Raw genomic sequence first — 72089 nt, 5'->3', positions numbered from 1 at the left:
CCTAATAGTAATGTCAAGCCAAGCAAATGTGGATTTTTTAAACTATAATGCCAAAATTTTTCTTTGGGTTCATAATCTATTATGTTCTCATTAGCATTTGCTTTTCCTCCCTCTCTCTATTCCCTATTATTTCTTCCCTATGACAGGTGAGTTTTGACTAACGATGTATTTTTTGTATCATTCTCCAGAGGAAGCTTTTTCAGCAACAATGCATTAAGCAGGCTCTTAGCATGGTCGAATTTTGTCTCTGGCACTGAGGAGCTAATTCTTTGTGTTTCCTTAAACAGTCCCAGTCATTTGGCTCAGCAAAGACCCCTTTGAGGCTCTCTCTCCATTCCTGCCTCTTTCAGGCTGCCAGTAATCACCACGGGAACTTGATGGCACTGTGTTTCTCCAGTATAATTGTATTTAGCCAAGTATGAGCAAATATCATGTGGTGCTTTTGACAGTGCCAGACCCATTACCTTTAAATCTTTAGTGAATCAGCAGACTAATGTAGTGAAGTAAAGCAATTTGAGAGCAATGGGAGCCATCTATGGTACAAAATGGCATCTTCTGGCAGGTAGGAATTTAACTTAATGGAGACAAATGGTTATTGCTGGAGATCTTAATTCTTATCAGACAAATTTCACTGTATTTCCTTTGTTGGTGTTTTTAACCAAGTGGAAAAAAAGATTTAGTGGAAGTTCTGATTCTCATCGATTAGTGCAATGCTGAGAAATAAGTCTCAAACTTTCTTGCAGTGTGGGTCACTTTGTTAGGGAAATTGCTTTGTTGACCTTCATCTTTCCTCATTTGCAATACATTGGCTGCTTTTTAAGCTGTTCACATTTGTGAGGTCAGCTCATTCTACCCTTTGGGACATCCCATGGCAATTGTAGTAGCTGCCTATCTGGAAAAGTAACAAATACTGATATATAATTTGCATGTCATCTATTAATATATAACATCCAAACCCAGAGAAACTAATAGTGTGAGAAATTTCTTCCTTGACATCTAGGAAACCATTTTGTGAGACTACTGTTGTAAACAGAACTACAGTAGGAACATCACTGCAGTAAATGCCGTCTCTCCAGATCATCCCCTCTGAACTGCCTCTTAGCCTTTCTTTATATAGGTAAATGCCCACCAGGGCAGGAAGAGTGACCTTGCTCAGTTCCACAGTGACTTTAAATCCATCTGACCTGAAGGATATGTTCATGCTGTAGTTCCCTAAACAGCCTCTCTCCTTCTCTTGGTATGCTTTTGTTGTTGCATTTGTTGTTCAACTTAATTTGATTAATCTTCCATCCTGGCTTCATCATATTCTTCAAATGATGACCTATTTCTTCACCTTATTTGCTTTCCTCTATGTCCTCTTACATTTCTAACTGATTGCTTCTCTGCTTTATAGTCCTTCATAAAGTGGTATAATTTAACTCTATTATACAATTCCTTCTGAGCTAGATGTTTAATTTTGGACTGTATCAAGTTACTTTCAGCCTTTTTGCAATTCTCTGTAATACTTCTGGTTTGATTTCTCTTGTTTAAGTCATAGTACAGAATATGCAAATCTTTGGCAAACCTTTTAAATTTACTGTAGTATTGCTGTTTTGCTGATACATTCCACTGCTAATGGTTTGTTAGAAACAGGAATGTTGCTGTCACTTCTGAAGGGCATGCTTTAAAGAGCATGGACTAATTTTTCTCACAAATCCAATTATACTAAATATTTTAGCAATTTTTCACTTTGCTTTCCAATATTAATCAGCTTTCTTTAAAACAATACATTTTCCTTCTAACCACACAGTTCATGACAATGCTCGTTTCATAAACACTATTCCAAACTAGAAAAACCAGCCCAATCTTTAAGGTTTTTTTCAGTGCATTTAGTGTCATCTTTCCACAGGCTTCATTACCCTCATTCACAGAATCACAGAATCACAGAATCATTCAGGTTGGAAAAGACCCTTGGGATCATCGAGTCCAACCATCAGCCCTACTCTACAAAGTTCTCCCCTACACCATATCCCCCAACATCTCATCTAAACAACCCTTAAACACATCCAGGGATGGTGACTCCACCACCTCCCTGGGCAGCCTATTCCACTGTCTGACCACTCTTTCTGTGGAAAATTTTTTCCTAATGTCCAGTCTAAACCTCCCCTGTTGCAGTTTAAAGCCATTCCCTCTTGTTCTATCGCTAATTACCTGTGAGAAGAGACCAGCACCAACATCTCTACAATGTCCTTTCAGGGAGCTGTAGAGAGTGATGAGGTCTCGATTTGACATTCTCTTCCTCAAACTGAACAGTCCCAGCTCCTTCAATCACTCCTCATAGGATCTGTTCTCCAGGCCCTTCACCAGCTTCGTTGCCCTCCTCTGCACTCACTCCAGCACCTCGATATCTCTCTCGTATTGAGGTGCCCAAAACTGGACACAATACTCAAGGTGTGGCCTCACCAGTGCAGAGTACAGGGGGACTATCACCTCCCTACTTCTGCTGGTCACACTATTTCTAATACAAGCCAGGATGCCGTTGGCTTTCTTGGCCACCTGGGCACACTGCTGGCTCATGTTCAGCTGTTTGCCAATTAGAACCCCCAGATCTCTTTCTTCCAGACAGCTCTCCAGCCACACCTCCCCAAGCCTGTAGTGATGCATGGGGTTGTTGTGGCCCAAATGCAGGATCTGGCACTTGGCCAACATTCCTACCATGAGAGAACAGAAAGCAGAGTAAACCTCTAGAAATTAAATCTTTGCCCTTTTTCATCAACAGAAGTTTTGCTGTGATGTCCGGAAAGCCAACTTTCAATTCTGGTGTGTGATATGTTAATAAAGCCTACTGTTCAGAGGACACTGAGCCTAAATTCTCTATTACTTTATATAACTATATAGTCTATGCCTATGTATACAGTGAAACAGAGGCAAAATAATGAAGCTTCAGTGTCAGTTCCTCTGGATAAGAGTAAGCAGAAAACCAGACACACTTGTTATTCCCAAATATTATTCCCAAATCATGTTTATCTTGACTTTTACAAGGCCTAGTTCTGGATCTATATATAAAAATTTCTGACTGTAACATTGACCTGAGCCCTACACCAAACAAGTATGACTAAATCAAAAGTTTTAGTTATACTTGACGTGAAATGCTTTGGTTGCTCTGATCTTTAGCAAACTCCGGTGAGTCTTGCATTGCCTTATCCCTAATGAACAGGTTTTATGACATTATAGAATTATGTAGCTTACATACTGACAAGCCCATAATGAATAAATAGAATAATGCTGTCCACATATCCCTGTCAGTAAATAATTTCTAAACTACAGGCATTTCTCTATTACTAAGTTAGATGCACCTAGACAACAGACATGTATTGTAATCCATTGCTTTCAAACCTGTACAGTTGTCTTATAGGATGCTGAACAGCCCTAAACAAACAAGCTTATATTATTATCTTCCCAATTTCTTTGGATTATGTCTTTTCTTTCAAAAGTTATGCACGCTTTTCTGAATGTGAGCAATGTTTGTTGAATAGTTACCTTCTTGTATAACCTTTCAGAGTATCCAAGGATCCACTCTGAAAGTAATGATGGAAACTTAGCAGGACTTCATTTCTACTACTGCATCTTGAGCTGTTGAGTGCCTTGATTATTTAATACATTTAACAGTTTTCAAAGACTTGTAGCAACAACATGTAAACAAATGTCTTAGTCAACATACTCACTTGTATCAGCTCAATCAGTTAACAGTGACTCAGCATGGATTTTGACATTGACAGCAAAAGCCCTAAGCGGCCAAATTCTATGGCAGCTAATTTGATACTACTTACAGCATCCTTCATAAGGACTATTTATGTGAAGACATTGTGGTTTTCCAGCAGAGCATTTATGAGAAAGGTTAGAGGACACAGGAAAATCTATTCTAAAAAGAGAAAAGTTAACAAATTATGCATTTTCATAGCAATCTTCAGCAGAAGTTTAGATATACTTGCTTCTCTGAATTTACTGTTTAAGAACAAGTCACATTATGGATTATGCAAACACACACTTTTGCTTGAACCAGCTATAAAGTTACTATTTCAAATAAATGTGGGAACACAGAGCAATTTACTTAACTAGAGGCACAATCATGTAAATGCATAGTTAAAAGGTCTTTTGCCTTCAGTAGCCTGTTAGAACTAATTTCAAAATATATTTAAGTACCTAAAAACTGACACAGACAGTCATGAAAGAATTTCAAAGTAATTATGTTGCTAAATCATGTGATCAATAGGGATTAGACTCTGAGGCATCTTTGGATATCCCTGCAAGATATCTATCTAAATGTCTAGCCACCTTTATATTTCCTCCCTAATATCCTGACTATATTTTGGAGAACTTGTTCTGCACACCACCCATCCAACACAACTTTTGAGACTATCTCTATTGCTAGCATGGACATTCTAATCAAAGAGAGTAGATTAGCTGACCTTTCAGTGTCTTCCTACTCTGAAATTGCACCCGTGGTTTGAAAGCAGCAGCAAGCCAGTGCTCTAGTGTAAAGAACAGTGTTCAGATTCACCAGGATCATCTCCAAAAGAAATGAAATGGGTTTTTTTGTTTCCTTCTTATCCTAGCAAGGCAAGCTGTCACACTGGTATTCTACAAGTTTGCCTGCTACATTTTCCTTAACCCTGTTTTGCCGCAGCATCATAGAGTTGAGCAGGATGTGTATTCTCTAAGTTAAGAGTAAAAAAAAGATTGGTTTTTTTTTTCAAGTAGACAGCCTTGGATGAAGTCTCTAAGAATGAGATTAAAGTTATCTGAGTGCAGAACAAACCTCCTGCACAGATTTCACTAAACAGCAGTCTTCGTCCTTTTTGTACACCTTTGACACTGAATGTTTTATCTTCCCTTTTTACATGCTCCAGCCTGTTTTTTGTGAGCTTGTTTCAGAGGAGAGTACCTACCATGGTAAATTGTGGACAGGGAAAAGATTGTGGCTGTAAGTGTTCCTGACCCGTTGATGCTGACTCATTAATGACCAACAGGTAATACAAAGGGTCTTCACATGGTGACCCTGTTGAGGAGAGAGATGGGTGGTGAATATCCTTGCAAGCCAAAAAGCCAGAAAGTTTTCAACAGTCATGGGTTACAGCAAGGGCAAAGGAGGTACTAGTAGCCATCTAATAGGTTTCAACTACAATCCTTGGAGCTCAATTATCAGAAACCTCTGCAATTTACTATTAATCATTGTGTGATGCTTCCTGACCTTCCTGACTAAGATTAATAATCCTGTATGAGCATACAGGATGCCAAAGACTGTAGGAATAGACAGAAATTTCAGACCCATATCTCCACTGCCTTGCAACTGAATTGGTCCTTTATATCTGTAAAACATTACCAAATTAGCAGGCAGTAAATGTTTAATCAAGGAGCAATGTAAGGATCCAGCCTTTCTTCCATTTATTTGCTTCTCTGAAAATAATCGATGGGCAATCCTTATTAAAGACAAATGTACAAGATTGCAGGAAGCTTTTAAAAATCTCCCTTAGCCTGCTTATGCAAGCGAAGGAGAGGCAAGACCCTGAAAAGGCCAGCTTTCCAGGTAACAAAATGTTTCTTCCTTCAGTCAGGAACTTGAAAGAGCTTCTTGTGAAGCTGAAAGCTTCTTTTATTTTCACTTACTCATCCTGAGAACTGAAATGAAAAATGTCCATCTTCGTGGGTTAGTCTCTTCATCCTCTCCACTTCGCAGTGACATGTTTTAGACTATCCACTCTGATTACAGAGGTTCTGATTTGCTCCACTGAACACCTGATTTCCTGGCTTCATCTATTGACAATAAGTGGTGCAACTTATGATTCATCCTCAGTGTTTTCATCAACATATTCTCTCTCATTGCTGCTCCTGTCTGGGTTTTTTTTTTCATCCTTGGATATTTTCTTCTGCTGTATTTCACACCTCGTACTGTATGGCATCCTGGGTAACAGCTTAGCTTTTTTACCTTTTGGTTCCCCTAGATGGGTCTGAAGTACGAAGGACTATTTTCTCTCTTCTAAGGAGATAAAACTTGTGCCATCATGCTATTCATTTACATAATATGGCTCTACCCCAAAATTTATAAATCCATTGCCCAGTTGTACTCAAATTTGTGTGGCAGCTGTCTCAAAAATAACTCTCACAAACTTTTGCAACCAGAGAGATAAATAGAAGGATCCTAGTGCGCCTTCACTGTTAGAAGGTTCCAGTGAATCCAAAGAGGTGATGCAGCTGTAAGAAAGCAGGCTTCATTGATTCAGCTGCTCAGAGGACCATGTTTTAAATGTGTCAGTGGGCATTAAAACACTAAAGTATTTGCTGACCTACTATAAGTGACATGGGGGTTTGGCTATAAATTTGCTATGTTTCCCTGGCTCTTTTCTGTACCTTAAAAGGTCCATGAAAGTGTTTTGGAAATGGAGCAACAAGACTCAGAAAGGGCTGTGACACCCATAACCATCATCAGCCCCAGTACTGCAAAGCTGGAGTAACACAGAACCTCAGTCAGGAAGGAGGGGAGGGAGCCTGGATGCCTGCAGCCAGCTCCTGAGACTCAAGTTCTCAGCTCAGGGCATCCCATGAAGAATGGTGAATCAGACAAGGGTAAGACTTTCAGAATTTCTTTAAAGATTGCCTTGGAATTTCTTTTACATAGTGACAGTAGAAAAGCAACAGTAGGAAGGTTTAATTTAACTGAAAATGAGCCTTCAGGAAAGTCATAAAGAAAAGGAAGACAGGTTGCTGAGAATGGATCATTAGTGAGGCTGTCGCAGAGATGGAAAGCCCTTTGAGAGCTTTGTTCTGGACAATCAGTTTTGTCTTCTTCTTCTTTTTTTTTTTTTTTTTTTTTTTTCCTGGAACCAGGTGAGGATTAAAAAATTATCATAGAACTGCTGTTGTTTGATCATCTGAAACAAAGCTTTGATATGAAGACTTTGGTCTCCTTCCTTTAAGAATAAAAAATGGATTGGGTTTTCTGTTTCAGCTGGCCTGGCTGGTTCCTCTCAGTCTCTGGAGGAGATGGTCTAAAGCTGTGGCTGGTCTGACACTGCACTGAACACAAAAGTTGCAGGGAAGAAGAAATAACCTCTTAAGAACTAGGCCAGTGAACCAAAGCTGACTGATGCAAGATCTCCTCTGCTGGAGGTTGTACAAGCTCAGAGAAAGACAAATCTTGTTATCTTCCACTTAAGACAAGGCAGAACAAGGGAGTGCAACCAGCAATAAAGTGTACAAATAAGGTGAAGAGAGGACAAAAACAACTTTATTAAGACTATTCTGACACATTGACTGGACATGTGCAGAGCTAAGAAATTTCAAATGATGAATGATGTTTTCTGGGCACTGTCACCTTAAAACAGTCAGCTGATTGTCATGTTTTGGGGTTTGTTTGGGTTTCTTTTTTTCATGTGTAAGGCCAAAGACTAACTGGGATATAGGTATTGACTTATTCTTTGGATGACTTCTGCAAGTCAAGGTCTGGCACACACATTAACACTCTCGTGCAAGGAGTGAGTGAGACACTTCCTACCTATAGTAAACAGACAAACTGACACCCTTAAAAAGAAATATAATAACCCAGGTCCATATCTCATTCTACATGTAAGCTCATCTGTGGGTTAACTCCACTCTGCTCTGGAGTTTGTAGATGGCGTGTGCCCATTAGTGCAGCGTCCTCCCTATAATTCTTGGTAGTATCAGCTATGACTACTGACACTGCCCAGTCTCAGTGGCCACCTCCTTCAAGTTGTCTGTTATGTAAAGTGCAAAGGACATCAGAAGCTATCATTCAGGATCCTTTCTGTTTGCTCGCACACACATCACAATGGAGAGGTTTTCTACTGAAACTACAGCATCAGAGTTTCTTTAAAGATGCTGGATACTGTTGTGCCCTCTGTGCCCTCAAGGATGTTGGTTTCCAATCTCTCCCATTTTCTTTTAGAAAGATTCTGTTATCAGTCTCCCAAATAAACTGTCTGTTGAGGGTGGGGAATACAAATGAGCTAAGATTTCTTAGCATTGATCAGAAACTAGTGGTTTCTGTCATGTTTTTTCCCCTGTACTTGTCAATCACTTACATTTGTTTTTTTGTCAAATCATAGCTGAGGGGAACAATGAAGGAAGTCATGGTACAAACTTTTTATTGCAAGGCCTTGGCAGAGAGACCAGTGTAGCTGAAGGTTTAGACGTGATAAGTAAAGGATAGATAGAACTCTGTGAAATTGGAGTAGTTTGCAAATTAAAGTTACAGTTCATTTTTCAGGCAACACAGGTTGTGGTACACAGCATGAAAATGCAAATAACAAGGACTCGTGTTACTGAAGGAGGAAAGTTTAAGGCTGCCTGTGCTTTGGTACTCCTCTCTGATATGAAGAAAACTATCATATCTGGATGTCTAAACCATTACTGTTGGTAAACGCCTGGAGGTTAGTTCATGGAAAAGAATATCAGAAGTTTTACTATGTTTACCATGACAGTCTTATTTTCTTACTAGTCATTCAAATGGCTCCCACTCTACAGCAATTTCCCATGGCCATGCATCAATGAATTTCATATATTTACATTCTGTATCTTGCTCAATAAAAATGATAAGAGCAGACATGCTGTAGCAACACAGCAGCAGTGTTCTGGTAAGGTATGTTGCATGAATTTGTCCTGTAAATTCTTGATATGATTTATATTTCTCAAATTCTGTATGCCCCGGCTCCCAATGGCAACATATATACAGCATGCAAATTTCAACACCTGTGCTCAGCAAACAGATAGGTTTATTAGTAATGACTTAGCTCTCTAAAGAGAATGGAGGCATGGATTTGCACGCTTTGATGTCTGAGACTTGTTCATCTTCTGTGTGTGACTTGTCTGTGAATTTAGTGTTCTGTGACAGCCAAGGGTAAAATTCCTGTTGTCCCTTTGCTCTTTTTTACTACCATAATTCACTGATTCTGCATATAATGCTGGGTGTATTTCTCAGAGGAAAAGAGTGTAATTTTTGCTGTTATCTTTCACCTCTACTGGTAAGGTTTCCTATATCATGCTGGGCTGTCAGAAGTTGAACAAAATAATCAGGGATGAATATTTAAAATTTTACTTTGTCCTGAGATTTGTAAGTGCCCTGTTTATAAGGAGCAAAAATACAGCAAAAATAACTAGGAGGGTTGTCACATATGGAGATTTGCAATTAGGGTTTCAGTTTTATGTTTAAATGAAGAACCACAGCAATGAGACACCCATCCTTTTACAAAGCCTATGAGAAGTACTAATCAATACAGCCTTCTTGTTAGCTCCTTTGATAAAAACGGCCTTGTGATCTTTTGGTCTGTGACACTCAGACTAACCTACGTGATTATATATGCCAAAGTCTCTGCGCATGTTACTAGTGGACGTGACAGGTCAGCTTACACATAACCACTCAGATCTCCAGCCAAGTTTGTCCTAAGGACTTGTGCATGCTTTGCTACAGATCATTTAGCTTTCTGAATTGCATTTGGCTTATTTCTTGCCATAAAAATTTGAGGAACTACTTTGACCTGGAAAAGAAAAGCAGCAATCTCAGCAGGTAATAAGGTAAAAGATGTGCATTCAAAGATGTTTTGATGGCACAGTCTACTGCTCAGATAAAAAAAAACAACCAACCAAACAAAAAAAAACAACCCCCGAGATTGAAATGAGATAATTATTGAGTTTGGGTGAATGAGAAGATTTTGTACTCATAAAGGGATGGGCTTATTCAGTCACTAAGGAGCACCAGGCTGTTCCTGGATATTTATTGCCAAAAGATCTGGTAATAATAATCTTCCTTCGGCTTCCTAGGGAAAAAAGTCACAATTCAAGGAATCAATTAATCTCACATCTATTGATAGTTATGTTACTGGTCACTTCATGCTGAAAGAAGAACAGACCCAAATCAAGGTAAGAGTAAAAAAAAGGGGGGAAAGAGTTTTTAAGAAAATGTTAATGCATCACTTATTCTTCCAAGGAAACAAGGATCAAACAGGCCTCTGATTAGTTCCTATTTGGTATATATATTTGCATATTTTTCTGTGAAAACATAACAGCACAGAACAAAACATCACACTTGTCTGGTTTTGCTGAATATCACACATGCCTCAAATCAGTCATTTCAATCAGTCTGAGAACCACCCTAAACAAAATATCTCTGAGGGAGCTATAGAGATGCAGACTGAATTGTATAATGCTCTCAGAAATAAGGATTCATTTACTATATTAATGAAGAATACTGTTTGAAAGAAAAAGGTAAGTTCAGTGTTTTAATTAAGTTTTATTCATGTTATTTAGATGATGATATTGGCTAAAGATGTTAAAAATTCCAAAACAGGTACTAGAGATAGCTATTAGGACAAAAAAAAAAAAAAAAAAAAAAAAAATCACCTACAATGAATGAAAGAATTAATAAATTGTAATATTGTGTTAGAATTGCACATCTCACTACAGATTGTGTTTACAGCCTTCACACCTATTTTATGCTTTTGGTTTCCCTCAGGAACATTTGGCTTTTCTTAGACACCACTGAGAAATGGGATATTGCAGGCAGATGGAGTGAAAGACTCCCTCTCTCCTTTTGTATCATCTGGACCATTTTGTTACTTGTCATGTCTTTTTTTTTAAATGAGAAGACCAAATCATTATGACATTTTATAAAAATAGTTAATTTATATGAGGAATTATTCAAAATATCTGACAAATAATGAATAATACAGGTTTTCTATCTGTGTCTTGCTTTTGGGAAGAAGGTACAATATCTGATGCTCATTTATCAGAGGGATGTCTTTACTGCAAAGACCCACAAACTTACCCCAATTTTGGGATTTAAACCTTGGATTTGAATTTTCATAATCATAGGGATCCCATTGGAGGGTCCCATAGGAGAACAGGATTCATAGAACTGGAAGTTAATGAAATTCTTTGCTGCTTAGTCCTGAATATATCTGCAGGATTAGTTTGTTTTTACATTCTGATACTCAGCAATGGCTTGACCATGATTAGTTTTCCATTTCTTGTATTATTGAAAACATTAGTAAAATATTCATTAAAGGAATTAAAAAAGCTTCAAAAGGAAGTGTGATTTTTTTCCATCTTAGTATTCAGTTATCTTTATTCTCTCTTTAAAATAATCTTCCTGAATGTATCTAGGATGTTAACTCTTGTTATCAGTGTGAGTTTCATTATGAGATATCAATATACTTGACTAAATACTGTGGGAAATCAATATGCTGTTACACCAAAGTACTTTATTTTTTACAGTTCTGCAGTTGATTTCCCACTGGCTCCAGAAGAAACTTTTTATCTTTAGCAAGTGCAAGAAATCACCAATGTCATTTACAGTTCCTTTTTTAACCCTTATAAGAGAATTCTGGTTCATAGGGAAGCCTTAAAAGGAGTTTAAATATTGTAGTTTACAGTATAAAATTTGCAAGGGCTTGGATGACTTCACTGAAAAATGAAAAAAAAGGGGAGTGGGGGTGAAGAAGATTGAATTTCTAGCTTATGTCTTGAATAAAGCACTAGGAAATCAAGAGTATATTCTTATTAGCATAATTCAATACTCCACAGAGCAGTGGCAATTGCATTTGAATTAAGTAATTTGCAAGACATTAAATGCAACTAGGTCTATACAAAAGTCCACAACATAAGAGGGCCATGACTGGATGAGACCAGCCAAGACTTACTTTGCGAGGTGTTTCTAGGGGAGGGAAAGCTAACTACTGCACAAATGGTAGCACAGTTCCTGGGACTGACAAAATTTCCTGAGTCCTGAGCAATTACAATTGGTAAATGCTGTCTCCCTCTGTTGAGGAATGCAAGGACACAGTAGCACTTCAGCTGCTCCAGATTTTTTTCCACCTCCCTCTAATCCCTGTACGTAAAACACCTTTACTTTACCTGGACTTAAACATGCTACACAAGAGAGGCAACAAGCTACATCAAATACATCGTTGGTGACTAAACCAGGAAGAGGAGCTGGAACCTAGATTCTCCCAACTTCTCAAACTAGCTGTGAGACAGGGTAAAACCTGTAGACAAAACACTTTCTGCTGTCCCAAATTATAGTCCACACTGGTATAATCTATAAAAGAAAAAAAGCAACAATGATTTTTCTATCCTTAATTATTGATGTTATACACCCAAGGCTTTATGTAACTGTCTCTAATATTTTGGTGATCCATAGGGTCAGATGGTTCTTTAATTGGTACTTTCAGGTGCTTCTAATCTCTGGATTGCAAAGAAGTATCTAAAAGCCCACACATGACAATTGGGAATCGTTCTAGTTTGTTTCTGCCCTTCTTATGAAGGAGGAGGAGGAAAAATGGGATCACTGGTCTGTCAGCAGCCATCTGAAAGGGAATGTTGAGGGGAAAAGGATATGGAGTAAAGTCTATAGAACATCATGTCTTAAGGTATGAGAAGAAGAAAAGGAGTAACATGCTGAAAGAATTGTTCAGGGAGACAGAGCAAGGAGGTCATAAGTTACAATGTAGGAGTAAAGGGAACAGGAAAGGCAAACTGACTGGTAGAGTAAAGAACACAGCTATTTCTGTAAAAATAAACAGTCTTAAAGACAGCTGCAGATGAAACCCTTCTTTTTCAAGCTATTGCTGGAGTTATTATTGTTACTGAATGAAAAAGCCCTATGACAATCCTAGGTAAACACGTGCAATGTGCTATGTGAAGTGCTTTGAACCTTTTATGCCTAAAATTCAGATGTCCAGATGGGAGATGTTGGATATAATGCTTTTATTTAACAGCTAACACATCTTGTGAATATGGTGTGATTTCAGCTTCCTGCTGTTAGCTCACAGTACTCCCTCTACAGACTTGGCTTTGAACGCATTCTGCTATCACATCGTTTTGTGTTGCAACATCAGCACAGGCTTTGAATAGTTCTGTACTTGGCATTCTCAGAAGTTATCTCTTAATACATTTTATCGAGTACCTCTCCATCAAAATCAGACATAATTACTTACTGGCATCCTTAGTTTGGGTATAAAAATAAATCTGCCATTTTAAGCAATTGTTTGAATATATAATCTCCATCTAGAGTGCTTGCTACAAGAAAAACATTCAGTGGAAGGTCCCTGTGCATATGGTTCAGGCCATGATTTAGGGCAAGTGACTTGTCCTTAGTGGAACCTACCAAAGGCAGCTTTTAAAGTTTTTAAAGGCAGCTTTTTAAAGGCAAAAAAATCCCATTAATTCAACAAGACTGTTTCTAATATTTAAGACTGACCACTGAAGCAGGGACAGGAATACAGTGTTAGCAACTGTGGAGTGAAGTCTTCTCTCTCCATCTTAACTCTTTCTCCAGGTCTTTCCACTGGTAATGTCTAGTTTCACGCAAATTTACAAGTCTGTAAATGTTGAACTTCAAAGGTAGGATGTGAGATGATAAAGCAAACAGGATATTTCATTGTATTACTTCTATAAAGGACAAAAATTTTTAGCTCATTAAAAGAATTTGAATAGTATCTAATAGAGGAAGGAACTTTAATGTTAAACCAAAATTCTGTTTCTCTCTGCAACAATATCTCTGAGAAAGGTTTTCTCCAGTATTTAAAATCTCTAACCTTCAAAGCCTTGCGTTATGTACCTATTCCAAACTAAAATAAAAATGGAGTTTCAGAATTTGCTTGGAATTTGTAGGTTGTTTGGGACATGGCTAAAAGTTCAAAAGTTATTTACATTATTTACTTCATGGAAAATGGGAATAGAGAATTGAGCAGTAGCTCCTAAATTCAAATTTCACCTCTACTAAAAACCGTGTTCTGACCCTGTGATATTCTCTTGCCTTTTGCCAGTCTCAGTTCCCCTATAAACAGGAAGAAATTAGATGCTGCATCTCAAAGGATAATCACTTGTGTATATACTATAGAACTGTCATGACATGGAGTTAATTTTTCAATAAGAATCTGTGATTTTTGTTTTAAACAGAATGCTTACCTACTGCATACTGCATACCAGATGTTGCCAAATCAGATGTCATCAAATAAACCAGCAACTGGTATTTCTTCAAGGAAATCTCCTCAGTTTGTCTATGCAATGAATAAAAGCAAAGTAGTTATCTTGCATTCAAGAAATCGTTTGTATGATTTTTTCCCCATGAAAGCTTTCCTATTTTTTCATTTCCTAGTGTTACAACCCTATTTCATGTAGTACATTTGTATGATTAAATTATCATTTATTCTAATATTAAAGGCCAAATTTCTGCATAGTTTACATCTAATATTCAATTAGCATACTGTAATTAATAACAACCTCTGTTACCTTACTCTGAGGGCAATGTTTTCATTTAGTTCATTTTATGTGAGCTTTTCTTGCTAAGGAAATATGAGTGCATTATTCCTATGTGCAGATAGTATCTCTTGTAGTATAGCAATACATGCCAGGAAGTGCCTGTCAAAGACAGTCAAAAGCTGCTCTTGGATACAAACCAGTATTTAAATATACAGTATATTAATAGCTACATCTGACAACAATTCTCTTGGAATTAGTGTCACTGTCAGCTGGGTGAGAGCAAAATATAAGTGAAAAGAGTGGTTCTGCTTCATCCAAACTGCAACCTGATAATGTTCCAGCAGGACAAGAGGTATCACCAAAATCAAACTTCACCCCTTTTTAGGAAGGGACTTTCCTTTGGACCTTGGGATTTTACTTCATGCACCTTCAGGGTTGCAACTGAAGCTGCGCTTGTTGAAATGCAACAGCAGCTCCAGAACCTTGCTGATAGTGCCTCTGATGAAAATCTAAGCTCTTCTGAGAGATATCTACACTTTACAAATGTGTTAGACTTCACAGATGCTCCTACTACCTGGAATGGCTTCAATCCCAAAGTGAGAGAGGAATGAATTGGAGCAGGCACAATATATCAGGTTCCCTGTCTAGCTTAAGGATATGGTGTTGGGCTCCAACATCACAGGGAAAAGTGTGAGACCCTCAGATATGCTGCATCTGGAAAAATATGTTAGTCCCACTGTGTGAGCAAGGCTTTCATTTCACAATGAAGTAGCTCTTCACATGTCCCACTGAGTGACTAAAATCCAGGTGTTTTTGAGGTGTGTTCAGATTCTATGTTCCCATCCAGTGCCCAGGGATTTTTAGTTACCTGTAACTGTATTTCCACATGTTTACATTTTTTTCAAGATGAAATGAAACAGGAAGACTATATTTATGTAATTTCATGTATTGCTGGAACATTTTCACAGAGTTTAATGAGAACTACCTTTCTCTGAGGGCTACATCTTTGGTTGTTTTGTGAGGGAATCACTGAGGTAAATACAATTATTATTAAAGGGACATAGAACACTAAGCTTTTTTATTTCCTAATCTCAAAACTGATAGGAATTTGGTATTGAATGCTTGTAATAATGCCACAGTATGCACAGTTACATGCCTGAAGGTGAGATTCAAAAGACTGTGGAGTAATTTCTTAAAGGAAATTGTAGACAATGGAGCAGCTTGGGACAAAATAAACTGATAAAAGCCTTGGAGAATGCAAAGACTCCAAAGGGGGTGTTCTGTAAGACCAACTTGAGGAGTGCTTCTCTAATGGGGTATATGTAACAAGCCGTGAGGAACCATCTGCTTCATACGCATGGCAATTTGTTGAGGGAAGAGAGTACCACCACAGCTTACCTGCTGAACCCTTCCTCTCACCACAAAGGCCAGGGAATTTTTTTGTGAGTGGATCTCCTGGCTGGATTTTGTTGTGTTCTAAGAATGATTGATCTCCTGATCATAATTCACTTTTGCACTGTTTTCTAAAATGTTAAGGGAGAGATACCTCTGTTTATTCGTAGGAGCAGGAGTTGTATATATGGTCCACAATGGCAAATCTTTCAGAAAATGGTCTTATAAACAAACCTCTTGTTTCTTCTAGGTTCTGTGTGCACTAGCACTGCTTGCAGTCTCAGAGTGGCAGAATGGTTGCTGTCCTTAAACTGTCTTGTACTGGCTTTCATTTCAAGTACTGAAGCAATATCTGTGAGACCATACTTTGAGCATGAAATGTTTAGGAAAAATTGTCAGCAGCTTGTCCTGCTATAAGACCATGAGTTTTTCAGCAGACTTTTTCAAGGTGACTTTTCTTCTATTAATATACTTACTCCATCAGACCTACGGTCTCTTGCCTATCCTATTTCTAAAAGTAGTATGTAGCTTGCTGAGTCAGGGAACAGAAAGAGGACCTTTGCCTCCCTAGGATATTGGCAGCAAATTAGGAACACCAGACACAGCCATGTCAAACCAGCCGTGTCAACCAGCCAGTCAACCAGCCGTGGCAAACACTTCTTGGTATTTCCCACTCCTTTTATTTTAAAGCTATGAATAGTTTTAAAGCAGACTTTTTGCATGTGTGTATCTACAGCCCTGTGTTCCTTGTGCGTGTGCAGAGTATTTGACTATTGCACCAATGATTAAATGGTAGATACATACCAGATACAAATGTATACTTGTGAATGTGCAAAGGTAACTTTGAAAAGTGGGTTTCAGGAAACTAGAGGTCTAGACAGTGATGTATGAGCAAAGTAGGTTCGGAAACATAGGAACCAACTTGAATCACTGTGAGACACGACTTGTAAAAACAGGTCCTGAAAGAAACAGGCCTGCAAGAAACAAAGACTGAGAAAAACAGCCCGAGAAAGAGATAAAGTATAGCAGGGGGAGTGGAGGCCCTTCAATCTAAGGAATGTCTCAAACACTCGCAAGTAATGAAACTATAGTCATGGGGTGGATAGTGTGGAGGCTGAAGCTGATAAGGCTGCTCGAATAACACAGGATACAGCTGGAGGGGGGAGCCCTGTGGAGACAGGATGGTTCTGCTCTGGTGCACCTGGTCAAATTTCAAGGGCCATCTGTCCAGTGAACAGCCTTTGCTTCGTTATCCATGAAATGCACATTAAAGTTAACACCCTGAATATGTTAACAAAGACTAACAAGATCATGCTAATTACATCATCCCATGAAACACCTTACCCCTCCCCATACATGGGATACGTAGGTATGTGGGTCAACCTAGGGGACAGACCCAAGGAAAGTGTGTATAAATCAAGAGGGGGGCAAGGGGGGGTGTGTGTGTCTGGAGAGTGAAGCGAAGCGAAGAAGATGGATGCCTCCTTGAACCCTCACTGGCAGGATCGATGCAGGAACCCAAACTGGTGATCTCTATTTCTCTATTCTCTCCATTTCCCTCCTTTCCTTTTTGCTCTTTTACTTCACTACCATTAAGTAATGCAAGGCATACTGTATCGCTTGCCACAACTCATTATATACTTAGCTAATTATTGTGTATCCAATTAGTACATTGTGGGAAGTTAATAAATGCCTGGACTTTGAGACTTGTCTCACCATTGCCCACTCCATTGGGGATTTACAAATCAAATTTATTTGCAAATTTATATAGGAAAAAAAAAAAAAAAAGGAAGAATGCAGACACCTAACTGCTTAAACTACATAGAAGTTGCAGGCTTGTGATAAAAGGAGGTCATCTGACATGTATACTTTTATACATTTAATTTTATCCTGCAGGTGTTTACTCTCGTAACAGATCCACAGTAGTTTTCAAAGTAATGTGTGATTCTTGGAAACTGCTGACTTGACTAGAGTTTTGTCTCCAGTCCACTTAGATCCCTCTTTTAATTGTTTGTACACAGTTTAGAAATTATTCAAAGTTTTTCAGCTCTCACAATTCACATTTGCAATTGCTGCTAAACATTTATGCAGCTACAGCTTGGTTCTGAGGCTCTTTGATTTCTTTTGAGCTAGCTTTTTTTCCTCCTCAACCGTTTCATGCAGTTAAATGCTGTGATAGCTCCATGGGATAGCAAGGGGTTCTGAGTCTGTGGCAGAGACTAGAAGTGCGTCCTTGTCTAGAGTCTCACACCAGAGTCCTGTGCACTTGTGCATCTATACTTTCACAGCTTTCTGAAAAGTTAGTTTCCTAGGAGCTTTCTCCTAATTTTTACAGAAACAAGTAAGACCCTGCTGAATAATGTGTTACTGCTTGGAATCAAGTGAAAGATCTATTATTTATAGGCTTGGGGTATTTTTATAAAAACTTCACAGATGTGCCCAATATAATTATTTGAAAATACAGTCAATAAAAACAGACTAGAGCCAACAACCATCCCTCAAAATATGACTAATTAAATAGATGACACTATGCAGATGAAGAATCTGCCAAACACACTGAACAGCCCCTTTCAAGCCATGGGTCTGACACAAAGAGCTTCCTAAAATGTGTTTACATATACATATTTATATATGTATATATACATAAAAATTCAAGAATGAATACATCAGACATTAGCATTTAACCCCAAGGCAGTAAGAACAGCCTATCTGCTACTGCTCCATTTCATAGCCTTGGCTGGTTTTTGCTGTCCTGTGATCCTTTGTCAGCCTGACACCTTGTGAAACAATCCTTTACACTAATCCTAAATTGATGTAAGATGTTACTAGTTCAGAGCTGTGACATTTTTCTTTCATGGAAATAAGTACATGAGAGCAAGAGCAAGGGCAAAGTTGTCCTGAGGATGGGCAGCATTCAAGAATAAAAGCCACTCAAAAGTGTTCCAGCATTATTTCTGCATGTTTCCTCTTTAAGCAGCAATCATGAAAACAGCTAGATGACATTTAGAAAGACAATTTAAAATAAATCTTTTATTTCCCCTGGAATTACTGAAGAAATGTAAAATTACATTTCAAAGGAGTTTAACGTGTTTAGGTTGTTTTACTTTCTTAAATATGCAAGGCTCTTTCTGCTTGGAATATAGTATCTCTTTAAAGTTAACCCATTGTTCAATTTCCTGGCTGTGATGCTGCAAAAAATATGTTACCTCTCTTTCTAACTTTCTGCAGACGTTCATCTCAGTAATACTATCTGGGGGTTTTATTTATTTCACCATGTCAAGAAACTTCTTCTTTTCCTCTATTAGAGTATTCATTTTTAAGGATATTATTTTCCATTTGAATGATCTTGAAGCTCACCCTTTTGGGAAAGGCCAGCATGAAACCATAGGTCTCCCTTAAACTTATTTTGAGAAAGTAAATGGTACATTGACTTTGCACTGGCCTTTGGCAGATGGGTAAATTTTACCTTCTGCTTCAACACTTGATTTACAAAACGCATTTTTCAAATGTTGCAAGGCACTCAGGCCTAATAATGTCTGTCTTATATTTTCTTTAAAACCCAGGTAGATCACTGAAGAATGACTAAATGATTCACCAGTGGGTTGTATTTTCTTTACAAGGCAGTGAACTGGCATGTTTCAGCAATCAGGTATGGCTGCAGCCATCCCTACCCATGGACATGCACTCAGTGCCTGGGAGTTTGGTGGAAGGAACCCTTTCCACATCCCTCCCTTCCTCTTCCTGTGGCTGTGCTCCAGGGTAGTGAGGACAGCTTCACTCCCCTGGGGAATCTGAGATCCAGATCCAGGTCACCTTCTTTTCTCATGCTGTTTTCACCTTGTTCTAGATTGTCCTTTTTAAATTGGTAATTGATAGTCATGGATCCCTCTGATTTTCTTAATTGAATCAATGGAGCTCCAGAATAACTCTCTGACTTCCTAGGGTTTCTCTGGATTTAACAAACTGCCTAACTGCTGTATCAGATTTGACATTAGAGTGAGAAATAACTGCAGCTCACAAGGCCCTCGTTACAAGCCAGCTCCCTCTAGCTGTAAAGATGGTGTCATCTTGAATACTGAGGAAGAAAGGGAATAAAAATAAAAAGGCTTGAAAAAGAAATATTCAGTTTGTTTTAATCCTCTCAGAGCTCAGTCTGTAACGCAGTGCATGGGGACTTCTGTTCACAAATCCTGTTAGCAAACAACAGGATTTACGTATGTAGTTCCCAAGGCACCACTTTCAAACTTGTTCTCCTTATGATTTCACTCCAGCAAAGCAGTTCACAGTTTATAAAAATTACTTATGGAAAAAAGTCTTTTGGGAATATCAGTAGTGCTTTTCCACTTTACAGTCTTTTTCAGATAGCTGTCTCAGAAGAGAGATCTCCAACTTCTAAGACTCTCTGTCACTTGCATCCTTTTTCTGAGTAAGCATTTTCCGTTTCATTTTTCTGTGTTCACATGTTGGTTTCTGAAACTCGCTTGTCCTCCCTCCATTCCCTTGAATAAAAGATTTTCTTCTGTTTACACAAATATTTTTTCAAATTCTAAATCCAGTTTTCTTTTATATTTATGAGAACTGGTCAAAAACAAGGTTTACCAAAAAAGTAACTCAGTGAGGATAATGGAAATGTTTTGGAAAAGAATGCTTATCTTAACTGATTAAGGGGAAAAAATAAATTATTTTTTGTCATCACAAAGCCAGATCTCATTTTTATTTGCCAATAAATCAATCTTTGGCGTTTCTGCTTTCTTCAGTAAGAACAACTCCCTTTAAAATTTAAAATAATTTTAACAATGTAAACAATTCTTGTTTCTTTGAAATTTGTTTATAAAATGTTCTGCAGTAATTCTCTCAGTGTTTTCCTGTCAACTTAAAATATGAAGATAACTTTTTTTTCTGACAAAGACTCTTTTCGTTTTATTTGTTCATCTTTTCTACACATATCACTGTTTAATCCATTCCAGTTCATCTTGTTCTGAAGAGAGTACTGATGCCAAAAATTGCATTAAAAAGTTCTGCCTCTTTTAGGTTGTGATGTTGCACTGAGCCAAGAAGGCAGGATCTCTGAACCTATAAATAGCACAGGAATAGTGGAATTATTACCACATATCATACTAATATGGTCCACTGGAGTCAACATTCACTGATGGTTGCTAATTGTCAAGGAATACTTAATCAGTGAAAGAAATAAAGGGCTGTTGCGTTAGCAGACAGGAGATCTTAGGTCAGCTACTGATCTACTCTGTTTCCTTTACTTCTGACTTATAAGTAGGCATGTTAACACACCTCTACTGACAACAAAGGTGGCAATAAAATAAGAATAATTAATCAACATTATCCAGAACTTTCTGCCCCTGAGCCAGCATTCAGGGGACCGTGTGGGTACTCCAGTGTTGAGTGTCAAGGGCTAAAACTGCCCACAGGCAGCTTCCCCCTTCTTGCAAGGGCAAGTTGTAATCCTGGCTACAAATCCAGAAGCTGATCGAGGAAACTGGGTAACTTTGCTTAAGGTGGTGACCTGATGCAGCTTTTGATGAATGGGGACAGGTAAGGGATTGTACACATATGGGTTTTATAGCTGTGTTGGGATGGCTCTAAGCCATGGCTGTGACTCAAATTTTGCTATGGGGTACCCACTTTTGTGCTTCAATAGTCACAGAGTAAAGAACACCTTAAATAAATTATTGTTATAAGCATCATAGCATATTTTAGCTGAAACAAACCCAAGGCATTTTTAGGAAAATAAGCTGGAGCAGTAAATCATAGAGGATCTCATAAATGTAAATGTAATGCCCAAGGCTTAACATTTACTTATTCTCTCTCCTCTTTCTTTTTTTTTTTCTTTATTTTTTTCTTCTCCAAGCAACACTTCATGTGAAGCTTTTGAAACATATCATAAATTTTCTTCCAACTAATAATTAACTTACCTCTGGCTAATACATCTTGCAGAATGACAGCATGGAGCTGCTAACAGTATCTTAGGAGAACATAGCAATGGCATGGTGCTCGAGGTTGGGGATAAAGTTTATGAATTTGACTATCTTCAAATTAAACATATTAAAACAGGTATGAATATTTTAACAACTAAATGCATTGCTGAATCTATTTAGAGACCTATTACTTAAACCAGGACATATATCAGGTGTTCTACCATTGATCACAGTCTCTGAGCTCACAGTTACCTAAGTCTGACTGATCATGAGCCCTTAAAAAAACAATTTTAAGGCAGATGCACAATATTTTTTTATTATCAAAAACCCATAAAATATTTAATAGTGTTTTTTTGGCTGGATTTACAGAGGCTTTTGTGTGGTAAGGAAAAGTCTCTGATAAAGAGAGGCAGCATTGAAGGTGGCAGAATTTGACAATCAGACAGATTATTTGATTCATATTGGAGCTGATGTTCTTGAATGATAAAAAGAGTTATTTTAAGACAGAACACTTCCAGTGCTCATTGTTTCCATGGAACAGAAAAAAACATTTCATTCATGAGTGGCAGCTTGTTACAGAAAGTATAAATAATCAGGCTGAAAATGAAGAAATTTGGAGTTACCTTTTCCCTTTCAAACACTGAAGCAACATTAATCACCTCTTCACCTTGTTCTCATGGCTTCATATATATCTGATCCCTTCTCTAGCTTCTTCAGATCCCTCTCCCTGAAAGATCAGAAGTGGGGAGAGATTCACAGGCAATTAATTTCCAGTGTAGATTTTATTTTCCCTTCAGAAATGTATTGTGAAGACAGATAGTTTCCTTAAACCTTCCTATAAGTTCTCTGTGGCAAATACCAGCACATTTTCCCACTTGAGGATGTTTTGGGTTGGTTAATGGTCCTCTGAGATGGCTCCTGGAAGACACTCCATGCCTTCCATTCCCACCCCTGGCATCCTAGGTCTGGCTGAAATGTGAGGACCTTTATCCATCCTCTAGAGACAAAGCAGAATTATCTATCGCTGGATGCACTGAAACTGTGGCCAGACTCTGCAAGTTCTTATTGACAGTGAGAAGACTGGAAACAAACCCCTAGACTCTTAATGCCAAGTCTTCCCTTGCTAGTTGCTTGGCCTATTACCTTGGCATGAACCTGTGTTGCAGTATATCTGAAAATCTTTTTTTTAAGAAAGGACATAGGTTACACTTTAAAAAAAAAACCTGTGGGTCAGTGACACCAATTTCAGTAGGCTACTTAATGATTTGGGCACATCTGTGAATTTTAGAACTTCATTAGTAAAAGTACCCCATCTTCTCTGTTACCTGTTACTTGCTGGGCACACTGAAAAGACCTGGCCCATTGAAAACTAGGTTCCTTGTGAACACCTCTATATAAGCACTCCAAACACCAGATCATGTTGGAAAACTCAGGCCATAAATTCTCCATTGAAAAAGCTATTGTGAAGAATGAAACCTTGTTTGGGGAAAATATTTTACACTTTTCTCTATACCACCTCTTTTGTATCTGTAATAGGAATTAGGGTTTTTGACTGATAGCTAATTTCCTAATTATGAGTTTCACAAATGCCAATTACTTTAAAAATAATTTAAGCCATTGATAATTTAACTTTTTTGGCCAAAGAGAAAGTCACTTCTTTGAAAGTGGGGACAAGCTAGAACAGGGTGTTGAATTGGACCATCCAAGGTGTGAGACTGTGTATCTAGAGGAATGGTGTTGAGCACTAGAGCCAGGAGGTTGTGAAGATTAGAGCAACATAACTGGATAGAGAGGAGGAAGTTTAAACTTCAGATCTTTTTTACTTGATTTCTAGTTGTTATTATAAAACAAAATTTAAAACTCCACTAGGTATTGATTGCTTTTTGTTTTATGCATTGTTTCATAGGATAACTCATGTCACAGAGGATCTCAGGAGGTCTTTGTTCAACCTCTTACACAAAGTGGGATCAGCACATAGCTCAGACTGGGTTACTCAGGGCTTTATCCAGTTGAGCCTTGAAAATCCAAGAATGAAGACTAGGATGGAGATGAGGATTTGTGGTTAAAGTAACGGTCATCCTCAGATTTGTACCTTCCTTGTCTGAACAGAGATTTAATTTAATTTTTCTTCATCCCTTGTGTATATGTGTTTGTTAGGCAGACATTGTCTTGTTGCTTTATCTCTAGCCTTTCAGTCCTGTCAGACAGAGGTCAAATACTTATTTGAGTGTGCTTTTTGACTTCTAAAGAATGATAACATTTTATCTGCTGAAAATGGGAGATAGACTGGACTTGGTGGCAAGCAGTTCCTGCATGAAAGGAATGCTTGGAATGTTAACAACAGGAAAATGAATTCCAAGTAATATTGCTGGAGTGGAAGGTTCATGGGAACAGATGAGGCACACATGCAATGGGGTGCTATCATTTGCACTGACTCAGAAATATATATAGACTCTAGATGTTGGAAAGAACCTGGGAAGCTTCAGAAATCTGAAAAAATAACTATGTATTTCACTGATGATTATTGTGTTTTAGTAATAATCTGATTAAACATGAGAAGAAGCAAAGAATCCCGGTCTATTTTTATGTCCTGGTTTGTACTACAGGTTAGATAGTGTACTGTGGGAATGTGGCAGCCCCAGGATCATGGTTATGAGATTCCACTTGCATTATGGATCAGCAATCACTCTATGCCACCATGGCCAGAGACATCACCAAGTCAAAAAATCTAAGACTGGGGAATAATCCTTTGGAAAAAAAGTTGTGCTCCTAGCTAACCTAACTAACTTATACTCATAGGACTCCTGTATGACAGAGTGGATGCTGGAGGAATTTTAATCCCAATGAGCCCCTCGGAGAAGCTTGCGTATGTATGTTAAATAGGCTCACGCACTACCACGATCCTCCCTAAAGGCAAACTGCAAGATGAAGGGCTTACAGAAGAACTAGCTTCCCAAGGAAAAAGTAGAGAAATCTCCTTGACAGATTGATAGCTAAGAGATGCTGAGTGAGAAGTCACTTAGAGCTCGTTCAGAGTAACAGTAGTTAAACATCAGTTATTTATATTTTTCTTCATGAGTCATTGGAAAAGACTTTGTGAATAGTTTGTGTGTGTCTGGATTGTATTAATAAATTATTCATTTTTACCTTTATCTGTGTTTGTGCTAGTGATAATTTTAGGACATCTGGCAAAGCCTACAATGTTCTGCTGCATGTAAATAGGTACTGGAGTACTCTCACAGTCTGTACAGCTGTAATACAGTACCACTAAATTGCTTGGACCAGTTGGTAATTGGCAATGCAGAGTGTGTGTGTAATGTTTTCCAGTGAGTTGTGTCATCCTTGGCAAGCAGCAAGATGGTGGAGATATTGTCTGAGCCCAAACATCTCTGTGCAAAATTGTAACACCTTGTTTTGTCCTCCCTTCTTTGCAAAGATAATATATTTTTTAGGCTGCAACAAAGATAAACCTTAAAAAACCATCTTGAAATACACCATCAGAATAAATGGTAGGACATCAACCTTTGCCCTTAACAAAACATCTGAAAAACAAATATGTCCATTATTTCACTGTCAACTCCAGCACCAAAATAAAGATGCACAATATTTGTTCATACTGCAGTTTGTATAGCTGCTGTTAGTATTGTTATGACAATTAACCTTCTTGATTCCAAACTCAAGAGATTATTTTCAGTTTCATGAAACAGTAATTAATAATCTATGTATTGTTCCCTAAGGTAAATCAGATGGGGTTTTTTTAAAGCCTTTCATATATGAAAGCTATAGATTTTCTATTGAGGTTCAGAGTTATTTAAAATTACATCCAATACAGAAGGAAATATGCAGCTCCTGCAGGATTCTGGCAGAGATATAAACTGTCCACATGAGATTTTTCTGAGTCTGTTAAGAGCTGAATTTTTATGGAGAGAGGAAATCTAGACCAGGCCTTTGCTGTTGGAGCTCAAGTGAGAGAAACAGATTTCGGTCTTTTCCCAGGTCACCTGGTACCATTTGCTGTTATAAGTATGATGGCGTTGACTTTAGTCAGGGCAACCACCTGCACAGGAGACAGTATGACCAAAAACACTACGTGCTCAAAAGGGAGAAAAAGGATTTTACCCTATTACCTACAGTGATCTATGATCTTGCTCACATCAAAATTTTTCTCCTTTCGATCCTGGAAAAAACATGTCCTTGCCTTACATTGAGGTGCGCTATTTATGAAGTGTTATGTATGAATGTTTCAGAGAGAGATGGGGTTATGATGGGGCTGAAGAACAGTGGGACATAGGTGAAGCTGAAGAAACAGAGCCAGATAATGCAGAAATAAAGAGGATGGAAAGAAAAGAGAGGAAGGCAAGAACTGGAATGAACAAAAGGGTAAGCCAGTAGCAGATGGCAGAGAAAAAGAGAGGTATTCTTTAAAACAGAATACAGTTTAACTTCTTAAATGTAAATGAAGAAATTAAGAACTGAAGTGGAAAAATAAAATAAGACAGAAATAGCCAATAAGAAAATCATCCAGAAATGGACAAATGGAACTAAAAAAAGAAAGAAGATGTATGGTTTAGTGTGATGAAACACACATCATATTTCTTTATTTTACCTGACTCTGCTACTGATGCTAGGGAGGAAGAAAGGTAGATATTTTATACAAGGATATCATAGCAATATGGTAGGCATCTTTTGACTATTATTAAATGAGTTTAGATGTTCTGTGGAATGAACTCAGAGTTTTCCTTATGACTCCAAATCCCAGTCTGGATTGGAAAATCGTGTTTTTTTGGTTGTTGGGGTATTTTTTATAATGTTTGTGACTGTCTGTAGATGCAAACACAAGAAGATAAAGTAGAGGAAAACTGGCATAGTGCCAAGAGATCTCCATGCTCCATGTAAAACAAGTCATTCATGTTTTGGAAGGAAAAAGAATAAGCATCTCACTAATGTTTCTTAAATCCCTCAAGTAATACTTAGCTTTATCATGTTGTTTCTTACATTATCTTTCCATCTCTTTCTTTGTATGGATATCCAGTAGGATCTGATGGATGTAACCAAGTCAGCACCAAGTATCAGAAGACCTGTTTTTAAGTGTTCTCCTGAAGTGTCAGCCACACTGAAACCAAAGCACAAATACAGGCTGGGCAGGGAATGTATTGAGAGCAGACCTGAGGAGAAGGACTTGGGGGTATTGGTTGAGGAGAAGCTCAACAGGACCTGGCAATGTGCGCTCACAGCCCAGAACGCCACCCATATCCTGAGTTGCATCAAAAGCAGTGTGACCAGCAGGTTGAAGGAGGTGATTCTCCCCCTCCACTCCACTCTTGTGACACCCCACCTGGAGTACTGTGTTCAGATCTGGGCCCCCTAGTGTAAGAATGACATGGACTGTTGGAGCAGGTCCAGAGAAGGGCCATGAAGATGATCAGAGGACTGAAACAGCTCTCCTATGAAGACAGGCTGAGAGTTGAGGTTGTTCAGTCTGGAGAAAATAAGGTCTCCTGGGAGACCTTATAGCAGCCTTCCAGTACTTAAAGGGGGCTACAGGAAAGATGGGGAGGGACTCTTTATCAGGGAGTGTAGTGATAGGACAAGGGGTAACGGTTTTAAACTGAAAGAGGGTAGATTTAGATTAGATATAAGGAAGAAACTCTTCACTGTGAGGGTGGTGAGACACTGGAACAGGTTGTCCAGAGAAGTGGTGGCTGCCCCCTCCCTGGAAGTGTTCAAGGCCAGGTTGGACGGGACTTTGAGCAACCTGGTCTAGTGGAAGGTGTCCCTGCCCATGGCAGGGGGGTTAGAACTAGATGATCTTTAAGGTCCCTTCCAACCCAAACCATTCTGTGATTCTGTGAAAATGTCAATAGTATGGAAAGAGGTACATAAAAACAAATTAGTGTTGTACCCTATTCTCATAAGATCTTTTATGGGTTTTGGTGAGACAGGGAATTCTTAATATAATATGTTCAGTATCTGCTGTTTCATATGTGGAGATGATAAGACTAAGAATTTCTGGTTGCAGTTATTAAAAATAATGACTAGAAGTAATAGTAATAATCAGTGGCTTACTGTTAATAATTAGTAGCATTACTGAATTAATTTTGTGAGGTGCACTGCATTATTCCCTTCAGAGTATCCATTATTTACCAAAGTATTCATGTGGCTACCTTCTACATAGTTGCCAAACTCTGCAATCCTTGCTTCTTCCTCACAAACTCACCTTAGTCTTCTCTGCCCTTAAGCTCAGCAAGTTGCTTCTCATCAATTCACTGTGTGCCCAGAGCTTGCAGGACAGGTAGTGCTTTTGGTGGCTTTTGTATTTTGTTCACAGCTGGGTGTTTTCTCTGTGCTACCGCTACCATGGTGGTTGTTTCCTCATCAGTTGGTTTGGTCCTTTCCCACAGGGGTTTGCCAGTATGAAGAAACCTTGGAGACCTGGGAGACCCCACCCAGGGTTCCTCCAGCCCTGAGGGTGGAGGAACAATAAACACTGGTGTTCTACCTGGAAAACTAAGCAATGGACCTAACTGATATGTAGCCACTTTTCTTCACCTTATGAAGGGTAAGCTGTATAATTTTTGTGATAGGGAAAAAAAATGTACATTACTCTATTTAGGTCAACAAGAGTTTTAAAACTAATGTGCTGTACTTCTGCAAGGGTGAAAAAATGGGCATTTTAAGCCTAATGGTAACAAGAATTCCTCCACATTAGGTACTTGTTCTTACATCTTATACCAAGATTTCTGATCTTAGATTTATTCTATTATTGTATAGAAAACAGCAATTTAGAGAATGTTTTACTGGTTTCCAAACTTTAATAGTTATAATTCTTTTTTTCTCTTTAAGACTGGTTCTATTATCCTTGCAAACATTTCTATTCCTGTCTCTTTATCTGTCTTTTATTTTGAAATTACACTTTATTCTTTCTTTTCTGAGAATGCAAGCATCATATGCAGACAGCAGAAAGTTAACTGAAGTCAAGATGATATATAGAAATACAAAATATGAGAAATGGACAGAACAATGGCAAAGTGCCCTGTAAATCTGCATAGAATTATCTGTCACAGACTAGGAAAACCGTTGAAGCCATAAGACATATATCTTAGTTTGTAACTTGATTAAAACACTGATGGCAAAAATCTGCTCTCAGAGCTGAACAATAAATTGCTTTGTGTTGGTGTTGCGTGTTCACTTCACATTCAACTGTACCACTGACAACAGTGCAAGACCCTCACTTTGAGGGCTGTGATGGCTTTGCTGTGACGAAGATGCCCTATTCATCTGTACAATAATGATGACTTCTTTGGAAGCACGCACACACAAACCCAAGCCTTCGCTCTTCCTGAAGTGTAGCACTTTGTCAACTCCTGTTTCCTCTGGTTCTGGGGATCTTTCTTTCAACACATTGGCTATGCCGATAGTATGTCTAATGAGCAGGGTGTGTTGCACTCAATTTCTGATAGCACATGACTGCCTGGAAAGGCACATACATGCTCTAGCATCCATGGTACTATAACAGAGTAACTCTCTTACAGTTTAACCTTGAAAACATTGTTTATATCCCTGTACCTTCCTTTCACTTCCTGCAGCATGAATGTAATGATACAGGTCATTTTTCAGATCAATGGCTGAAAAGTTTTATAAAAGAGCTCCTCTCCTTCCAGGTTAAAAAACACTTACTGTGAAAGATAAACATCCTAAGTGCTCTAAAATCCCCTGTCTGACTCTTGAAGTTGGCTGTGCCATTCAGTGAGAGGGTTCCATTTTTTTTAATTATTAAGTGAAAAATACTGGGAAATAATTGTTGACCCTTGAGATTAGTTTCCTTCTTTTACAGCCTAATCCTTCAATCTTAAACATGAAAAAAGTCCTTCCTCAAATTCATCTATGTGACTGAACACAATTTCTGTGAGTGAGAGCCATAGGATCTAGTCTCAAGCCCATTGAAACAGTTGATCTGACTTGGCACTCAGCTATTGTACCGTTGTCTTAGCAGAGAGCATAATTGCAAGCGAAGCCTTATTGGGACCATCTAACTTCCTCAAGTGAGGAAAACAGCCAAATCTGTCTTGTTGAAAGCAGAATGATATCCTTTAGAGATTTCCAAACAATATCATCTTTCTGATGTTCAGCTCTTCCCTTTTTCATGTAGGAAAGTAGCAACAACAACAAATGCATTCAAAAGCCAGAAAAGGATTTTTCATGAGGGATTGCAGAGGTTTTTTGCTGCTCACATCTCTTTTTTTTTTTTTTTGCATATTAATCTCCATGACAAACTGTGCTTGATTCTGCTCCTGTTGATATCAGTAACAAAACTCCTACAGATTTTAGCTGGAACAGCATCAAACCCTATTTTGCTGATGGTTTGAAAGAAAAATCATATTTTCTCATAAGTTTTATATATAATTTCTTGGACCCTTTCTTTCACTGCCTCTGTCTAGAGGCATGGAGTCCTTGTGGGAGCTTAATTTATAATATTCCTGTTACTGTCATGGCAACAAATTACAGTGTCAAAGTCCCAAGGACTGTATTGTTACAACTCACAAACAGCTCTCAGGAAAGAAGAAGAATATTACTAAATTTCACTGAAGGCATATGACAGATCATGAGGAATGGCATGAAGAAAGAATATGTCTGAATCTCTGCCTTTGCATGTGTTTTCTACTCCTCCTTTATCTGTTTGAGCAACCTTTGGTCTTCAGAAACCATTAAATCATTGTCCTGTACCTAATATTTCCTTTGGAAAAATGTGCTAGAATATGGCACATCTCAAATCTCCCTTTTATCTAATTGTCAAATTGACCTCCTATTGTAACACTTTTTTTTTTTTTTTTTTTTTGTCACTCATCATGGTTCCTTCAGGGAATTTAGCTTCAACCTTAAGTATGGCAAGTAACAGCTGTAAGTGCTCCATCACAGGAAAAGACACTAGCCTGTAATTCACATTTGCGAGGCAGGCAGTGTGCAGAAAGATCCCTGTCCCCACTGTTGTGATGACTGTACTTCAAAAATTCTTATGTAGCTAAAGAGAAGGACATAAATTCATATATGCACTATATGTGTGAGTTACAGTAGCTTCATGTTTCTTCTGCAGAACCAGTTCCACAGGAACATCAAAACAATACCTTTAATTTTAGAACTAGACTCCCAAGCACAATCCTCAATATGTTATGAGCACTATTGGTCTAACAAGTGTTAATTTTATGTTCAATTTTTTTCTATATAGAAAAATTCTTGTAAGGAGGTAATTGTAAGGAGAATAGGTTTTTCTCACTAAAATGAACTGGGAAAACTGACAATAGATGCCTTTATTTTACAGGACAACAATAGAAGGTGAACACTGATCACAGTCATTCTCTGAGCAGCACTTGAAGAAGGATGATTGCTAACTCCATGTTTCAATGTTTTTATGCTAGAATAAAAGTACCCTTTTAAAAATTAGATTGATCTAGTCTAATTAATATAATCTAATCTGTATTAATTTAACTTAATTTAATTTGAAATTAGATTAAATATATAGACAATTTTTATAAAGGTGTTCATGCAGAAAGTCAGTGAGAAACATCTGCTCCAGAAAAAATTTGCTCTGTAGGTAAGCCATTTGATACAGACGAGCGACCACAGAGTGACTGAGTGGCTGCAGCAAGTTACCTCTGCAGTCACAGACATGCACACATCTTTATACTGAGCCTGCTGCAAGCTGAAAACTGTTGTCTTAGCTCTTGGTAAAGGTGGTGTAAGGTCATGGATTTTTAGCTGCAGTCAGGGTAGCGGGAGATTGTGAGATGCACACACTGTCTGGTAATGTGATTTGACTGAAGATCAGCTCAGCCCTAGTAACGGCTAGAGATTGTCTGGCCACCACCCTGGCATCTGCAGTGTTATTACATTTTCTGTATTTGCCTTCATTTACCCTCTGAACTGAAAGGAACTGTAAAGGGCCAACAGCTGAGAAGATGACCTCTGAGATGAAGTAAACAGAATTTAAACTGGATTCGTCTGGACTTTTCAGTGAAGAAATATTTTCTGTGATTTTTATAACTATCCCTTTCCTCCAATTATCTAAGTAAGAGTCAAAGTTTACATAGCTGGTGCCTTGGATGAAGATATGCGAATAGACACGGTCCCAGCTATGTGGGCAGAAATTTCCTACTTGTTTTTACTGACATGTGAAGACATAAATTAAAGCATTTATCAGATGTTTCTGTGCTCTCCAGAAAAAAAAAAAAAAAACCAAAAAAACCCTCACATTTTCTTTATATCAAGATTAAGTTTTTCACAACAGATCAAAAGAAATTCAGCCCTATAGTGTGAGTGAGAAATGTAGCAACTAGGCTGAAAGATTTAGCAAAACAAACAAAAGCACAACAGACTGTTATTTAGCAAGAGATTTCAAATAATAGGGACAATCACCAGTAGCTAATCTTTTATTTAGTTAGAGATGGTTTCCACCCTAGCTGGTTACAAAACCATTCTACTTTTTGAATCTATCTTGTCCAAGTGTTCTGAATGATGTGCCAAGGAGATCTGAGTGCTGTCAATCCTAGTCTTGTTTCTGTATTGACCATGCAAGAATTAGAATGGGGTTCTGTAAAGAAAGGGGTTCATGTAAAATAAAAGGACTCAAGGCAAAAGATATTGCATTGTGTTACTGAGGTGGTATTGACAAAGGCTAAATTTTAGTCTGAGGCCAGTTTCCTAAGGGTCCTAGAATGTTCAGTGCACAGAAATCTGCTACAATGGTAGATGATTTGAAGCAGCTGAATTATACTTTGTCTGACGTCTGCCTTATTGAAGCATCTCCACCTACTGCATTCATCCCATACTGACTCATCGTGGCTTCCTTATTCTATGCTTGGGAATGACCTGTAATGTTTTCCAAGCCATGATGGTCTGCTTTGTAGACAAAGTGAGCACAGCCCTAGCCATGTGGAGTTCAGTTGATGAAGAGAAATTGAGAAGGTGTAGACACATGAAGAGAAACCCATAGAGTCATTTTTGTACTGGGTGGGGAAGAAGCTGGGAGGGAAGGAAAAGGTGGGGTTCTCTGTTTGCACTTCTTACAAGGCAGCAGAATTGCAGAAGGACTTAGAGTCTGTATACACTCCACAGTCCAGTAATGTTGAAAGACAACAAAGTTAGTCATGGAGCTAAAAGCAGAGAAGTCAAAGCAGAGTGGTGCTGTGCCCAGGCTAAATTAAACTGTTAAGAAAATAATGAGCTCTGGTGCAACTGGGTGCTAATGTGGCTATGCTTCCCTCAGATCAGAGCTGGTATGTCTGTGCAGCACTCCACTGAACATACTCTTATTAATCTCTAGATCCTCAAATGTGGAGTTTGCTCAATGAGCTGGAATAATTAGGAGAGCAGATAACAAGAAAATGAATCTCTTTTGCTCTACAAAACACAATGATTGTCTGGCTGATGCTGCAGTGACGTCCACCTTAAAGCTTTTCATATGTGCCCTACACTAGCCAGCCACCCAGCAGATCCCATTCCTCAGAGTGCTGTCTGATGTCCTTGCACTGGTCCTTCTGATGTGGCTTCCAAATTCATATTTCTTTTCTCCAATCTAATTAAATCCTTTGAGATCACTGTTATGGATCAGCATCTAGTATAATTTAGGTGAGGTGAGGTGTAAAGTGTGAAATGGAGGAGGTTAAATGGAGTAAAGTGCAGGTAGGGAACGGAACAGGTGTTTTAAAACAGTTTGGTGCTTACATTCCAAAGGAATTGTGTAAATGGTGGGATCAGAACACACAAGCCTTGGAATAGTAGGATAATGTCAGAGGACTACAGAACATTGAATTATCCTGCTCAGATTTTAGCCTGGTTTAAAGTTTACTAGTATAATTATAGGCAAAGAGAAGATAAGGCTTTTGTATCAGGATGTTAGGAGACATTGTTTGAAAAAAATAGGTAATCCTGCAATGAAGATTTACCTTAGAATTTGGGACAGACTCTGTGTGAATGCAGAGTTAGAATTTGCATTAGGATTTATCTCTCCCTGCAGAACGCGTCACCCTCGTAATCATCCATTTCTCCAAAGGCCTGTATAAACAGTTTATATTAATTGTCTCCTATGCAATACAAAAAGTGCTTGAAATCTGAGGGAATTAGTTTGCAAACAAAAGAAAGCTAAAAGCTAACTGGATTATCCAAAAAAGATGGTTTTTAAGTAAAAGTAAATTGCTACCTGAAAAGATGAGTTCCTACACCTGCCACCAACATAAGAAAGACAAAACGTAACTCTATCAGTGAAAGAGTTGGAGCGCTGGCAACATCGCTTCCCACTCTAAAGGGAGGGGTCAAAGGGCTGCTTGACTTACCATGGATAAAGTAAAATGCTTTTAAAAACCTTCTTGGTATTTGTAACTCCTTCCTTTTGCTTTATCTGCACTACAAGATTTTGGAAAGCAAAAAATATACTCCGATGTAACTTAGTACTGTGATTACCTTTTTTTTTTTTTTCTTTTACTGTTTCCTCTTTTATAATTAGATAATCTCTGGACCCTACTATATGATTATCTGGCTATATTGAGAAACCTGTTCTAGTTTTGGAGGACTCTTATGTCCACACATCTGAGGAATGTGTGACATACTTATGATATTATCTGTCTGTGAGGACGCAGTGGAAATGCGTCAGTTAGGGATCAGTGAACTGACACTTCTATAAAATCAATTGACAGGGAAAACCCAGCACTTGGCAAAAAAATTTCTTGAGGCACACTGGTCACCAAGAATATGATTGCTGCATAAGTCAGTTTTATGCATCTGCCAGCTGTACATCCAGCTGTGAAGTGGTCGAGGTCTACCTTCAGAGGAGTTACACTGCAGTTTCCATAACACATTCTGTTTTATAATCCTGATCCAGCTTAAACTGTAATGCTAACTGTGAGCTGAAAAGCAGTTGTGAGCTGTAAAGCATTCTGCCCACAGGAAAGGCTGAACCATTCTGGTGGAAAAAAGTGATTTACAAATATCTAAAACACCTTGAGAACTCAGGAGTCAAGTCCTCAGTTGAGGTAAAGAAAGATTGTTGCATTACTGTGTCTGGAGCTCTTGTTCCCCAAGGCTCTTGTTTCCCAAATGAGCTTTGGGTTTTATGATAGCAATAGGAAGCTTTTTGTTCCTTTTGTTTTTTGAAAATAGGCTGCAGTTTTGTGTGAACTCAATTGTATTTCTAACACGCAGCATTGTTCACCTCTAAAATCACCTCTGGAGAGCATAATTGCAGACCCTTTGGCTGAAGTATTTGACTTAGCTGTATTTTCTCCTGCTGTTCAGCTCGGTGATGTATTTCACAGTGAAAGTCTTGCAGTCACTTATTCCCTTCTCAGGTGACAATCCTTATTGGGAAAGCAACCTGTACAGCACGTAGGAAGATGAGAACACAGAATCGAAGTGAAGCCTTCATTGGATACTGTACACATCGCGTTAACATTGAAAGTACATACATATTTTATGAGGTAGGTTTTTACATGAGCAGAATGAATCAGATTTTTCAGCAGTAATGAACACCTGGTGCTAGATGAAAGTGCTGTGGTTTTAAATTGTGTTAAACTGTGATGTCTGAACACAATAAGTGGTAGTTATCAGAAATGACCTGGAACATGTTTAACTGTAAACTGAGATCCCAGTTCATCATTCTAGGTATTTCTTCATTAGAATTTTTCAACAAGCTTTGTTTATTATATTCCATTATTCTCTAGGACAGTGTGCAACTTCTTCCTCTGCTCCCAAATAAGGTCTATAACTTCTGGATTTATATCAAGCTTATATCAATATGGAGCAGACATTTCAAGAGCAACAGGTTAGGTGTACATGGATTACACAGATGAAGAACCATCTTCAGTGGGGCAAAAAGAAGAATTAAAGTGGTACAAAAGAGAGAAGCATGTACAAAACTGACATTCTTACGCATTTTTTCTGGTTCATTTGTAGAAAAATTGAAATAAAACTAGAAGCTCTGTTTCAGAATCTTAGTAAGTCTCAGAACATATCCTTTGGCCCAGAATGCTGTCAAGGGGTAGGAAAACACTGAACTTTTCCATTCTGGTTTTCCTGCAATGACAAGAAACTAATGGAAATGGAAGAGGTAATTTTATTTATAAATGATTGACAGATCATTTCTTCAGGATCACTGGCCTCAACAACTACCTGTATGGATAAGACTATTAAAAAGGAAGTAGGATTTCAGTTATGGGCTTTACTGTTTGACTGTTGATTAGAATGAGAAAAACAAGAATAGAAAGGAGGAATGAGTTGAAGCAAGATTGGAGGTAGTACCTCATTTGAAGAAAAATGTAACAACCCTACAAAAGGTATGATCTGCTGTCATTCTCATCTCTAGACTGTTAGTGCTATGTTCATTATTCACTGCTGCTAAACACTGATCTGAGATTATTTCAAGAAGAAAACAGGTGGGGATTAAGGTGAGAAATCTATTGGAAAGGAGGTTTCTTTTGTTCTGCTGCTCATGAAAAAACTTACAGGGGTTTTTGTTTACTTATTTGTTTTCTTTCTTCTGTAGCATCCAATTTTATTCTTAAAATAGTCTTTCTCCAGGACTGATGTAATATGACATTTAAGTGTCACGGCACTGTTCTGAAGTCTTCCATGGTTTCTTCATCTGTCCCAGATGGTGAATTAAATCAAATTAGTAATATTAGTATAGTCACAGCAATAGAAAATTAACCTCATTGGTAAGATTCAAGCTTTAAAGAGTGCATGCTACCATTTACATATTCTTATACAAACTGTTAGATGTTTGTCCCTTCTGAGAATATAGGTTCAGCACTGGAGTGTGTGAGTCATATGCTATTGTGGGTGAACAAAACAGTTTCATCATCAGGGTGGAAGGTCAGCTCGAAAATACAACTAGAAATCTTCATGTCCAGCTGGAACTAGCTTGGAACCAATAAACTGTTTTTTGCTTTGCCTTTCTGCGAGAGGGAGCTGGGAATAAACATCAGAACAAAATCTTTATCAAGTATGTTTTGGCTGTCAGTAATATCACATGTGATACTGGTAGGAGAAAGACATAAAAACAGGTTCTTCTGCTTCCTTCTTATATAGCTTGGATACAGGACTGTAGATTCTCCAGGGTTTGCAGTACAGTTTCTTTCACTGATTGGAAGAAGCCAAAGTCTTCAAAACTGAAGGTAGAGGAACTGGAAATGTGATATGCTAAGAGATATTTTCTAAAATAAGATGCCTCCTAATGAAGTTAATTTATAAGTAAGAGACCTCTCTACTTCTACAAGAGCTGTTCTCCTTACGATTAGATAGGAAAATGAGAAGCTGCTGGTCAGCACTTAAGATTAACTGTTCAACTTTTATTACTATTATTATTAATTTTGAAATAATAGAAATTTTAACTATGCTTCTGCTCATTTCTCTTTGTGATTATTCTCTTTTTGGTTTGACACGTAAGGTGTTTCACTGTTCTGATTAGCTCTGTTTACAATCCTGTGTTTCCTGGACATTTTGGATTAAAAATTAGCTCTTCCAATTGGATTTAACTAAAACTTTTCCTGGCTTGAGCAGAGGGGCAAGTTCCTTTCTCACATGTATCTTAGGAAGCATGCATGGTGTGGATTTCCACTGTCTGCAGCTTACTCTTTTGTATTCTTCAGTAGAATGGCAGTAGACTATTTTTTGTTAACAATGGTACTTTAGTCACATTTTAAGTTCTCTTTACTGTTACAGAAGACTTTGAGAAGGATCTTCATGCAGGTATATTACTGAGATGCAGGCAGATCAACCTCAAACCTTTGGCTGTTTCTGGATATTGACATGAATCAGATGCCTCAACCCCCTGCATGAAAAATCCATTATTCACTAGAGTTATTAAAAAATGCTTTTCTTTAGAAGCACTTACGGATTTTAGGGCATGTGTCCTATTGACCTTTAATGTGCCACAAGCAAGACTAGCTCTTATTCCTTCAGCATTCTGGGCAAAGTAATTTCCAGATCCCCGCAGTAAATTGGTAGCTACAAGAATCAGTTAATATTTAGTGCCTAATTCACTTTAGAAATGCTGTCTTTCTCATTCAGACAGCTGGGTACAGCTTATTCAGAAGTTAGGTCAGCCTCTTATTCCTAAAATTCACAGCTTTTAAAAAAAAATTACATCTCTTTAGAGGCTTGCTAATATTATTTATTAAGTATTTTTGAGCACTAGGCACTTCTTAGCATGGCACTAGAAGGTGGTGATTAAAATATGCAGACTTTTTCCAGACAATGCATTGTAGCTCAGTGAAAAACTCTATGCTTGAGACAGCATTTTCTGATTGAAATTCTGTGGTCTGTATAGTGTGGGATGTCAGACTAGATATTTGCTAAGATCTTTTAAAAATTTGACTGTATGAACAATGCAATATTCACTGACCTGAATTTCAGCAGTAACAATGATCTCATTATATCTAGAGAAAGGAGAGGCTGCGTTATTTTGTCGTACTTGTTAATTTTACATGAAGCCTATGTAAAAGGAATAAAACATTTTATCATGAAAATTCTATTTTTGGTCCAGTTTTCAGGCAACTTTTTGTACTGTGTAAACATAAGCTAATCTTCACAGTGCAAGAGAGGACAAAAAATTATGTAGGAACAGTGTTAACTCTACTATATGAATTTGAATGCTACTATGATACAAAGCACCTCTTCGTTTTACTCTTTCATCTTGCAGCAGTGACGTCATGCACCATAAATCAGATTTACCGGCTCAAGAATTAGCAGGCCTCCAAGCATATACTGACAGGACAGCTGAATGGTCCAGAGAAAACTGCTTTCAGCCCTACATAGCAGAGGAGAGGAACACAAAGAATTTATGATTCCTGTGAAGAACATCTGGTTGACTCAAAGCACCTTCTATCAATACCTAATAATATCTCTGCATCCAGTGATGGAGAACATCACTTTTTGCTCTTAAAGATATATGTCTTATTTAACATACCCTGGATATGTGAAGTTAGTCACGTGGTAGGCTCAGAACCAGGGCTTAGAAACTGCAATAGCTGAAGTGAGACAGTGCTTGTGCCAGATTTCAGTTTAGTTATGTATGCCATATTTGTACTTTCTGGATTTCCTGTGATTACTAATAAATAGGGTCACTGATGTAAGCTGTACCCTTTACCCCCACTTCCAGGAATTATTCTTTTGACATTATTGCTCACATTTTGAAGAGTATTACAGTGACAAAAGCAATCAAAGAGAGCTAAGAAAGTTACTTAAATCATGTTTGACTTATTGAGTTTCAATAAAGATTCTGCTGAAACTGGGCTGTGAATAACTACAGTACAGTACTACAGAGAGAGGTTTTAAAATGGGATGTTATAAAGGATTTTCATGTAACAAACTGATTGCTAACTCCTCCCCTTTCCCTTACTGTGTCACCCAAAATATAGATGGAGCCCTAACCATGCACAGCAGATCCATGTTTAAAAATGCCAAAAAAGAGAACATGAGTAAAGAGTAAATATTAAAAGACAGCAGCATAACGGGATAGAAAGGGCAAAATGAGAGCCACACCACTGCCTTATTGCTGACAACTGCACTCACTAAGCATTCATGTAATTGCTTGTATGTGGACACATTTATTGAAATGTCTCTCTTATATATTAATTATTTCTACAGGGAAAATGAAATTATAACAGTGGATTTCTTAGTTACTGGATGAAAAGCAAAGGAAACCCTGTGGCTGTTTATCTATGGACAAAATTTAAGTCAAGTCAAGTCAGTTGCAAGTGATCACTAAGTGAATATTTTTTAAAATGCCCAAGGTCCCTGTTTTTCAAAATCCATAGGTAACTACTCCCACTGAAAGTCAAAGATGTTCTGATTAATAGTTTCACCTACCTATTTAACCATTTCATTTGTTAAAATTACCTTCTATCCATTTTGAGACTTCTACTCAGATCAAAGCTCCCTAGTAATTAAATCCTCGCTAAAGCACGTTAACTTATGTCACCTTTACTTCCCCTATGCTGTTCATGTCCCTGTTGCCCTTGCTCTGGCCTGGAGCAAGTCACGTCTCTCTGGCTCAGGGCACACAAACTCTTTCTTCACCCCAGGGGGTCCCTGTCAAGATCACAGGCACATTTGCCACCCAGTGCCACAAAGAGATGAGGGGAAAGGTCTGCTTGGGACAGTATGGCTTTTTTGCCCACCCATCCCATCCCATCAGAGTCCTGCCTGCTAAACTGCTGAAAATGGTCAGCCACCAGTGGAGTGACCCTAAAAAAATTTCCTGTCCTACTGCAATCACAAAGATGGACATTTGAGTCCAATATCTGTTGTACTTTGTGAGAGGGAAAGTAAGATCTACGTCTCCAGCAAACTTGAGCTGTGCCTGGAAAAGACATTGAAAAAAATTATAGATCTACAGTGTCACTTCATAAGTCAGACAAAGGATGTGGTATAATAAATACCTGTGCTCATCTTCCTTCACTGAAGTTGTTTTTCATTTTGATTGGTGATTTTAAAAGGCTCATTTCTTAGTTTTCTGTTTTACCTCTAGGAGGGTTTTCCATTATACAGTTCCTAGAAGTACATGAAAACAGAGATCACAATAAACTGATATATTTACTGAGACTAGAACTTTCTTTCTTCTCAAATGAAATTATGCTGGTCCTATAAACAGCCGAAAATATTTTACTGCGGTATTAACAGCCTCAGGATCTGTATTAATGACAGGCTTATTAGAGTGTGAAATGCCTCCTGGCTTTTCTCCAGGGTGTTTAAACTAATCAACTGCTAAGAATAAGGGAATAATTCTCCTTTCACTCTCACTTTGAGACTTTCAAATTTTCATTGGCTTTCCTGATATCTGTCCTGCTTTACACTGGTACTAGTGAGAGAAGTATGAAGCCAAAGTCCACATGTAGCAGCAGGTCTGAAGGATGAGCTGGAAGTAGTATTATTGTCTAAACAGGATAAACCAACCTATAACACAATGACAAAACATGCATCCTAAGGATAAGTCTTTTCCCTTAATTTTTCACACCCATGTAAAGTCAGTTCCTTCAAGCTGACATTTGACAATTTTGCATCAATTAAAATAAACAAAAAGCCAGTCAAAAGGAGAACACTAACAAGTCACAAAATTTATACATGTCTTCCTTTTTGTTCTGAGCTTGGTAACTGTGATTGATTTATTGCTCCAAATACTGATTGGTTTTGTGAGTTGTTTTAATTTGTGGAGGGGAAACCTGCCCAAGTATATTTTTTATATTATAGACAAATTAAAGGACGTAAGATACCCATGGAGTTTTGAAAAGGAATGTGCTGTTCAAAAGATAAAACAAGGAAAAAAAGGATAACTCATTTGAGCCACAAAATTTAAAAATAAAAAAATAAATAAATCACACCATCTGAAGTGACTAAAGGAGCCCACAAAAGTTACACATACCAATTCTCTAAACCTAATCCAGAATCTTAAATGGAAGCATTAGCTACTTGTTTTGGTATATGCATGACTGTGCCTCTGAGGTGACCAAAGATTGTTATACAGCCAAATAAACGGAGGGCTGCTGGGCACACAGTGCTTTTGGGAAGTGAAGTTCCTAGCTGCCAGAGTAGAGGACCATAGGAAAAATAATAATGAAATTAGTAACAAAAATATGTTGGTCATCTAGTTTAATCCCTTGCTCAAATTGGAGTGAAGTTCACATCAGGGCTAGGTTATCTTTTACTTTTTTGAACAATTTGGCTCAGCATTTTGTGACTGGCTTTGCAATGTATTTGCTGTTTGCCATTTCTGTCAAGTCAGTCTGTAACACAGTTTGCACCTTTGTGAAATGGATGCTAGCTATATCTGCGAGGGAAAGGCATTCACCTGAAAGTAGTCTTAAATATGGAACTTACTGGTGCCCCTTTGTGCCTGAAGAAGAAAGCTGATTAGAGATGTCTATTGACTGATCACAGATGTGAAAGACTGCAGAAGAGGGATTCTGGGTTTTGTGAAACTCAAGACTGAGCTGGGAATCAGCATCCTGCTCAGTAGCATCCCAACCAAGATAATACTCTGAGGATTATCAGTGCTCTCAGAAGCAACACAGTGCAATTGCTGCCAAGATTTGTAAGCCAAGTACAACATTATAGAAAAAGACGGGGTCTTAACTGCTCTTAACTTCAAGAACTAAAACTGTAATGAAAGACTAAAAACGATGAACAAGGAAGGGAGAACCTCAAAATGGTATTGCTGAACACTTGAACAGACTTGACAATAATGGGAAAACATTGGAAATTAATACTACCAGTGTATCCTTTTAAGCTCAAACTTCCCATTCACTTGGCATTTTCAATGACATTTCCCTGGACAAAGTGTGAACAGTGTTGTAAATGCTCTGGAGTCACAGGTCATTTGAGCAGCTCCAGCTTGGGCAATGTTTGTCTGTGATTACGTTTAGAAGAGTGTGTGGAATTAAATAATTTATAATTGACTACATGAAGCATACTTTTGATAATCACATGTTCTCTCTAGTCATGCTTAAATTTATCTTCCCAATTACTTTTATCAACAAACATTTCCAGATTGCTTCTGCTTGTCTATTAAAATATACTCGGTGCTAATCAAAACTGTGCATAACCTACTAATCATGCTGTCAGCTGCTACTAGCTCTATGGAGATGGCAAGACTCAGGGAAAAAAATAATTTCAACTATATGGTTATCTCACATGGTATTTGTTGATGGGTTTATTATGTACATTTTAAAAGGACAGGGAAAAGGAATAAACTTAGGAGACCTGGACAGAGGTTACCAGATGCTCCAAAACTGTAGTCAGGTTTCTAAACACTTGCACATGAGAAAGGGTAGACAAAGGCCCTTGCAAGACATGTTCCAGTGTACTTTTCTAAGTAGAACTTAAGCAATTAATTTCAATTTACATAAAGTGAAAAATCAAAAAGCAGCAAATGCAGAACTGTTTTGCAGTGTAATACACCAAAAAAACACAATTTTTATTTCACTTGAAAGCATTTCATACTATTCTGAACTTGCTGTTTTGTCTTACTTTGTCTTAAGAATTATTTCATTATTATTGACGTCCATGCCAGTAGCACCCACATGTTTAGAGAAGTCTCAACCAGTGATTTGCATACATGATCATGCACACTCTCCAGCACATAATCTTGCCTGAAATGTTCCAGTGGCAGTCAACAGGTCAAGAAATACCATTATTATTTTTACTCCTCAGCCTGGAAATTAAGACCTGGAGAGATCAGGACTGTTAGGAGTTCTGCAATTCATCACGTACAAGTAAATCTTTAGAAGCACACAGAAGTCTCCGTTTACAGAGGGACTTGAATGGACATAGGACAGGCCTGCATGGAACAGGCTGCAAGGACAGATCCTAGTTTACCATTTAATGGCACTCAGAGACCTAACTATGTGCACACAGGATAAGTCCAGCAATACTAGCTGATTAAAGTTACTGAGAAAGAAAAAAGAGATATTTTCATTGTTGGGTTTTTTTTTCATTTATCAATCAATGCATGGCTCACTAGTTAAAATATTAAAATTCTGCAATAATTGCAGAGTGCTTGTTAAATGCAAAACAAATTGGGAAAGTGATAGCTTTCAAAAAGTAGTCATCAATCAGCAGGAAAACAGCAGGGTGAGGTGGTGCAATAGAGTTTCGCAATAAATCCTTATGCTCAGGCGCAGCTGGTGTTGGAATTAAAGACCAGATACCTTATTCTTATAATAAGCACCAACTGCAGTGGAAATCTCAGAACAGAGGAATTTGTCCCTTAAATCCATATTTCTAAAGGCTTTTAAGTTGTTTCACAATTGACCATCCATTGGTACATTCAGACACTGGTTTGCTGCTGTTCATGGAGTGAATGGGAAACATCTAGAAGTAAGAACCTGCTTCAAACCAATTTACTGTCTTGTTAACAGGTGAGAAGGTGGGATTCTAGTATTGGTTAAAAATCATAACTCTCAGACACTAGCTATAGCCACATGAAGTTAATCTCTCTGTTCTTACCCCGCAGTCAATGAAAAGTGAGACCTTTAGAATATCAGGTACCTCCCTGGAAAAGAGCTCCCTTGTCTTCCCCACACATGCAGGTAAACAGCTCCATTGCTCTTGTGGATACACCCCTAAGCCTTAAGGAAACAAAGTTAGCAATATAAGATTTCTAGTAAGATCTGTTCACTTGCACCTATTTTGTTCAAGATGCTAAAGGTTTGTAGAAAGGAGGCTACAACTTTCACTTGCATGTATTGATCAAACAAGTATAAAGTTCAGTGCAGTGTGTACAGCTATTTCTGGGAAACAGATCCATCAGATTTTTTTCACAGTGTCACATCCCACACACAGAGAAAGAACTAAAAATTCAAGTATATTCCCTGAATAAAAGTTGAGGAAGACACTAAAAAAAATTAGAAGAACGATACAATCTCAATGTGGATGGTGATGAATACAGGTAGAAAAAAATGCATGTCCAGTTACTAGGAGTGCCAGTGCCATGCCCATAGCTCATTGTGGTAAGACAGTTAAACTAAAAATGTCTTGTTAGGTGCATATTGAATGTATGCTAATAATGCTGGTAGAACTGCAGAGTCCATACAGCTCTGAAGCTCACTAAATGTATGATACTTTACAAATCAATAGAAGTCATATTCTCTGTCTCCAAAATATAGACATACACCGCAGCAGGATGCATCTGTCAGGTTTAAATTAAGCCAAATCATAACACATGTGGGATTGTGAACAAGTACAACAAGGAAGGAAGAAGAGCAACAGCACTAAGGTAGTATGAAAGATATAGGTACACACATATTAAGGATTAACTTTGCTTTGCCATCCTTCATATATTAAATGTAAATACATGCGAACACAGCGGTGTCAATGATATTTGCCATTTTACAAAACTATTCTATAAATGGCTTTGTAGAATGACAGTATAGACTTTGAATGATATGAGAAGAGCAAAATAAATTATCCATGCAGTGACTTAGGATGAACTTAAGCAAGCTGAGATGTCTCCAAGTGATTGGGAATGTAAAGATGGCATCTGCTGAGACATGGAATTTAACTGGATATATGAGACAGAATGAAGTAAGAGAAATTTTATTTGTACTCTTGGAAATCTCAATTAGGCTATAATGTAATACAGGAAGAAAAGAGGAATAACAGCAAATTGAGATTTGCTTAAAAGCAGGGGAAACAGGCTAGTAAACAAAAAATTTAAGAGTAATTAGGGGAATGGAAGGAGAATTTGGACAACATCTTGCCTTTAAAACCTGAGGAGGAAAAATGTTTTAGAGGCACTTGGAGCTAAAGGATGAGAATGGAGATTTTACCTCAGAGCCTGGAAAGCAAGGATACTTTGGGGTTATTTTTGTTCTGGGCAAACAGCAACATGCAGTAGGTGAATTTGGGTTCTCTCAAGTCCACGTGCAACAGCGACTGGAAGGGCTGGCTACGGGCAGCTGCAGCACCTCTGCTCACAGGAAAAGGCAAAGAGCATTGCAGATTTGCATGTGTTTTCCATGTGTCACTTTGGGGGAATCAGCATGGTCCACTCCAGAAACTGATCTCAGTGGTGCTCTGGACAGGCTTGAGAGAGGCACCTGTGATGAGACATTTATTCCCCTCCCAGGGTTTTTTGCATTCACTCCTGCCCTCTTCTGGAAGATCCCTTCATCCACCCAACTTCCTGCCATCACAAAAGTTTTCAATACCAACCTCCCCTTCTCCCAACATACTCAGTGAAGGCTCTTCTGTCTATTAATAGTTGGACTTAGCCCAGTTTTTTGTCTGCTTTCTTAGCCAGAGGTCCTGTTCCTTGCTATCTTTCTCTGCTGCTGGCAGAAGGCTCTTCCTGCTGTCTCAAGGGTTTACTCTTGCACTTCATACTGCCTGCTGCTCTGTCCCTAGATCTTCTGCCTTTTAACCTTCCTATTATTGTTCTGTTTCCAATTTTGCTCCGTACTCAAGTCTTCAAGCCTTTCACTCACAGTCACAGTTCTGTCTTTGAGCCTCAGTCCTTTGCACCCCATCTGCTCCCATCACCCTTCCAGCTGTGCTTGGAAATAATGAGTCCCTAGCAAGGCTGATTGGTTGCTTTTGTACAGATGGCTTGATCACATAAGTTGCAAAACACGAGAGGAACAGTGTTTTTACCAATGCTAGTAGACAATCCCAAAGATTGCGCAAGGTCCCAAAATATTTAAGTAGCCTTGAGAATTTATAAAGAATCCAGTACCTCAATTTCATTTATATGTTCCCTGTGTAAGGTTCTCTTTCTGTGCTTATAGTGTATTACAGTATTACTAGTTGGAAAAAAAAAGTGTAGTTTTCTTCATAAAGGGGAAAGATGGGAAAGCAGCTAGGCTGTTAACCTGGGATTTGGATATCTCAGTTCAAATCTTTTTGAGGCATGATGTCCTCATGTGATTCTGTGTGACTAACGGTGTTTCTCTGTCCTTCCATGCAGTATGAAAGGAGTGAGGTGGTTTTCTTTCATCGACGAAGTGTTGTAAGGATGAATACACTGAAGATTCGGAAGGGCTCTGTCACTACATCGGTGCTGCATTTTAAGTGCCTAAGAAGCAAAGGCAATTTATTACTCTTATACCAAATGCCTAACAGCTTTCTGGTGGCATTAAGCAGACATGCTTTCAATAGCTTTGTTTAGCATATATTCTCTTTGCTTTCACAAGGTAACTGTATTTACATATTCTCCATGCATAATTACAGAAATATGTTACAATATTTGATGGGGTGGAAAAGTCCCAGGTTCCTGCAGCCCAAGAAAGGTCATTAGAGTGATTTAGATTTCTTTTGGCTTTAAATAAGGCTGTCAATTCTATTAAGGAGAACATTTCATAAACATCATTCATATTCTGGATGAGTATACCTATCACACTTCTGAGTCTCCTGATTTCCTTTCCTCTCAAAAAACTGTGAGGAGTGTGAAATCCAGAAAAACACTTTGGGCATCACTCCAAGCCCTTGGATGTTTTATACAAATATTAATTTTTGCAACTGCTATTGGGACTTCATATAGGTAAAGGGGCTTCAGGGCACTGATGGAGGTCACATTTTGGTGACAACTTCTTGTAAATGTTCCTAAGAGGCTACTGGCCTTAGTCCAATACCTTGATTAAGAGACTTCTAATTTGGCTTCACAATATTATGAGGGATAAATTATTCTCATAGAGAGGATCAGACCAAGTTAAGAACAACCTGGATTCTCTTCACCTCATTTCTGAAGGCTTAAAAACCAACACAAATACTGTTTAAATCCTTGCTCTAACCTTCAGAACTATGTGTATTTTCCCCTCAAGGAAGAAATGAAGGGACTTCAGAATTTTCTCAAATTAAATTAATGAAAACTTTGATCATGATTTAATTCACTGTAGGAGATTGCTATAAATTGCTACAGATTTGATTTTTCAAGGTGCCAGGCACTCAGTTGATGTACAGAAGTTGTTAGATATTACAAGTGGTCAGAACCACTAAAAATCTGGTTTACATATGATATCTGACAACAAAAAAGCGCACACCATCAAACAAAAACCCCTTGCATATCCACTTTTCTCAGTGTAGGGATGTTGATAAGTGCAGTTGAATTCCTTTTAAAAACTAAGAAAAATGAAAGAGGATAAGGTCTATACTTTCCCAGAACTTTATGGTAGTTTTTGTTTATGCTATTTTTCCCTGATGATCCTGTGGAAGACTGGTAATAAACTACAATTTCTTCATGAAACAGTTCCCTTCTCATTACCACACATTGCTTGTTTTTCAGAAGGACTGATGAAATAAAAAAGAATTGACTGTTCTTGATAAAAATCAATCAGTATAACATGTTACGAGCACTTTGAAGTGCATTCAACACAGAAAATATGTCATACTTTGAATCTGCCAGCCTTGAGAGCGTGTCTTTAATTTTTAGCCACAGACATTTTAGTACAAGGATAAACCAGACATTTAAGTAAGCTGAAAAATTAGCTTTGTAGGGAGCAACTCTGGGCCATTTATAATCACAAAAAATAAAGACAGCAACGACTTCCCCAAAGACTTTGTAGATACTGGAGACTTGTACCATTTTGTGCATTTTAATCATCGTGTTTCATATTGCAAATCCTCTGTCAGCTTTTTAGGAAGCCCTCCCTACAGTCTGCCACCTGTCCCACAGCAGCAGAAGAGGCTGCGATGACTACGGTGGGGGGGGTGTGCTGTTGGTCAGGGCTGCCAGTGGGAAACAGGGGTGTTCTGGAGCATCCAAAGCATCCGAAGCTGGAGCTCTTTAATTGGAGAGGTTGTCCCTGGAGGTGCAATTTACTATTTAAATCTGTCAAAAGCTCTTAATAAGAAGGTTTAATTGCAATATTTGGAAAGACTTTTATGAAGAAAGACGAGTCTTTATAATGGCTTAGCTCAAAGATGTCCAATTCATACAGTGCTGTGGGTATCTACAGTTTCACAATATAAATGGCATTGAAACTGTGGCAGGGATGTCTTTCTGCCTTTCTCCCTTCCCTTTTCTTTTTTTTGATAATTAAGTCTAGGCACAGGAAGTTTATGCTCCAGGCTTTATGACCTTTAAGTTTTGCTCAGTTTCTGGCAGAAGCTGCTACATCTGGACACTCCCATGCTGATCTCCCAGCTATCCTTTGCTGCCTTTGATGGGACTCAGGCACCCAGCCATGGCAGCAGCTGGAAGGTGGGCAGGACGGATATAAGGGATAGGTTTGGCAGAACTTTGGGGGAAAAAAAAATCTCCCTGGCTCCCACTGCTTGAACGGCCTATACAGATACTCCAGCTCTCTCAGGCAACCCAGCACCACCCAGAAGAGCAGGCCACAGTTACAGCACTCTACTCTCTGCTGCCTGTCAGCTATGCACACAAACCATAATATTCCTGCATATCCTCCTGCTATCACAAATCCATCATGTTCAGACAGCCCCCCACCATGCACACCTTTCTACCTCCCCCAACCCATACATTTACCCCAGCAGCCCTAGGAACCCTCTCTGATGTACTCAGAACTGGCAAAGTTTGTGCTTATCTGTGTCTTTCCCTAACAGTGTTTGTGGAAGGGCAGATTAACCATAAAATGAAATTAATTGGCATGTAAAATTATTTGAAAAATGCAAATTAGTCCATTAAATCATTTAAAATGTCATGCATAGTGCAGCACAAAATTTGGCAGGGAGAAGGGGTGATTATCACAGGTAGGCAAGCCAGCAGATGGCTGAGTGCTTGGAAACACTCTGTGAGAAAAGGATGTTGCTCATAGCTCCTGGACTGCCTCTTTCCATGCTAATAAACAACTACTAGTACAGTAATGGAAATGGCTATCAGCTCTTTTTGCTATACCAAGGAGCCTATTAACATAACACAGATATTTGCATAACCACAATGTTACCACATGCTTATCTCTGCAGGGTCAATTTAAACTTTAATGTTTTCAAAGCTGGTAAAGGAAGCTGGTAAAGTGAGTGGTGTTTATAGTGGGAAAGTAATGATGCCCATTTGGTTTCCATATTTAAGCTCCTATGGAGCATTTTCATAAATGTTAGGTTTAGCTAGATATTATGGCGAAAACTATTTTTGTACAGATGCAATTCCTCCTATATGTTCCACAGTAGTTCAGGTGGACTGTGAGATGTGGTTTTGTTTGTACTGTTCGCAGTTCCTTGGTGATCCAGTGAATCAGGAAACATTTTAATTGCAATGAATGTTATGGTTTCTAAGAGGATGGATGGTGTCTGTGTGGGAATGTGCCTAGTCTCTGGTCAGAGAGCTGTGCAGTTCCTACAGTGCAGGAAAAGGAACCATAAGCTGTACTCAGATGGGATCAACCTCAAAAAAGAAATTGGGGCATCAAGCAGGTGGCAGATGGAAACTGACTGTGTAAGAATGTCCAGATGGTCAGAGCTGCAAATACGCTGTGCTGGGAAGACTGAACCTTCATTCCAGGACCCCTGGCATCTGTATTTCTTCTTATAGTCTGCCTGAATTCAGCCTGTGTTCAGGCTGCCCACAAAACTCTCTGGTCCTCTTCTGTCCCTCCCACAGTCTGCACCAGGAGGATGGGGAGATCTTCAAAGGGGAGACATGGGTCCTTGTGACTGCTTGAGGTGGTGACCTCAAAAATGGGGGTAAGAAAGCCTTCTCCAGAGGAGAACTATGAAGGAAGGTTGCTGCAGTGATGGCCCTCACAATGCCCTTCTTGTTAGGAGTGCAGACAGGCAGCAGTTTTAGGATTGAAGGTGTCCTGTGGACTAGACCACACTCAGAGCAGATACCACTTAGAGAAACTTGCTGGAGCCATCCCTGATGCTAACAGAGACTGCAGTTGTCCCTGAAAGAAAAAACTGTTGTTTGAATGCAGAAGGATAAGGTGGAGAGAGTCTAAATGAGGTTTCTGTCTGAAAGGGACAGTGCTTGCATGTCGTCTGATTAATAGAGCACGCATCCCACAAGTCAGACACCCAGTGTGACTGTTAACACAATACTTGGGGTAACTTTCCCTGGAGTAGGTGCAATACTTAAAGTATCTTTAGGCGTTCATATCCATTGATATCTATGGAGATACTCAAAACCCGACTGGACATGGTCCTGGGCAACCTGCTCTTGGTCACCCTGACTGAGCAGGGGGTTGGACTAGAGGAGATCTAGAGGGCCCTTCCAATCTCAACCTTTCTAATTCTTAGTTTAGAAGCAGACATAAAGTATAGTGACGAAACACCATATGCAACTTTTAAAAGGTTTGTAAAATGCTTTGAAAAACAGAGTAGACAAAGTGCCAGGTGGTCAGAGTGATATTCCAACAGACTAGATTTATGACATCATATATTTGAAATCAGACTTCTCTATGTCTGCCTAACTGAAAGTACAAATTCTGCCACCAGGTCCTCTACAAAAAGACAAATTACTTTCTATGGCACAGAGCAGATAATCTTCAAGTTCATTTCTGAAACTGGAATCTTGGATTGAAGCAAATATAAACCTCATGATTTCATCTCTTTTTCAATCTGAACAGGAGAATATTGTTTAACATGTTATTACATGAAAACTTTGAGAAATCAGGATTGTACTAATCAGTATCTTTAAACAAAAAGGTATTGTCAAAAGAGCAGCAAATGATGGAACTAACAGAAGATATGTCAATGTAAAATCAGTGTTCAGTATTATTTATACCTATACTTGGGGTTTATCCTTTTACTCTGGAACATGCAACCATTATTTCTCTTTCTACCACTAACTTGCTGTGTGATATTCATCATGTAACAACTTCACTGCGGTGAAAGCAACGTAAGAGACCCTGTACATATTTCGAGTCAGTTTATGCATTGTTGTACTATTACTTTTTTACTTATGTTTATCCAGCTTCATAGGCCTTCTCTAAGTGTGCTTAATTTTACTTATCAGTACAAATGAAAGGTGATTTCGGAGTCTTGGCTTTTTTTGTAGCTATCCATTCATAACAAATATGTAAGCTAATATTATATAACTAATATGTATCTCTCTTTTAAAGACTTCCTACAGACCCATCAGAGGGCTGTTTTTCAGATAATCAGAATTTTCTCTCCCAATGACAATTTACATTGAAACCTCAAAAAAATACAGATAAGCAGTAAATACAAATGAAAAAGACAAGAATTTCAGGTAATGGCATAACAGGTTTCTTTCATACATGTGACAACATTAATTATCATGACTGCTTAACCTTGAGACTCAGTTAAGGCTTTCAAAGTGCTTTTAAATTATTGATGGAAAGGCAGCAAGGAGCAACCAATGATTGAATATGACTTTACACTGCAAAAGTAACAGTAATTTAAACTGCAACCCACAAATTAATGTTTAAAAATAGTATTTTACTGAGCGAGGGCTTGCCAAATAAGGAGGCAGCCCCCAGCCCTGCAAATCACTGATTTTTCTCTCATTTGAAACACTCTTTGTCCCCATTGCTCAAAATGACATACACAATCATTGCTGTCAGGCAGTAATGAAGTTTCTGTTCAACACACTCCTTGACATGAGAATGTCAATGCAACAGCATTTGTCAAAGGAAAATGAGATGCTACTAAATCCTTTGAAGCAGCATCTGACCTATTCTCTACCCAAAGAAAGTGAACAAAGGAACATGGTCTAAGGAAACTGGAGGACAGCTGGTACTGTTAAGGTCTAACGACACACAATTTTTAAAATCAGCACTTTTTACTCTGGGTATGATTGCAGTTAGCATTACTTTGGGATTAAGGTTGGGAAATTCAGATCATTTGGTGCTCTGTTTATTTCTGAATCTTGTAAGATCTTTACCCAAGGATACAAGTTAGCATTAGGATTGTGGTTACATTTCAGCAATTTAACATTCCCATGAAGGTCCAAAAATCAGGAAAAGAACAAATTGGGATTTGGCATTTTATTCTGGTTTACAATAGGCTTTGATACTCTGAGGGTAATAACGTTAGTACCAAGGATGCAATTAAGATTAGGCATTGTAAAATAGAAATCATCAACCATTCAATTTACTGAATGGTTCTGCACATTCTGAAAAGACAGAAAGAAAACAGATATAAAATTAAGGCCAAGCCCTTAATCGTATGCATTTACATGGAGTGTCTGTAGTTTAAATTCAGAGCTAGAGTCAGGGTTCAGGCTTTAGAGCATGTAGCATAAAAAACTCTGCTTGTTTCTGGGTTAGTTAAAGCCCTTGGCATTGGAAAGAAAGCTCATAAACACCAGTAATATTTATATATTACTGTATTATTTGATTTCCTAGGCATCTTGGCTGACTAGTAAATAAAAGATGACAAGGGAGTGAACTCAAGCGTTGGTCCCTGAACCATCCTTATGCCTTATCAACAGCTTCTTAACTCTTTCCTCACCTGCCCCAAATAACACTCTTGAAGACAAAATTTCATGTGTGATTCTAGAGATAGATTACTCTATAAGAAATTCCCCAAAAGGCAGAATGGGCAGGACTGCAGAGGACAGCAAGTCTGTCTCTTTCTGCCTACGTAGTCCTCCAAAATCATCTCATTAGCCTTTGCACTCACTCCTGTTTTCATTCCTGAGCACACAACACATGACTTGCATTGTTGCTACAAAAACACCAGCTCTAAACATTGCTATTGTTAGCTCAGGGAGTTATAGTTCTTGAATGGAAAGCGCATAGCTACATGTAATCTAATACTGATGAAACTTTGCTACTAGAATTAGGTCTGCTGCTTTTTATCTCATCTGAGTCATTGGAAGTATCAAACATTTTGAAGGAAGAATCTTGGAGGAAAGAGTCTGAAAAGTCTGTCAGATTAATATGATGGCAAAAGCTGTGTGAAGATATGATAGCTTAAAGTAATTCAATGGAAAGCATGCCTTTAGAACAAGGATGTGACTGCTTAAATTACTTTCTTGGTTTAATAGCCTAGAGCACCTCAGAAATGCCCCAAAACTCAATTTCAGCAAAATCCCTCCTTGCCCCAACAAGTTGGTTTTGAGATGTCCTGAAGGGTTGAGATGGCAGAGAGCTCTGCACTAGACGAATGTAAAGGGAAAAAGAATAAAACCTGGATTCATACCTCCAATGCTTAATATAGATGGAAGACCCTGAGGTTACTCAGAAAAAGGCTAACCCAAAACGTAACCTTCATAAGTGCTCTAAATGCTTTCACCTCAGGAAAAAATCCTGTCATTTGCAATACTAAGGTCATTAGAAAAACAGAGAAATTCAGATGAATGCCTGAGGTATTTTTCAGTGTATGATCTGCTTTCTGCTTTTCACAGCTGAATGAGATATTGAAATCACAGAGGTACAGCTGCAGCAAAGCTATCCCAGTAGCACTAGCTACAAAACCAACACAATTTATGAATACATTGTACCTGTTATTGTAATCCCCCACATTTAAAGCAAAACTGAAGTATTCCAGAGTAACTACTCCGTGAAATCTGTCCTCAAATTCTGTTTCATCTGACAACAAATTTCCTTCATTGTGCTATACATGGAATTGAGCAGTTGTTCTTAGACTGTGTGCTTGAAGAAAAAGGAGCCAGAAACATTTTTCAGACAGCCACCCATTTCAGCACCCAGCACTACCCTTCCTTGTGAAAACTCTTTCTGAGCTACAAGTACAGACTGTATATCTAGTACCGTATACCAAGTCACCCTACAGTGGAAGAAACCTCTAATTTTACTATGATGCCAGACAGTATCTTAGTGGTGGCAGTAGCAGTTGCTCAGAGGGTGGATAAAGTGAATGCATTTTTCAACCTCTTGAAAGTTAGTCTCAAAACACTACATTTGCATAGTGACGGAAATTCGTTATCATCAGATGACTGTAGACTGTTGGTACTATATGTGACAAAGGTTGGTTTTAATCAGTTTCTGTCACACTGAATCCTTCACTATGGTTAACACAGCAGCAGAAATGCCAAGGGCCAAAGGATTATTGAGGATGAAGTACCCACATGCCTAGAACTCAGGTAATATCAAAGCTGAGCTGCTTTGACAGAGCAAAATGAAGGCTTTTCCATGGTCAGGTCCTGCAGGACAGAGGTTCTGCAACTTGGTGGAGTATTATGACGGCATAAAGCACTAATTTTTGCTCTTTGTGCACAGATTTCACAATTCTTTTGCAAGCATCCAAATTCACAAATATGAATAGTTATCCTAGTTCTTTGAATATGCTGCCACCACTGTACCCATTAATCCTTCAATGCCCATATGTGTGGCTAGATGGCTACCTAGTTTTGTCGATAAGCAGGATGGAAAATAATCTGCTGTGTACATGGTCCATACTGAACAAATAAAATAAGCACATTTTTATGACTTAGTAATAGGCTGAGCAGTCAGTTTTGTACTCATCTGAAACCTTCAGAAATGCTGAGCAAGATGTCTAGCTCTCTAGACCATTTTATGCATTATGAAAACAGCAAAACACCCACCTGCTTGCAGCTGTCTGCATGTCAGTGTGGCAAGTTCACTTCTGTTGCAGAATCAATAAAGGCTTCAAGCACCTAGATCAGAATTTTTAAGATACACTGAGAAGGTTAAATAAGCAAAGCATATTTTTACTCCTTTTGTCTAAACTGAGGAAATATTTTACAGCCTTCATTACTGCAGCTGCACTACCACCCACATATGGGGGCTGTAGTCACCCAACAGAGGATTCTCCAGAGAAATATTTCCATCGCCCTTGCGGGCAGCTCACATTTCACTCTGCATTGCAGAGGAGTTACACATCTGTGGGGTTCACCCTGCATCTCTCCCCAGTGTGCCATTTACCTGGGGCAATAGCTGCCTAGCACAGAGAGGAATTCTGAACAGTGTTACAGCAATTCTGAAATGCCTGTTAAATACCATAATGTCTCACTGTTAATGCATTTTCATATGCAGCCCCAACAGAGTCTACTACATGTATCCATATTTACCTACTTAGCTACTTGGGACCTTTTTTTCCTCAGCTCTGCTTGCCCCTCGTTTTCCTGCTTCTCTTCTTGCATTCTCTCCTGTTGCCTTTCTCCTCTCTTCCATCTTCTCTTCCTACCCTGTGAAGCACTTCTTTCTGCTCCCTTCACCACACTCTCCATTGTGAATGTCTGTAATTTCTTAAGTGATTGTTGCAAACAACCCTAATTCATAAATTGTGTTGCCTGTCCTGAGAATTAAGTCAGTTCTCAAACTCCATGCATAATTTCCAACTTTGTTGTAACGAAATGTAATCATAATGTAAATGTTATTCCCACCGTGTTACTTATTTAACATTTTTCCTGCCACCTTAAACTATCATTTTAAAGGGAGAATACATACAACTTTATTATAATTTATTCAAAAACTAGCTTAATCTGACCTATTTCACTCATGAAAACTCTAAGTTTTTGAGCAAATTAGTTATTGGCTATGAAGTTCTCTCAAACATTTTCCTTAATAATGCCAGATAGCTCTCTTGAAGCTATTTCAATTCTGTCTCTATTCTCACTCTTTGTAGTTTAACCTTCTACTCATAAACTATTTTTTCTGTTACTGATACTTCCTTGTATGAGACAAAGGAGAGTCACAGAAGAGACACTGACCTTCTAAATATTACCCCTTGATTGACCTTTCTATAAGTTAACCATATTTTATCAGGGTTCAGCCAATGCTTTTGTTTCCCACTTTTCCTCTGGTCATGGGGGAAGGGCAGAGCGCAAAACCCGTGTCTCCTTTATGTGAGAGATGTAGCCATTAGGTTAGTGGGAAATCCTATCCTGCAGGCTTCTCCTCCCAGCTCCTGGCCCCAAAGTTCCCAACTTAGCTGCAAAAGTGATCCATCTTCAACCAGTTTGGCTAGTTCTGCTCCAGGGGAAGAGCAAAGGTGGCCGTGATACCCTTCAGGCAGACATGGGAAATGAACTTCAGACTCCTGTTTCCCACAGAAATTATTACTGTCCTGTTACACACCAGTGGGGGGTTGAAAGCAGCTGTTTCTGTTCTTTCCAGCTGTGTTTTATAAGACAGACTTGGCTGCTACTGGTTGCAGAGGGATTGCAGTCCTATCAGTATGTTTCACGTACTTTGAAGATACCTTATGAAAACGTGTTTCTCAGGAGCCAAAAAATTTTTTTTCACTCCAGTCAGATGTAAATGGAGCCTTACGAGATTGAGAGAGACAATAATCAACAGTGGTCTACACGAGCCTTAAAAGCACAACACAGTTAGGCTGAGTTTTAGGAATAACCTGGGATGCTTCAAAAATTGTTCTTCAGTGTTTATTTGCATTCAGCAAAGGAAAAAATAAACCAAGAAAAAATTCATACCTCACCCCTTTCCTAGGTATCAGCCTGTCTTACTATTCTAGGGTGCCTGCTTGCAGGAAATTGCCTTCTGTCCTTGTTCAAGCTCTCTTCTCACTACAACGGACCATTGGTTTTGAACATTATTCTGTAAAGCAAGAAGAATTTACTGGTATTTTTATAGTAGTTAGAACAAACAAAAGAGAATCCCTCTATGAGTTATACCTTAAGTCAAGGAGATACCCCAGAAGTTTCTAACATCTTCTGTTATTAAGGAAGAATAGTATTTTACCATGTGGGACGATGAAGAATGATGTAATTAATCATATTTATTTCAAATCAAAAGAAAAATAATCCCATAATGATAGAGAAGGAAATAATTTGTAATGATAATAGTTATAGAAGAAATAGATGTAAAATTCTACCAAGCTTCCAGCAGTGCATAAACCCAGTACACCGGGAATTTACTAGTGCAATGGGAGACATTTTTAAAACTTTCATGTATTGGTATGATATACCATAATTATTTTGACAAGAACAGTATCTCATTACAGATAATTACTCCCATTTCAAGTAGCTTTAGGCTATTGAAACTAGCAAGGAGAACTCTGTGGGTGCTGAGTGTAACCTGGTGATGCACAGGTTTCATCACTAGCTGTGAGGTGCTCCATGGCACAAAGGACCTTATGGCCTTGGGTCCTCACTACCCAAAGGAAACTGATGACAGGGGTTGATGAGCATCACTCACATACACCAGTTCTCAGCACGTGAGTTGGTGGTATGCAAACATCTGAACAGTCAGCTTTTGTAACTATATATTTGTGACAACAGTGCTGAATTATCTGTATGCATTTTGTTCAACTAATTATGTTCATAGAGAAAATAGTTTCCAGAAGCTGTTTTCCATCCATGTGCCATTAATAAGCTATGTCTGGAAATACATTATTGAGTTTCATGCCATGCAGTTCTTCTAAGACATGCTCCACTAGCCCATTGATGTTAGCAATTTGGGCCTTAATGTTTAATTACATCACAGGCATGAGCAGTGGCTGAAGTAACCGGATAGAACCGTGGACAAAATCTTGACACAGCAATGTGAGGTTAATTAGGTAGGACTATAAAAGAAATTAGTCTGATAAAGAAGTATCATAGTTTAAATGTATACTTTTTCTTTTTTTAAGTGTCAGTTCAATGAGGTTGGCTGCAATCACTTCTCTTGCCTCATTTCTGGAAAGGAAAAGGCTCAAGGGAGCTAGGCACTGTATCACTTGAGTATCAGGCTACTTGGATGCCACCTCAAACTCGTTTGACCACCGAAAGCAATCATAAGCATACAGTGCCAAATTTAACAGTCCATGAAACTGTTACTGAAGAGGAGGCAATTCACTGCCAAATGCATGCTTGCTGTCAGCCTCAGAGGTCTGACATCCACCTCCACTGGTGTAGGCTAAGAGGGCTGCTACCTATAAGAGCTCTTTCGAGACCAGTTTCTGTGAGACTTGTTACAGCATATGTAAAGAAAACTTCTAGATTATATGTATGGCTACAGTACAGAGAGCTACTTCCTTGTGAGTCTTGATTTGTCAGTGTTTATAAAGTATCTGGAAATCCTCAGAGAAAAATTGTAAGAAATGCAAGATAATCCTTGTAAGAATCAACAGGGGGAAGGAGAGTTGTATTACCCTGGTTTCTCTTAGGCCCAATAGCTTCAGCTCACATGTCAGAATATTCTGATTACTCTCACTCTAGCTCTTTGTTGTATTATAACAACATTTCAATATTATAACAACTTCAAATATTTCATCTGTTTTCCCTCAGTGTACACCTAGACACATTTCAGCAGACTTAACTTCAATGCTTAGTTTCCTACCTCTTAAAGGAAAGGTTGCTGTGTCTTTTAACATGTTTGCTACACCTACTTCAGTAATATGTCTAAGAAAGTCACCAAAGGGCAGAGAGGTGCCAGATTTATCAATGCAGAAGGCACTGGATTCAAGGACTCTTGTCTTTAATAACATTATATTAAGAGTATGGAATAAATCACCTAGTGGAGCAACTGTCTTACACTGAGCTAAGGGAGGCTAAATAGGGTGTTGGTAGGTAGTGATAAATTGGAACTTGAGTTTGTGCTAGTACTACCTACAGAAAAACATGAGAAGTGAATCATTGAAACTTCTGAGTCTCGTTGCACTCATTCACTAATCCTGGCTGCCTACTTACCTGCAGTGAAAAATGTAATCCCTGGGGGACAGGATCTGATTATACTTCAAGTGCATTACTATATATTCACTGAGAAGCAGAAGTAATATAATTACCTCAAAATGTGCTAAAAGTGCTTCTGTAATAGGATAATCACTAAGCGTGGTTTAATTCTCCCTCCCATCTGTTTTTACTTGCCATTCAATTCAGACCATATTTCCTGAGAAAAAACATGGTTTCTCTGGCAGATCTATTAGAATGGGACACCATTAGGGACACTTCTTCCTCTATAGCTGACCAAAACCTGGTCATTTATCTGAAGCCACAGAGCATATCCTGCCCACCCCCTCACCCCCGAAGGACAGGAAAATACATACAGAAAACCATAAAAGCTCACTATCACCTGAAATCTGGTGTGTTTTAGAGAATTCTACATGACATACATGTTTGACAAACACATCAAAAATTGACATGTTTAACAAAAAGCAAACTTAAAAAAATCAGGAAGCAAACATACTGTGAAGGAAAGAGAAGCCCACTTTCACTTCTTTTTCTGAAGTACAAACAACTGAGGTTGGTTGTGATTGCAGACAGAAGAACATACTTGTTTTCCTACAACATTTAAAATGATCAAATTGTAAATAAGGCAAAAGTAAACAAATGGAAACCAATATATTTTATCTGAATAGTCTAGTCAGTCTGTGTGCTTAATATTTCTGCAGAGCAACTATATCACACTGATATTGACAATGAAAGGATATCTTTGTAGGGAGTCTAAAATCAGTGTTTCTCAAGGTAACCTTGGGTGAACCTATTGTACTCCAAAGGGAAAACTTCACTCTTCAGAATTAATCAATGAGTTCAGAGAAAAAACACAGACTTTGGCAAGCGGAAAAAAAAAAAAAAGAAAAAAAAAAAAAGAAAAAACTCTGCACAGAAGAAGAGAAGAATCAAATCAGATGAAGAGAAAAATCACCTTTGATTTATCCTTTAATTTGACTGCAGAATTGTGACAGGAAGTTCCTGAGAGATGCCAAGAATATAGTTCACAGAGGTAATTAAAATATGCCTTATTTTCTTCTAACCTAAGCTCATTGAAACAGCTAAAAAAGTTAAAACCAAACCAAAACACTTCCATGAAGATCAATTCAGCCAGAAAGCAAATATTTTTTGCTTTGCTAGCAAAATACTTGTGAATGGTTCAGCTGAAATGACACACTTCCGTGGAAAATTTCTGGGTTGTAGCACCTGCAGTTTCTGCCCAAAAAAATCCAAAGAAGTGGCAATGTTTGGGCTTTGGTCCTAAAGCATATCAGGTACCAGTGCAACAATTTTATAGTACAGGTGATTGAATTACAGCCTGTAGAAATCTTCCTTTTTCAATTACTAGTATAGGTATAGCCAAAATGACTAAGGGTTGTTCACATCTAAGCTCAATGTTCTGGAAAGGCAGGCTACACTTATTACAAGGTTGACTTACTGTCCTAGGATATTACAGTGTACTAATTCATTTGAGTTAAGCACATCTCTGTTTCTTTTAGTAAACAGTCTCAGTGAACTACTAATTCCATATAATCCCACTCATGACAGAAAATTTGACTTGCTCAAAATTAGACTCCCTCCCTTTCAGAGATACAGATGTAGTTTTAAAAAGTCATGTTTTTTTCCCAGTCCTCTTTTAAATGATGAGATCAGACTTGCTCTGGGTGATTCTTCTGAAGTAACAGATTCTGACATTCTAATATGCTGAAACTGTAAAATATTACATTCTAACATTCATCCAAGTCTTTGCTGAGTTTCATCCCATTCATTTTAGATGGGCACCGTTTGAATCACTTTACTTGTTTGTCCTGTTATACAGTGTTTATACTATTCAAACAGTTCTATTACCTTCTAGTAACTGACTTCTTGATGTGTGGTTATATTAGTCTCCTATCATGCCACTATAAAAGAACTACTTTGTTGCTTTTCTCCAAAACTTACTGAAATCTTTCTGGTGTTAATTTAATTAATATTGTTGCTAAGGTGAGGACTAGACTTAGACATGTGAAAGGAAAAAGTGATTTTCATGGGCAATGAAAAAATGTTTCTGGGAATTCTGTCCAAATTCATCAATTTCTCCTTGGCTGCAATTCTGATACACTATTTTACATCTTTCTTGGATCAGCAAAGCTGCCAACTATTTTCATTCTACTGAATTTTGAATTTTTTGTAGTGACTTCGCTTAAAGTATTCAGCAGAGGTGTTTTTCTAATTTTGTCACACTTTTGTCACACAAAAAAGTTTGACTTCTTTTCACATTAAGATCAATAATATAGAGTTTCTACATGTTCCTTGGAAGATGTTATTTTACAGTAAAGCAATGTATACACTGATATTATACAATTCTGGTTTGGATGAAGTTTAGTAAAATAGATTTCCGTATCTAGGTTTATGTTTTCCTCCATTCTATTTCACAAAACTGTTATCTAAGCTTTAAAATAAAAACACAGCCATCTGTAAAAGAGAAAAAATTTTCTGATACCGTTTTAAAATATATTTTTTTCTGCTTCTGTGGATGTGTGGGTTTTAGTGTCAGGTTCCATTTTCATTCCTGACTATCTTATAAGAAGGAGCAGCTCTGAGAACAGCAAAGTAATTCTGCGGTGCCCGAAGGTGAGAACTTCCTCCACATCTCATCTGACCTCTAGAAATAGCAGGCTATTTCTATCAAAGACTGCAATTCAGCCTTCCCTAATTTTAGTGCACAGCTGCCAGAACACTGCTGGTCAATGGGAAGGTCCAGCCATCCCATCATGTCTATGAAATGGAAGGGACTGGACTGACTTGTGCAATTAGACAAAAAAGTGGTGTGAAGGACAGAGAGAACAAACAATAAAAGCTGGTGCCATTCCCCCTCGTTGCAATTCCCCCACCCCTTCAGTTTTTCAGGATGTTCTGAAGAAACAACTAAGTGGTAGCTGGCAACCCAGCTGCAACATAGCAGGTGTGGAGTGACAAGACAGAAGAGCTATCAGATATGTAAACAGTGTGTTTATATTTCTTGAGATGTAAATATAATTTATAAAACTTGTTGTCCAGAAGTTCAAAACCTAGTAAAGGACAGTAATGACCATCTTCAAAACTGAACCACTAAATTAAATATGACATTAATGGGAACAGCTTAATGCAGTTCAGCTCTGCTTTGATGGCCATTTTAATTAGATTGCTGCTGTGCTGAACTGAAAAGCTGCTGATAACATCAGAAAACCATAGCTTGCAATACAGAACCCTATAAGATGTTGCTGGATCCCAATTTGCATGTATAATTAATGAGATACATTTCTCTCTGGGAACCTCTTGCAGGAGCATAATTTGATTCAAGTGTCAGGCAAACACATGGGTGTTCACCAGCAACCCTCTGGCCTATGATCTGAGGACAAGGGCCTTTTCCTCTGATGGGCTCCAGCGGTGGGATGCTGCGACTGCTGTGACAGCCTTTCCCTGATTACAGGGCTTGTAGGTAACTGGTCTGTTGATTTAAAAGTCAGTTTGTCACTGCATGTGTGGACAAGAAGGTTAGATTAATTTAATGGCAAGAAAAAGAAGGGTTACAAATACTTCTCAAAAGCAAACAATGGCTTTTACTGTAAAGCCCCTCTACTGCAATAAGCATGGTTTAAGGAACTCCATCTTCTTCCACACACACATAGGAAAGCAAAGAGCAGCTCAATAATAAATAACAATGAGACTGAAAATAAAATTAGTAATTTAAGAGGGTCATTTGTATGTTCGGCTCTGTGCCTTGTTCTTGTTGTCCAGCTTCAGGAAAGGCTCAGTAGGATTTATGAGCAAAGACTTTTGGTGAATAAAGGTGGTGATGCAGTGGAAGTCTACAAAAAATATCCTTAATGCTATTTCATTAAAAAGAACAATGGAAATACAGCATGATCAATTCATTCAAATGAGAATTAAGTCCATTTCAAATGCAGTATAAATAGCAAGAGCTTCAAACTTCCCTTCAATATTGTTTTATGGAAGATACTGGGTAAAATGACCAAAATAAGTAGCAACATAGAGAAGTTCATCTGGAAAATTCCATTAAAGCTCTCTCATAAAACAGAAACAAAGGAAAGGATCATGAAATTGAAAAGCTGTAAATGAGACAATGCAAAGAAATTGTTGGCTTGTTTTTTAAATACAATGCTTAATTAAGCTGTGGAACTCCTTGTCATAAGATACAAAGAGCTAGTTAGGATTCAGATAAAAGAATGGGGCTTTTATAGCTAAGTCCCTTAAGTCTCATGAGATAAATCAGAATATCATTCCATATGTAAGGGAAGAGGAAAAACAGAATAACTACCCAATATGTATAATCAAATATGGTCTGTATGGTTTACTGGTTTGAGCGACTCATTATTGCTCCTTGTACCTCAGTAAGGTCTACATCCTCTAACAGTCTCTTTCTTCTCAAACCTGTATTCTGTGGGTGTTTTTATGTTGGTTAGTATTTCATTTCAGGCCTGGAGTACACTTCTGAGGCAAATGTCCCCATCACCTTCAGAACACCACTACACACCTCCTTCTGTGACTAGTGACACCAAGACCCTCTCCATTTTTATGGAGTGCACCTGACAGCATTTGACTGTGTCTGTGTACCTATCATCCCAAGTTCCTCTATCATGTGAACAGACTTCAGATGTTAGGAAAAGACATGATGAGGAAGGGTCTTCAGAGCAGACGGCAATGGGGGCCAGTGGGATGAACTGCTTGTCATGCCATGGGCAGAGGGTTAAACATGCCCATAGTGGGTTAAGAAAAATAGTGATCTTTTGGAGGTGTACTGGGGCAGGAGCTCCAGCTTTTGCATATCCAACATCAAAGATCCTGTTTATAAAATGCAACACTGTCATCTTGCTAGCAGCTTGCCACATAACACAAGTCTGGTTATTTAGTCTATTGGCCCCTCTCATGTACTCCTCTTTCTTCTTTTTCCCCATTCATTGCCTTTCTTCTTGTTCATTGGCATGTGCCTCTGCCAGAAGCCTCCCTGCTTTCTGATTTTCTTGCCTCTTTTCCACTCACTGTGCTTCTGCAGAGGATGCAGAGAAGAGGGAAATGTGTGAGGTACACAGGTCACTATAATGTGACTCTCAGAAAGAAAGAGAAGTAGTTGTTTGTTTCACATAATTATTGTGCTGTGAGTAAAACTGAAGTAAGGGCTTGAATTGCCTTGTAATCGTTAAGATAAAAGAATTTTTGCACAGCAATTGATATTTTCATTGGATAAAACCCTAGATCCTCCAAACAAAGCATCTACATGAAGTGCATTATAAACCCAACCAAATATCACCTGAACTACTGAAAGGAGCAAGAGGTGTGTGGTCATCAGACTAGCAGCTGTCTAGCACCATTCATTTAAAAGCTGTGTACATTATACCATTGATGTAATTTATCTGAATACTTAGATCCACATTTTGACCCACATCTCAGCCCGGAGGAGGGCCTGCTAAAAAAGGCAGAGGAAAATTATAATGTCAGGCTGCCATACTTTCAGATTTCTTCAGTTCATAGTTTGGCTGTCTAAACTAAAACTTTGTTATTATTTAATTTGCTTTCTTTCACTTAAATGACAGTCTTTGCTTGTAAGGTGTAACTTAGATCAGTGTTTCAGGAGAAAATTTTTGTTCCCCTTGCACCTCCTTTTTCCAAGAAGGATTTCACTCTATATGCTGTTTTAGCTGGAGAAGTTGTGTAACCTGGCTTAAGCCTATCAGCAACTGAAGGGACAGGTGGCAACAAGGCAAATGATGAGGCAAATGCATCTGACCAATGCTGAAGAAGGTTGGACAGTGTTAATCCCAATAAATAAAATGACAGACAGTTTGGGGGACTGGGACAGGACTGTTAATCCCAAAGAAAAGAATTTACTAACCCTTTATGAGCATGTAGTTATGCACTTTTCATGTCTGAAGGAGAATGGAGGCTGACGGTGTGAATAACTGGAAGAGGTTTTTGTGGCCTGCAGGTGCAAAACAAGAATTTCAGAGGAAGCAGGCTGTAAAACAGCACAGGTATGATCTGGGAAACCCCCTGAAAAAGCTCAGCAATCATCCCTCTCAGTGCCATTTGTGTTTACAGGCAGACACTTTGGTAAAGAGGACTGAAAATTCGCCTGCCTCAGAAGGCGACTTCCACCTCTCAGCTACCTTTCCTGGCAAGTGCTGATGTGTTGTAAACTATACTTCAACAATGCTTGCTGAAGAAACACAGCAGTAGGTGGCAGTAGTTCGTGGGGTTTAGCACTTGTACATGTAGTTTAATTAGGTCCATTTTGGAGCATTTGCAATAAGTGAGGAAAAGTATCTACATTTGGCATCTAACATAGGATCTAATCATGTAACTACAAACTTCTGCCAGGAGATGAATACTTGTTGCTCAATATATACATATGCATATATACATATACATATACTTCAAGGCATGTTTTAGTAAGCTGTTTTGTCACATTGACATAATTAGAGGAAGCTATGAAAGCTCTGAGCTAGGAAATGTCTATTTTCTATAAAAGCTGCAAACCTATGCAAAATTCAGGAAAATCTTTCTTGATTAGGCTTTCCAGCTAATTATGGCGAATTATGAGCATTCCACATCTGAAAAATGCCCTTCAAGATAAACTGTTATCTAACAATTTTATCCAAACTGCATATGTTTATTTCTGACCAGTGTTAGCCTATTGGTAAATTCAATGCCCCAGATTGCAAGAAACAGAGAAATATAAACATATCTCTATGTGTGTGGCCCCGAATACACATATCTTTTCAAGTAACAGCACTGTCATATGAAGTTTAACAATAAAAAAATATATCCTTTTAATCTATGTTCAACCGACATAACCAGTATCAACAGTCATATTTAAAAAGCTTTAAAAATTCCCTTAGTGATGAGTACCTAGAAACTATTGCATATATGAGTATTGAGGGATTTAGCAAAGGAGAAAGACAGAATAATGCCTGTCTTTGACACCCCACTGGCCTACGTAGTGACTGGTTTATTATGGCTGATAAAGCTCTTGTAGCATAAAACATCCTTCAGTTAGATGGCTTTCTCCTGCTTCTTCATCTCTCCTTTACACCTTGAGCTCCCAGTGGGCTCCTGCCCATAGTGAGGGCATTCTAGTTTGAAGTTTCTTTTCCCTCCCACTGCTGTCTTGCACAAAACCAGTAAGAGAGAAGAAAAATCACTATATTGGGTTGACAGCAACTCAATAAACAACCAGAAAATCCCAGCTTTGGTAAAGTGGGCAGTCCAGTGGAGCCCCAAGGGTCAATGTGAGACCGTGCTTTCATCACTGTTTGCATTTGCTTACAAAAGCACATGAACAGGAAAAATTGGGCAGTGATTGTCTCTACTCATGCATGCAGTCGGTAAGCGGCACAGGACAGTAAATTAAACAAAATGTGTAGCCTATGATCTCTACTCCCTGCCTCAGGATAAGGCTTACAGAAGGTTTTTGTTGATAGGGTATATGTACACTGGGAGAAACTCTCCATTTTGGTAACACGTTCCTTTGAGCATCTCAGAGAAGTCTACAGATATTGATTAAGCTTCATAATGCCCCTAAAGTATCTCAGATTTCTGTTCTTATATAACAGATGAGTAGCCTGAAGGGCAGAGAGAAGTTTTGCCCAAGGTCATAAAATGAGACATTGACAGGATTAAAAATAGGTCTCAGGAATCATGGTATGAGTCTTGCTTAAATACACTGTCTCTCAAGAGCAAGAGTGCATATACTGCAATCATGGTTTACATTTCCCAAAGCTTTTCTATATGAAATATGCTATAACAACCGTCAGAATGCAGAAGAAAATGTGCAGTATAATGCAGAGGCATTTTATGAGATTGTGAGAGGGTTTCCAACCCAATTGTTTTTATTCCTTTCAAATAAGACGGAAAGATCAGCAGAAAAAAAGAATGAAAAACAATCAAGCAGTTCTGTTCCAGCTAATAAATGACAATAAGAATTGGGAAAGGACATGTCACTTTCATCTGCCACAATTTTTCTTTTATTTGCCAAACATCGTACCTAGGGAAACGTGAACGATATGAGGATATCTATCTTCCTGTTCATGATAGAATTACCTTAGGCAATTTCCAGCTAAACAGCTAGAGCTGGTTGAAATGTTTTCGATAAAGAAATTGAAAATGTTTGCAGAATATTTTTATACCTGTATAGAGAATTTAAAGTGGATGTACTGTTTTTTACCTTGTCCCTTATACTCTTTCCCCCTCCTCTCTCCCCTTTCTACTTGGAAGTTGGATGAGAGAAGATAAAAGGGATAAAGAAAGTGAGGAAAAAGTAAAAGAAGAGAATTTGGATAAAAAAGGGGCACCAGATTTTGAACATTGTAACTAGCAGTCAAAAAAAACCCCTCCAGAAATGAAATATTCCAGAAATTAATATCTTGAAGACATGTTTTTCAATTGCATTCATACCTAAATCTGACAAAAAAGTGTCAGGCTATATTAATCTCAAGCCAAAAATGTAAATCAGTAATGTTACAAGTTTTCTTTTTCTTGCTATACAATGTTTCCAGAAAATTATTATTTTGATAATAAAATAGCACAGTGAAAAATTTGCTATTACCCCCTTCATTATGATTATTGGGTATTATTCTCTTAAATTTAAATGTAGATTCTTATCCTAAAATATACATAATGTATATTAAAGCTTATGAATTGAGAGTTCTGCCAATGCTTCTAAGTTTTTGAAAATATGAATGTGATTTGCCACTCTATTAAATCTTTATAACAGCGTGATGAATCAGGCCCAGTGTCTTAAATAAGGCACTGTTTCTGAAAACTACAAACAACTTGTGCAGATCTGAGTTTGGGTAAGTCCAGTAAGTGATTTCCTTTAGTTTTAGGACAGACCAGCCTGCAGCTTCCTGGAGGGCTGTACGCTGCCTTTATGAGGGGCTGAATCCCCCTGGCATCATGTTGCAGGATCTCTCACCAAGCAGCAGCTAGAGTCAGTGCTTCACATTCTCCACTGCTCTCCAGCTACATTTGGGGTATTCCAAAAAGCAGGCTGCAATGAATCTGCAGTGCTGTATTAGGTTCATGGCTTCTCACGGATAGTGCAGGAGAGCAGGACTTAAAGGCTAGTGGGACACAGTGACACTCCTGCTCCCTCCTGTCCTTGTATTTCCATGACCAATTTCCTTATTTGTGTTATTTTCTATTCAAGTGTGCACAAAAGCACTACAAAACCAATTGACTCTTTATTTTAATCCAACTGGAAAAAAGGAAGTTCTTCTTCACATTACCCAGGTCACTTGCAAAAAAATTTGGTTTGCATTACTTATTTATTGTATCCCTTGTGATAAAGTTGTGAGGACCACCAAGAGAACTAGAGATTGGAGCACATGATGTAGGGTGAAAGACTAGAGCTGCTGGGTTTGCTTAGCTTGGAGAAGAGATGGCTAAGGGAGATCTAATTGATATCCTCCTCTCCCTAAAGGGGAGGCTATGGAGAATCAGACTCTTCCCAAAAGTGCACAATGAAAAGTCAAGAGGTGACAGTCACAAATTTCAGGGAAATTTCAGCTGGATGCAAGGAAAAAATTCACAATGAGAGTGCTTCAATGCGGGAACAGATTGCCCAGTGAGTCTGAGTATATCCATCCTTGGAGGTTTTCAAAGCTTGACTGGGAATGGCTCTGTGGAACCTGCTCTAACATTGAAATTAGCTCTGCTTTGAGCAGGGGTGGGGCAAGATGACTTCCAAAGAGTTCCTTCATTGTAAATTATGCTATAATTATTCTACGGGGACGAACCTGAGCATCATTCTGAACCTGAAATAAAGGTAAATACACTTTTAAAGTCCCCTATGTTTTCCACTTATATCACGAATGTAATTTCTTGCAAAGAGCAGAGTAGTAAGAAAAGTTATTTTGTAAAGTGTTAGAAGAAGCAATGAAGGTTTGTGGGGCATTTCCTAAGCCTGAGTGTTATCTATCTGGCTTTCAAAATAGAGATTCACAAAGCAAAAACATTGCCACTTTGAGACTTCCTTTGACTAACATCACCTTTTATTTCTAATCAACATAAGAAGCTTATCAAAACTTATCAATAAAACAGGTAATGAAACCCCATGCAAAGTACAATGCAAGCAGGGGTTAATTAGAAAAGGAAAAGGTGAACTTGCAAAGCTGCCCTCATGAAAATCCACATCCCTGACTGTAAATGAGGGCTCTGGAAGCATCACCTGCAGTTTTGGCTACAAGCTAAGCTGTACACTGCTTTTCAATTATTGCAAAATCTGTAGGCAGAAAGGTTTGGAAGGCAGTGCTCAGCAAGACTTTCTGAAGAAAGAATATTCTGGAACTACGCAGGGTAGGAGGAAAATTGGGATTTGGATAACTGAGCAACCACCTGTCATAGGCTGTAAAAAACACACCCCAAGGGACATCCACCACAGCTTTTATCTGGATGTTACTCCAAGTGCTCATAGAGAAGAATTTATTCTGATCAAGGATTTTTATTGCCATTGCTAGTATCATTCCTGTAGCCAGGAGGTGGCAAGAGATACAGGATATTTACAGAGAATAATTGGAATATGAGGAAACTCAGGAAAATATGACATGAGCTGCAGATGGGTAATGAGAATGAGACAAGCCAAAGTCTCTGGGAAAGAACTCTGTCAATATTATTTTATATTATCCTTAATTTTAAATAACTTCCAAATGACAGCCACTGTAGTGCAAACTAGCCTCCCCTCACATGACATCCTCCTAGACTCTAAATGCGTGAGAAAGTAAGATGTAGTAATTTTCTGGCTCTAACTGGACATAGTTAAGACATAAACAGAAATGTCAAGCCTAGCTCAGGGTTTTATGTAAAATTAAATATAGGTTGGAATTGATTGGGACTATTATCAGAAGAAATCCCAGAGACCTGCTCAGTCCCACTAGAAATACCAATAGAAATATTGGGTAGACCTGAGGGTATACATAACCTTAAGTGACCTAGAGTCTTTGATGCTTCTCACTGACATTATCCTACACTGATGCAAATCCATAAATGTGAATTTGTGATGTGAATTCATTGGTGACATTACTGCTCATTTATTGTTGCTTTATGAAAAAGGTAAGGTCCCCAGCTAGATTTAAATGGCCTCTAGGAGTTCCTCCTTATGTCCTCTGCTACAGGGCAAGCAGTGTGAGAGTTCACAGCATCTGTATTGCCCTCAGCAGTCAGAAAAAGTTGGGGGAATATATGAATATATATATGAATATATAAAAAAAATTTAAAATATGAAAAAAATAGATGAACTCTGCTGTCCAAGTGCTTGTTCTTCTGGGTTGAGGACAGTAAACTATTGCCAGTAACTTCTAAACCCCTCTTAGGTTGCTTAGGACTCTCCATACCCATTCTAGCTGGAAGCAAGGTTTCAACATTCCAATTAGATGTTTCTTTACTTGCAGCAGCCCATACAAACTGGAATTAAGTTGTGAGTCTTGCCATCAATTCAACTTACTCATCTGTATTTCAATGTTTATTGTTGGCCTCATTCCACACATAACACCTCAGTGAGATGTGTTGTTGGTGAAAAAGTAGAGAAAAGACAGTTTGAGGAAGACCTCTGTCTCAAAGATATCACAGTCTAAGGAATTATGATTGAAAATGAGTATTCTTATGCCATATAAACTGTTCTATTGCATATATTTTAATATAAGTACATGAATGTACAGACATAACGCTTGTTCATTAAAATCACCCTCACTTAAAGTTCTAAATCCCTGTATAGCCCTGCCTCCATGCAGCTTTATTCCTTTTCAGTTCCTCCAAGTGATAAAATAAATAGGATTGTGCTAGGCTGATATATGTCACTTCTCAATCACCTTCACACAACCAGTTGTCTCTATTTTCACGGGAGATAAATAAAGGACTTTGGACTTGTCTTAAGTGTCCTCAATCACAGCTCTATTTGATTCAGTGCTTCACATGTCACAGCCCTCACTCTTTCTGCCCCGGACTGTAAAGTGTTTCCTTCCTAAGGAGAGCCAGTGTTGCCTCAGTATGGGTGGACATAACAGAAAGATTTTACAGAGAGTTTACAGCTTACACTTTAGATAAGTTTTCCGAGAGGATTTAATCTCTTTTCACGTACTTCAGACTGCCTTTTTCTGCAGTAAACACCAGCTCAGTTTAACAATTTCTCATTGTTCTGATTTTAGGTGGTTTCAAAGCAAAGGTGTCTTGGTAAGCCTGAGTACTCCATACACATAGCTACGAGCTATGTTTTAAAAATTACTGCCATCATTGGAAGTCCACCTCTCAATCAATGTTTGTCAGTATAATGTGACAGAACAACTCTGCAGACATTTATCATTCTAATTATTGATCAGTAGTACATTATTCTCTGCTCAGTCCTTTTGTACAAGGAAAAATAAGCATTATATAGTGTGCCTTTCCTTGGGAATGTTAATACTACAGTTGATGGCATAATATTAAAATAAGTTAATGGATTTTTCTTTTTTCATACAAGTCTTGATTTTGAATACAGATTTCCATAATGAGGTTTTCTGAAATCACATAGAGCATGTCAGACCATAAATAAGAGTAATATTTCTGTTACTGTTTTCTATTCTATAGTTGTGACCAAATTATGAAGTTTCTTAGACTTTCAGGGCTAAACTTACAGCAGCCTTCCTGAAACTGACTTTGTCCAGGTTCTGGGCTGATTTTAATCTAACATTTAACCATTCAGTTCTCGTGTCTGCAGTGGGGCTGCATAATTTTCTATGGAAGATGGAAGAAATGTTCGTCCAAATAAGGATTTGCATTTAAAAATATGGACATCATAAACAACTATTAATAGGGGGAAAAAGAGACAGAGTTTAAAAAGAAAACAAACTCAAACATATAAATCATTGTGCCTGCATGGAAACTTTTGCTTGGACTCCTTTCCCCTTCAAGCCCTCAAGTCTCTGCAGGATAAAGATCTTCCGGAGTAGTCTGTGCTTCTTTCTGTATTAAGCGCACTTCAGGTAGCAATACAATGCCTGTAATAAACATAACAAAAGTCTGTGTTTGATTCTGCAAAGTGCATCCAGCAACGACAAGACGATAAGGGGTTTGTTTCCTTAAATCTTCCCCCCTCCAAAGGCCTTTGTATGGGATTTGCAGCACTATCTTGGACTTTCATTTTAATAAGTATCAACAAAATCTATTATGAAGAAAGCTCACATTAAGTGATTTTTTTTTCTATTTAGTACTTGACATTTTAAATAGGTTCATCTTTTCATGAAGATTTTTGGATCTTTATGGATGGAGGGGCTCTTGGCTTATTCCAGGGGGGACTGGACCTGTTTGCTTAATTTGCTCTAAAGGAATCTCATATAATCCCGTTTTAATATTCCAGGAAAGGTTTTGACTCTCTATCAAGGTATTCTTATCAGTCAGAAAGTCTCCTTTGTCTCTCCTTTTGAATTAGCAGAACTAATGACAGGTAGGCAAAGCTTTGAAGACATAAGTTACTTCAATCCTTTTTAGTTAGCAATACTTCTTCCTTCATACACTCATTCAGG

At 38.3% G+C, this 72089-nt stretch overlaps 2 long non-coding RNA genes across 2 annotated transcripts; both read left to right on the top strand.

Annotated features, from left to right (window-relative positions):
* Positions 1-17090: 17090 nt before the first annotated feature.
* On the top strand, positions 17091-31014 carry LOC141941812 (uncharacterized). The gene is made up of 3 exons (XR_012628429.1): positions 17091-17171; positions 27980-28137; positions 30895-31014. It is a non-coding gene; the product is annotated as an uncharacterized LOC141941812 (long non-coding RNA).
* A 3939-nt stretch (positions 31015-34953) lies between these two features.
* On the top strand, positions 34954-38857 carry LOC141941813 (uncharacterized). Its single transcript, XR_012628430.1, has 2 exons — positions 34954-35044; positions 38266-38857. It is a non-coding gene; the product is annotated as an uncharacterized LOC141941813 (long non-coding RNA).
* Positions 38858-72089: the final 33232 nt, after the last annotated feature.

This window comes from Strix uralensis, chromosome 3 (genome assembly GCF_047716275.1).
Source record: "Strix uralensis isolate ZFMK-TIS-50842 chromosome 3, bStrUra1, whole genome shotgun sequence".
Classification (NCBI taxonomy): Eukaryota; Metazoa; Chordata; class Aves; order Strigiformes; family Strigidae; genus Strix; species Strix uralensis.
The sequence above is the reverse complement of the archived record's forward strand: the minus strand, read 5'-3'. Positions and strand labels throughout refer to the sequence as shown.